General features: G+C 37.7%; 1 protein-coding gene across 1 annotated transcript; it reads left to right on the top strand.

Annotated features, from left to right (window-relative positions):
• The first annotated feature begins 24,306 nt into the window (after positions 1–24,306).
• LOC115431165 (RNA-binding protein Nova-1-like) lies at positions 24,307–67,851 on the top strand. The gene is made up of 3 exons (XM_030151398.1): positions 24,307–25,623; positions 31,963–32,031; positions 67,676–67,851. The coding sequence occupies exons 1-3, from the start codon at positions 25,467–25,469 to the stop codon at positions 67,849–67,851; spliced, it is 402 nt and encodes a 133-aa protein (XP_030007258.1). The 5' UTR covers positions 24,307–25,466.
• The last annotated feature ends 4,238 nt before the right edge of the window (positions 67,852–72,089 follow it).

Genomic DNA, 72,089 nt, shown 5'->3' with positions numbered 1-72,089 from the left:
AAATAATATTTCACAGTGGATGATGATTTAAGAAAGTAACTCACTGATTCTCTATAAATTCAATCACATTCTGAAGTATTTGGTCAGTGACAATCATCTTGTCCATATTTTAAGAACTGCTTTGGAATTATTCCTGTTTTTATAAATCAGATCCATGTCTGATCAGTGTTTCCGTAGTAACAGGTCTAGGGTTTGTCATTTGGAAACTGTTGTCAATATGAAATAGTATTAGCATTCACTGACAGATGATAACAGCTATGTTTACCCAACTGTGTTTATTTAAAGTGTTTTTTGTCTGGTTGTAGTTGAACATAAACTCAGTCTGAGGAGCAGATGTGAATGTGTGACTGAAGGAACTGATGAAACAGGAAGTAGAACCCGTCTAAACCAGATCTACACTGAGCTGTACATCACAGAGGGACAGAGTGAAGACGTTAATACCCAACATGAGGTGAGGACGCTGGAGACAGTTTCCAAGAAGATCATCCAAGAAAGTCCAATCAGGTGTCAGGACATCTTCAAAGCCTTACCCGAGCAGCAGAAACCCATCAGAGTGGTTCTGACCAACGGCGTTGCTGGAGTTGGAAAAACCTTCTCGGTGCTGAAGTTCACTCTGGACTGGGCAGAGGGTTTAGAAAACCAGGACGTCAGTCTGGTGGTTCTGCTTTCCTTCAGAGAGCTGAACCTGGTCAGAGATGAGCAGTACAGTCTGCTGACGCTGCTCCATGTTTTCCATCCAACATTACAGAAGGTCACAGCAGAGCAGATCACTGTCTGCAAACTTCTGTTCATCTTGGACGGCCTGGATGAAAGCAGACTTTCACTGGATTTCCACAACTGTGAGGTTGTTTCAGACGTCACTCAGAAGTCATCAGTCAATGTACTGTTGACCAACCTCATCAAGAGGAACCTGCTTCCATCAGCTCTCATCTGGATAACATCTAGACCTGCAGCAGCCAATCAGATCCCTCCTTCATGTGTGGACAGGGTAACAGAGGTCCGAGGCTTCACCACTGATGACCAGAAGGAGGAGTACTTCAAGAAGAGATCCAGTGATGAAGATCTGTCCAACAAAATGATCTCACACATCAAGACATCCAGGAGCCTCCACATCATGTGTCAAATCCCAGTCTTCTGCTGGATCAGTTCTACAGTTCTGGAGCACATGTTGAATTCGGAGCAGAGAGAAGAGCTGCCCAAGACCCTGACAGACCTGTACTCACACTTCATCATGGTCCAGACAAAGAGGAAGAAGAACAAGTACAAAAAAGGACATGAAACAAGTTTAGAAGAGATGACAAAGGCAGACATGGAAGTCCTACTGAAGTTGGGGAGGCTGGCGTTTGAACAACTGGAGAAAAGAAACATGATGTTCTACCAAGAAGACCTGGATCAGTGTGGTCTGGACGTCACAGAGGCCTTGGTGTACTCAGGAGTTTGTACAGAGATCTTAAAAGAAGAAACTGTGATCTTCCAGAAAATAGTCTACTGCTTTGTTCATCTGAGTGTTCAGGAGTTTCTGGCTGCAGTCTACATCTACCACTGTTACACCAGCAAAAAGACAGAGGTTCTGAAGAGGTTTCTGGGAGACCAGGACAAGGACTCAGAATCACCTTTCATGAAAATTTTCACAGTCAGTGACAGCCTGGATGATTTCCTCAGAAGAACCATGAAAAAATACTTTAAGAGTGAGAACGGACACCTGGATCTGTTTGTTCGTTTCCTTCATGGCCTCTGTCTGGAGTCCAACCACAGACTTTTAGGAGGTCTGCTGGGTCCAAAAGAGAACAGTCCAGAGAGTATCCATGAAGTCATCAAGAACCTGAAGGAGATGAACACTGAGGATGTCTGTCCTGACAGAAGCATCAACATCTTCCACTGTCTGATGGAGATGAAGGACCAAACAGTCCATCAGGAGATCCAAGAGTTTCTGAAGTCAAAGAACAGATCACTGAAGAAACTGTCTGAGATCCAGTGTTCAGCTCTGGCCTACATGTTGCAGATGTCAGAGGAGGTTCTGGATGAGATGGACCTGAAGGAGTACAACACATCAGATGAAGGAAGACGGAGACTGATCCCAGCTGTGAGGAACTGCAGAGAGGCTGAGTAAGTACTGATGATAATATGAACAGTATTAATCATAGACCAGGGATTAAAGTTCTCCGTCACCACGATGGATTTCCGTCAAATGGAAAAATTGAGGGGGGAAAAAAGTCATATTGAAGTAACTTCCCCACGTGTTTCGCAGAGTCCAGTCAGCACCGCGATCCTGTCCTGGGTCTGCTGTCCTGAATCTGCAGGTGTTTAACACAGGCACGCCACGCACAGGGGGCTGATAGGTTTAACAGTGGTGATAATAAGATAACTTCTTTATTTTTATGTCGGGAGGAGAGATTGATGACAACTTTGGAGGGAAACGCTGCTCATTCTGTGCCTCAGAAACACATGGACAAGTTCAGCTTTACCGAAGTTCAGCTTCCAGACGCTAACTTTAGTTTAGTGCTAACAAGTAGCTTTCATTATGAAAGAACCACAGCGAAAAGGTAAGAAGACAGAACTGATCTACATGTACCTTCATGTTTGGGTTCATAGCTTATCTCCTCTTGCCGGTATATGACTAGTGTGTGTGTTTGTGTGTATGTGCCCTTCCCGTGCGTGCGGCTGTGCGCGTTGCGGCCTTACACGGTTATGCGCCCGACTGCATAAGTGCTTTATTTTGACCCGATTAGCATCTTATTTCTATCTGTGTGGTACAGTACGAAGATAAAATTGAATGAATGAGTAACACCCTTGGTATTTACAAAGCCACTGTATTTTAAATACCCTCAGAGAGTATCTGTAACGGAATAGAATTTCTGTTTCAGTTGACGTAATTTCAGTTAGAACATGATATTGGCGGGAGGGGGTTGTGGACGCAGGTTTGACGACGTACAGATTATTTTGGCTAGCATATACGACATCATGGACACATTTGTAGAGGAAGGTGCTGAAGTGGTAACAATTGAGAGATGCGTGAAAAATAGGGGGAGGTGGGCATGGCTTGATGAGAAGGGAGACGATGGAACTCCAATTAGATCATGGTGCAAAAAAATTAAGCAGCCTGGCGCGTGCATGTGCGTAGTTTGCCACAAGAAAATTCTGTATGAGTTGGTTAGAGTTACATTTACACAGACATTTTCCCCAAAATTCATGTGCTGTTGGAGTTATGTTTTAGGAGTTCCTAAATTGTTAAATAAAAAGGTTTTCACTCATTTTTTGCAGTAAGGTTTTCTTCTAGTTGCTTCAAAGGTTTTCATACTCTTTAAAATTAACCAGAGGGCACCAAAATTGACCTGTAGCTTTAAAAATTTTCTGGGGGAGGACCCCCAGACCCCCCACCAATACCACTCATGACATTTTTTCTATCCATGTTACTAATCTTCTACACCTGTGCACTCTCCCATTCAGTGTGTTTTACAGTATTGCCAAATTTGACTATATAAACTTGTACGCATGCATCATTTTTAATAGTGGCCAATGATTTTGACCAGAAGACAATTTTCAGTCAGATGAAAAATTTTTGCTTTAATCCCTGTCATAGACTGAATATAAAGATGGATCACATGACCCTCTGTCTTCTGTTTATGTAAAAGTGAAATATGGGAACTGCCATGATGGTTGTAGGATCAGAGTCAACGGAGTAGAAACACTGGGATGTGAGGTCCACCCACACTCTAGTAGGTCTTTGTTGTTTTTAACTTCATAGTCTCTTCACCATTGGTTGTGAGTCTTAGATTCATCTGTACTGTTTCCTTTTAAGTGTTTTTCTTTTGCTTTGTTTTGTTTTGTTTTTGTCTTTGTTAGGGCCTCTTGCCAGGTCATCATTGTAAATGAGAAGCTGTTCTCAATTGATTTTACCTGGTAAAATCGGGCTAGGTCTGTGTATGTAAACAAACGGCTTCGGAGACTCTTTCTCTGATTGACATCCAATATACGCTGTGTATTGTTGTTGCTTATAGCACTACAACACATCCGGAAGTGTTTAGAATCTCTTCCACTCGTGTGACGATGAATTATTTGAGTATTTTCCACATCGACGTTATGACTTTTGCTACTTCCTGTTAACCACGGAGGCAGCCATGTGTAGTGTTTGTTTACATTTTTCGGTCACCGCACTGGTCAGTTACAATCATGTGATGACCGACGCACCGTCGCGGATGGAGAAATCGTATTACGCTAAAGCCGTCAGTCACACTGATTTACAGTAAATATTCATTATTATTGTAGTCTGATGGAAATTAGGTGGTGGGTGTGTGTTAAAATGTTAAAAATGATAAATAGCATAAATACAGTAAGTTCATTATTGGAATACATAAGGTTAAAAATTAAAACCATTTCAGTGTGGTTGTATTAAAAAGGTCATGTCTTTGTGGAAAGGTATGTAATTTGTTGTAAGTTCATGCACTGCATTGGTTTTGTTCTTTGAACACAGTGATGTTAATGCACGGTTCATTTTGTGCACCAGTAAAACATATACCCGTGTCTTGAATTTGAAAAAAATCATATTTTATTTTTTAATAAAGAAGGGTTCGGTGAATGCACATATGAAACTGGTGGGGTTCAGTACCTCCAACAAGGTTAAGAACCACTGGTTTAGAAGCTGTTATTACTTCTGTCTTTTATGCATGTCTATTTTATTAATCTGGTTTTCTTGTCTTTTTTAAACCTTAGAATTGTTCACAAAACTGGTGTCACACAACACCATATCCTGACCTTGGTAAGACTCAGATGTTCAATAAATGTGTTAATAATTAATTTCATGTAAATTCTGTATTTATAGCCTTTCTGAATGTGGACTCTCAGAGACTCACTGTGAAGTTGTGGCCTCAGCTCTGAAGTCTAATCCTTCACATCTGAGATTGTTGTATCTGAGTTACAACAACCTACAGGATTCAGGAGTGAAACTGGCGTCTGGACTGGAGAGTCCAAACTGCAGACTGGAAGCTCTGTGGTTAGTTCACTGACTGTCTACTGTTCACTGCAAACACATCCATCTGTTTTTCCTCTTGAGGGTCAGGGGGGTGCCAGAGGTTATCCTGCTTACCTATAGATGAAGGTGGGGTCCACCCTGTTCACTGCAGTACTGTCACACACAAACAACCATTCATTCTCACATTCACATCTATGAGTGATTTAGATTTCCCATTGAAACTATTAAGAAGGAGGATGTTAGGAAACTGGAGAACCCAGAGAGAACCCATGCAGACGGGGGGAGAACATGCACAGCTCACACGAAAGTGATTGGACAGAAGTGTAAAGTTCAGTAGAGTTAAGTCACAAATTAAAACCTGAACACATCTGACTGGATAATTAACAAATTTTAATCTATATGATTTACTCTTTTTTCAGGTTGACTAAATGCAGTTTGTCAGAGATCAGCTGTTCTTCTCTGGCCTCAGCTCTGAAGTCCAATCCATTCCATCTGATAGAACTGAGTCTGTGTAAAAACAGCCTCCGGGATTCATCAGTGAAGGAGCTGTGTGGTTTCCTGCAGAGTCCACATTGTAAACTACAGTATCTGGGGTCAGTTCACTGTTACTGTTATAGAGTTTATATGTTTTACTAACGGCAGAGCCTCATCAGAGATGAGAACAAATATATGAAGGATCTTGTTACAATAAAAAGAAAAAAAAACCTTTTGTAAGACGTATCAAAGTGAAATCCAAAATACCTGTATTGTATTTTCTTAAAAAAAAAAAAAAAGAGAATATAAATTTGTACGTTGAAATGACCAGAAACATAAACAATAATGTGTGTGTTTCTGGATGCACTGACAGACACTGAAAATGGAATTATCTGAAATATAATGATGTACATTTCATCAAAATACACTCCATCAGTACAATAGAGTCATGACAGATTCATGGTGTGTGTGTGTGTGTGTGTGTGTGTGTGTGTGCGTGCGCGCGCGTGCGTGCGTGTGTTTGTAGAAGAAGACAGTGACTGTAGACATGGAACTGAAACAAATGTGAAAGTGATTGGACAACAGTGTAAAGTTCAGTAGAGTTAAGTCACAAATTAAAACCTGAACACATCTGACTGGATCATTAACATGTTTAATTTACATGATTTATTCTTTATTCAGGTTGTGGAAATGCAGTTTGTCAGAGATCAGCTGTTCTTCTCTGGCCTCAGCTCTGAAGTCCAATCCATTCCATCTGTTAACACTGAGTTTGGGTGGAAACAGCCTCCAGGATTCATCAGTGAAGGAGCTGTGTGGTTTCTTGCAGAGTCCACATTGCAAACTACAGGGACTGTGGTCAGTTCACTGTTACTGTTACAGAGTTTATATGTTTTACTAACGGCAGAGCCTCATCAGAGATGAGAACAAATTTATGAAGGATCTTCTTAAAATAAAATGAAAAAAAAAAAAAAAAACAACTTTTCAGAAGACGTATCAAAATGAAATCCAAAATACCTGTATTGTATTTTATTTAAAAAAAAAAAATAAAAAAAAAATAATAATAATGTAAATTTGTACGTTGAAATGACCAGAAACATAAACAATAATGTGTGTGTTTCTGGATGCACTGACAGACACTGAAAATGGAATTATCTGAAATATAATGATGTACATTTCATCAGAATACACTCCATCAGTACAATAGAGTCATGACAGATTCATCAGTATCTAAACACAAAGAATTTACAGAAACTGAAGAACACCAAGAACAGGAAGACACTGTTATTAAAATGTTCACCAACTTTATTCAGACAACAGGTAAACATGGAGGAAGAGTTTACTTTGTGTTCACAACAAATAAAGAATAAACACATGATAAAATACTGCATCTGTTAAAATAGACAAGATTATCATCAAGTTGAAATTGTAGAATATGAACTGAATCTAAAGCTGTAAAACTGCTGCCTATCGGCCGGTAAGCTACAGGGCCATTGGTCCTATTTTTTTAGGCATGTGATTGACAAAAGATAAAATAAGACCGAAAATATAAAGAGTGTAAAACAGCATGGGCCAAAATGACAGAGGTGAAAGTTACAAACTATGTCCAAACTCCAAGTAAGTCTGGAGTGTTCACCTTTATGTGTGTAGAACGTCTGAAGGTTCTATGATGAAAATCACACAAGTCCAGTCATTGTTCAGGTCAAGAAAGTGACAAGTCCAGTCATATGAGTCTGATGATCTGTCCGACATGAAAAGTTGAGCCATTAATTCCAAACCTCCCAAATGAACAACAACAGAGATGAGAGTTCTGAACTGAAACTACAGATGTATAGGTCTAAAGACTCCAAAGAAAACAAGTCATAGTTCCAGTGTTTGTTCACTCAGACAAATATGACATCAGAGATAAAGTGAATATTTAGCTCAAACATTTCCATCAGTGACAGTGGTGGAATAATGATCTGCATTTACTGCAGGACAGTACTGCAGCTCCAGTGTCAAAGCTTTAGACTTTTGTTGATGGAATAGAGAACATGAAAACATATTCCAACTATTCCAACAGTTTTACAGTCACTAAATACTGAGATTAATGTTATTAATAAGGAAACATTTCCTCGATTTTATGCAGATTTATACATATGTATAAATAATGTGTAAATATTGCACTCTTTACTGTTTACATTTGTGTGACAGTTTGGACATTTGAGTTTACACATATAAATCTGAAAAAAAAACAGTGTAAAACATGATTAAACTCTAAACACATAGAACTGGATCCTTAATGGATTTAATCTACATCATTTACTCTTTGTTCAGGATGAGGAGATGCAGTTTGTCACAGATCAGCTGTTCTTCTCTGGCCTCAGCGCTGAAGTCCAATCCTTCACATCTGATAAAACTGAATCTGGGTGAAAACGAGCTGAAGGATTCAGGAGTGAAGGAGCTGTGTGATGTTCTGCAGAGTCCACATTGTAAACTGAGGAGTCTGGGGTCAGTTCAGTTTTAGTTTTATCAAATTCTGTTTTCGGAGCAGCTGAACCTCATTTATGAACAAACATAAGTGGCATCCATAATGTTGTCTTACAGGTGCAAGAAATTTTCTGTGAACCCTTTGAAATGTTCTAGTTTTCTGCATGGTCATAAAATATGATCTAATCTACATGTAAGTCACAAGTACAGACAAATACAATGTGTTTAACTGAATACCACAGAAACACTAATAATATTTCATGTCTTTGTTGAGCACAACTATAAAACACAGTGAATTTAATGATTGAACCTCGTTTTGCAGCAATAACCTTGAACAAGTGTTTCTGGGAGCTGCTGATCTGACCTGCACAATGTCCAGGGACATTTCTGATCCTTCTTTCTGACAGAACTGCATCAGCTCAGCTGTATTCTTAGGATGTCTGGTGTGAATGGCTCTGGTGAGTTCAGTCCACAGCGTCTCTATTGGATTCAGGTCTGGGCTCTGACTGGCTCTTTCCAAAAGGGGATTTTCTGTTTCTGAAGCCACTCTAGTCACTTTACTTCTATGTTTATATGTTGAGAAACTCAGGATTCCATTTTATCCTCCATGATTGGAGCTGCCATGGCCTAGATTGGCTGGAGAATCGGTTTGTGACCAAAGAGTCGCAGGTTTGATTCCCTGGACCGGCAGAGAGTTTTTGGCTGATGTGCCCTTGAGCAAGGCACTTAACCCCCCATTTGCTCCATGGGTGCCTGATATGGTGAGCCCACTGCTCCTAGTATGCAGTGTGTGTGATGCATGATCTAGTGATGAGTTAAAGGCAGAAGACAAATACTGGTGTGTGGTGCATGTTTACATGTGTGACAAACTACAACTGACAAAATAAAGATTCTATTCTATTCTGTTCTATTCTATTCTATTCTATGATGTCATGTGGTCCAGGCCCTGATGATGATGCTCCTCTACCATACTTCACTGTGTGGATGATATTCTAGGTTTCTGTCAAACCTAGTGCTGTGTGTTCTTCCCAAACAGTTCCAGTTCCATCAGTCTAAACATGGTTCCATTCATGTTGTAAAGTGTTCCAGTGCTCTTTGGTCACTTTTACACATGCACTGATGTTTGTTGTTAAACAGCATCATCTTCTGTGGTGTCATGCACTGGACATGTGTCTGTTCTATCTGCTGTGGAATAGACTCATGAACACAGATGTTAACGTCTTCCAATGAGTCCTTCAAGCCTTCAGCTGTTCCTCTATGGTTCTTTTTCTTCTGTTTCCACTCATCGTTGTGTCCTTGCAGTCAGCTCGGCTGGGCGTTCACTTTTAGGCAGAGTAGCCACAGAATTAAATCCTCTCCATTTGTGGACAGTTTGTCTAACTTCGACTGGTGAATCCTTCAAGTCTTTGAGGTTACTCTCAGTCAAGAAATGATTGAACAGCAGCATCTGGAAACATCTGCACTACTTCTCCCAGGTTTCTGGTTTGTCCTTTTGGATCTTGTATTTGTGCATAAAAGGCAGGAAGTGGAAGAGGAAACCAGGCAGAAGAGGGAGCCCCCTTCACTCACATGCAAATCAGCAACTCTGGAGTGAAGGTCTTCTGAGATCTTTGTTGTGAAATATGGTTGACATGAGCAGATGCTTCTTGTGAAAATTCAACTCCAGAGGTCTGAGTGTTTTTATGAGTCACAGTGGCTCCATGCACGGCTCACATCTGCTTTCACTGATTACAATTCATGTTTCTGAATTCTGGACTCTAATCCTCCTCTGACAGCGTAAGCCTCGTTATCTCTTTTTAGAGTCATTAGTTTAAGGGTTCACTTCCTTTTTCCAGTTCCACTGTGAGGGTTTAAGAGCTGTGCACAATTAAGATCTGAAATATTATAATTGTTTGTGTGGTTTTGGGTTCAACACATTCTGTTTGTCTGTACTGGTGACTTAGATGCAGATCACATTTTATGACCAATTCATGCAGAAAACTTTGAGGGTTCACATAGTTTTTGTTACCACTCTATAGTTTACACAATTTAATGTTTTAGTTTTCTTGCTGAAAAGTTGAAAAGAATGTTGAATATTTCACATTCATATTGAAAACCTAAATATATTTGGCTGAAATGTTCATTAATTTTAATCTCCATCATTTATTCTTTATTCAGGTTGTATAAATGCAGTTTGTCAGAGATCAGCTGTTCTTATCTGGCGGCAGCTCTGAAGTCCAATCCCTCACATCTGATGGACCTCGACTTAAGTCACAACAACCTGAAGGATTCAGATGTTAAAGAACTGGAGGACCTTATTCAGAGTTCACACTTTGAACTGGAGAAACTGGAGTAAGTAATGTCAGTTTGTGCTGGTTTGGTGAACACCTCCATGATTAGAAGTCTGTTTGATTATTTTTTATTGATTCCTCTGTCATTTGAATAAACTAAGAAATGTCTCAGTAAACATTTATTTCTGATCTCTGTTTGTATTTTCTTCCTTCTTCAGTTGGAAGTGATCTCTGTAACAGTCAGTGTGATCAGGACTGTGTGAGGATCAGCTGAGTCCAGATGATCTACAGATGTTAAAGCAGCAGCAGATCCTCATTTGATTTATGTCATTTACACACAGACTGAACCAGTGTTGTTATGGACTTAATATTCAGTTCAGTTATTCAGGGTGTGTCGCTGCCCCTTTAAGAGCTACAGGTGAAGTGTGATACATCCATGTGACAGAATGCACACGCACAATGGACCGGATCCACTACAGGCGTGGACTTACACCAGCATGCTATGTGTTGTTAACCCTTGGCTTGTTCATAACGGCATTCCCTGTAAGTATAGTGTACAGACATTAAAACTAGCAGCGTTCATCCATTGTCTTCCACTTATCCGGGGCAACAGTCTAAGCAGGGATGCCCAGACTTCCCTCTACCCCAGGGAGGGAACCATAGCAGACAATGTGGATTGGGTGGCAGTCAAATTAGGAGTGGATGTATATATTTGAAAGGGGTGCTAAAACATTGAACATTTAACTTTTTGGCTGTTTTTTTCTGTCATCATTCATTAACACAAAGTTATGATCTGCAGGAAGTAATAAAGCCTGTCTCTGTAACAGTAAATAAATAAGCCTAACCTTAAGACAAAAAAAGTAGCACTATTTCTTCTTTTTGAATTTCCTGTAAATTATTTTGACAGGGAAAATGTTAACTCTAGTAGACTTAAGTTTTCAAACAAAAGAAAGTACACAGATCCAAGTAACAGTTGTTAAATTTACTTATCCATTTATGTTCTTCATCTTGTGCAGGGACCAGCAGTCCACCACACTGCTATATACCATCTGTAGTTCCAGACAGACAAAGAAACAACAACAAACACATTAGATATGAGGATCAGGTGAGTCCAGATGATCTACAGATGTTAGAACTGCAGCAGATCATTTCGTTCATGTCATTTCCACACAGACTGAACCAGTGAGACTGAGGAGATACAGTTACTTTGTGTTGCAGTGCCCCCTTCTGGACTAAATGAGAAATACACTCATTTATACCTGAAGGAGTGTATTTACTTCCTGGTCTTGTGTCAGGGTGTTTGTGCAGGTCTTGAAAGAGAAGTAAAAAGTCTGGAAATTTTCCAGACCTTGAAAAGTCTGGAATTGTGTGTGAAGGTCTTAACCCTTTATCAAGCAAGTGACTATTTTTGGTCATTTCCACACACATTACAAGACAGTGACATCAGCAGTTCCAGTGAGGACAGTGAGTCCACAATCTGAGGTCGATGTGGTCTCCAGAGTCTATAAGGTCCAATGTGGTCTCCAGGGTCTGTCAGGTCCACCTCTGCATGAAAAGTGAGTGGACCTGCTTTGTTTGGTTCCATGTAGTAATGGTACTAATGTAAGGAATGATGTTCAAAGGGATCACGTGGATGTGGACAGGGGTCTGGACCAGCACGCATGGGGGTCTAATGTTCTAAAAAAAAAAAACATGTTCCTTTCACCTTACATGTGTTTTTGTTGTATTTTTTATATATAGTTTGTGGATATATTTTTTGGTAGTGTCTACTGCCACAGTACTGTGGCACAAAATATGGGTTTGTCTGTTACCACAGAGCCGGTCAGATGTTATCATCTGTACCAGAGCCAGTCATAGATACTGTTCCATGAACTCACTGTCCTCTTGTTGCCTCAGTACTGTGGTCATATATGGTGTATACTTCAGTTCATTCTATTGTGCATTTTTCTACCACAGTTCTGTAGCAACTGATGGAAGGAATGACAAATTAGTGCAGTGTTTTTCAACCTTGGGGTTGGGACCCCACATAGGGTCACCTGGAATTCAAATGGGGTCGCCTGAAATTTCTAGTAATTGTTTAAAAAATAAATAAACAAATAATAAAAAAACATATGGTGAGTTGACAATCACATACATAAAGTAGGAGCACTCGGAGAGCGCAGACCTCCGCCAAGGCTGATCAGTGGCCCCCCCCTGTGGGCCCCCCCACCCCTGATCACCACCAAAATTTAATCATTTCGTCCTTATCCCATTTCCAACAAACCCTGAAAATTTCATCCAAATCTGTCCATAACTTTTTGAGTTATGTTGCACACTAACGGACAGACAAACAAACAAACCCTGGCAAAAACATAACCTCCCTGGCGGAGGTAAATACATGACAACCTCTGAAGCTGAAACTGCAGCACTGTGGTTCTGTTTATCTGTCAAATGTTCACTGTGGTCGGTTTCAGATGCTGCAGCTCTTTCATAATTCATAGTTTGAGTTGTTGTTTGTTCAGTATTAATTGTCCTCCTTGTAAATCACAGCTGGACTGACTGTACATATCCTGTCCAATTCTCCCTTTGTGCAGTAATCTGCTACTGGATTTTCTGCCTCCGTCCACAATAATATACATTATATCGACTAAATGTCCTCTAAAATTAATGTTTATTTGCAACACAGTATAGCAAACTATTACATGATCAAAAACAAATTAATTTTAGCAAAAAAAAAGTCTCCATTTTGAATGTCTGGGGTCGCCAGAAATTTGTGATGTTAAAATGGGGTCACGAGCCAAAAAAGGTTGGAACCAGTGAATTAGTGATAGTATATAGAACAGGAATTACTGTAAATGCTCTGTATGTTGTTTTATGGTGTTCTTCGCTCTGTGCAGGCAGATGCTGGAGAAGGTGGGCGGAGCCACATGTTAGATGTGCCATGTGACTTCTCAGTTCTGTGTCAGAGTGCTGTGGTCTGAATCTGTTGTCCCAGTGGCTGATTTATATCAATGTCGGATTTACCTACCAACAATTCCTTCTTTATTTGTTACGTTTTATAACTAGTTCCGTGTCCACATTTGCTCATATCAGGTTCAGACTTCAGTTCTCCAGGATTTCTCCGTAATTGTCAGCAGCAGCGTTTGTAGTCCACACTGAAAATTAGGGCTGCACGATTTTGGCAAAAAAAAAAAAATCCCGATTTTTTCCCTCTAAAAACTCTATTTTCGATTTTGATTTCGATTTTTGGGTAAAATTACAAAAGACAACAGAAGTCAGCATGTCGTTTTTGTGAGCAGCCAACAATGCAAGGCACTGCTCCCTACCTCAAATCTGTGATGGTATCACGTGATGAACCCACAGAAGTTTTTTTCTTAATTAAATCTTTATTGAATGAAGTAGAGTATACAAACAATGTATACAACAAGAAAATAACAGAAGTTTGTCAGGGGGAATACACTATAATACAATGTCCAAATCAGAGCAAATACTTATGTTTTTTATAGCCTTTTTGTTTCCAGATTTATTTAACAGCTTTAAATAAAGTTCAACATCTTTCAAAAAATAAATATTTGGTTTTGTGTTACACAACTTACATTTGTGAGTGAAAAATTTAGCAAGTAAGAGGACTAAATTAATTGTTTTACATATATATATATATATATATATATATATATATATATATATATATATATATATATTTTTTTTTTTTTTTTTTTCCTCTGGGTATCTCGGCCCACAGAAGTGACACAAATGTCAGTCAGTGACAGGCTTCAGTTGTGCGTGTGTGCGTGGACCACGTTAATATGAGTGATCCACATGCGGTTCTATTTAAACTGGGGGATCCGTGCGTGGGACAGACCGACCCAGGACACGCTGGAGGGATTCTATGTGTGGAGCTGGTGGATGTGTGTGGGCACAGGGCTGTGTGGGCTCCTCTGCTGAGGCTGATGACCCCGAGACCCGGACCCGGTCCCGGTTCGGAAGAAGACAGTCCGGTACGGATCCGGGACAACGTAAGAAGAGTGATCCGCATGCAGTTCTATTTCAGTTGCGGGATCCGTGCGTGAAGCCACGGCTTACATTGGTATAAGTACTGCGGGCTCATGAACACATTTAAAGTCCGGTCATTACACGGACTTCTGTGACAGACCGCTGTCACTGATAGGAGGAAGAGCCTACGGGAGCCCGCAAGCGCGCGGCCCGCTGGCACGAGAGAGATGAAATCGATTTTACGATTTCCCTATTTTAAAAATCGTCCTAATTAAAAAATCCGATTTCGATTTAAAATCGATTAATCGTGCAGCCCTACTGAAAATACGTCCAAACTTGGAGCCCATTACCTCAAATGTTAAGTTGTTGGTTGAACGGGACAGAGCAGCACAGCCAGTAACCTGGAGGGGGCGGAGCCTGAAGTGGCTCATGTGCATTTAAAGGGCCAGCGCTCCAAACCACCTTTCTGGTGTCATTACTCAGAAATAGGGTTGAAGATGGACCTGTGGAGTTGAGTGAATGAAGAATTCAGACCCAAGCAGAGCATTTACAGTTTATGTAGAGCACAGGGAAATGTGGGAAAAGGAAGAATTCTTTTTAAAAATGCAAAATATCACTGCTTTAATACAAGGACAGATTCTTGGTCACTGATATAACTGACCAATGGAATATTTACATTCTGCTCTTTTAGTTTATTAATGTAACTCAAATGAACCTGATGTAGATCAATAACAAATCAAACCATGACGACTGTGTTTGGTTTCATTTATTCCACTAAAATGACTTTTTGAAGGTAGAGTTTGGATTACACTGACATTAGAATCATTAGTAAAATAATTAGTCATTAAATCACTCATTACATTCAGATAAATATTGAGTTAGAAATGGCAGATGTGGTGAAACGCCCTGCAGATAAATATATTCTCTAATGAGTGATTCATTATTATTTGAGTCTTGGTGATTTCTTTTTGCATATTGTATAAATATGTTTGTGATGCTGGTGTTTTCAGACATTTTCTGTTTGTCTTTGGTCTGAAAACTACATGAAATGTTCCTGAATATGATGAATGGATGTATATTTATAAATGAAATGACGTTAAATATGTTGGGTTTATATGCACATGTTATTTACATTACTTTCTTTTTCATTTGTGTTGGTCATAGTGTACCAACTATTTCTCATTTATTTCAGTATTTTGTGGCGCTCATTTTTTCTTTATAAACTGAATTAATGGGTTTTAACTTCTCATCAAATTCTGTGAGTAGTTGAAGTTGTGGTTAATGTAGATGTATATAAATATGAAATGTGTGTATATAAATGTAAATTGGAATGTATAACTACACATATCCTAAATGCTGTCTAGTCTCAGTTAAAAGCTCATTTTAATAATAGGATGTGAATAAAGTGAAATGAGCCCATTCATCTGTATGAGCTGTAGTTCCATGAGGTGGCCAGTAGAGGGCGGAGGGGGGTCACACCTGGAGACCAGGACCAGGTTCTGCTGGTCTAGTCTAGTTCTGTTCAGTCTGGTTCAGATTCACTGTTGGTTTTCTCCATTGTTTTGTGCTTTTTCAGTTTTATTTTATTGATTTTTTTTTTTTTTTTTTTTTCATGTTTTCTCTCCTTTTAAAATCATATTTTCAGCGTATTTTGATCTTTTTTGCTCATTTTGCTGTTTATTTTTCTTGATATTATTTCTGTTTTATCTGTATTTTGACTGGTTTTGTCTTCCTTTGTTCAGATTACATGCTGATTTTGTTTATTTTAATTAATTCTCATCTGATTTTGTTTGCTTTTATTCGTATTTCTTGGTTATTTTGATCCCTGTCCTTTATTTTGTCTTTTTTTCCTATCTTGTTGACATATGGGCTGGTTTTGTGCCTTTTTATTCACTTTGACATTTTGACATTTTCTGTTTAGGTTTTGTCTGTATTTTGATCATTTTGTCCAGATTTTGTGCTTTTAAAAAAAAAAAAAAAAATTCCATTTATTTTTTTCTTAGTGCAATTTGTTCATTTGCTATTTGTTTATAGGTAAGATTTATTTAGATTTTTTTTTTTTTTTTGCTTTTTGTTTAGATAAAAACTATATGAAATATGTGCATTGAACTAATTAAATTAAAGATTAAAAACTACACATTTGTTTCATATTTAATTCAATTTTTGCTCATTTAATGCAGATTGGTATCTTTTTTGTTTATTTACTTCATTTATTTACTATTTTGAGCATTTGTTTCATATTTAATGCAGATTTGTTGTGCATTTAGTTCGTTTTCTGCTGATTCTGTTTATTTTTGCACATATTTATTTCAGGTTTATGATGGATTTTGTTGATTTTCTTTTGATTTTGTCCATTTGTTTCTTGCGGATTTTTGACATATTTTGATTTTCTGCTCTTCTGCTGTTGATTTTGTCCATTTTCACACATTTATTTCAGTTTGATGATGTAATTTGTTGATTTATTGCTTATTTTACCCATTTATTTTGTAATTAATGCAGGGTTGAGGCATATTTTGCTGTTTTTTTTTTGTGGTCTTATCCATTTGTTTCTCATTCTGTGCAGATTTGTGATGTATTTAGTTGAGTTACTGCTCACGTTGTCCATTTTTGCACATATTTATTTCAGTTTTATGTTGTTTTTTTTTTTTTTTTTTTTTTTTTTTTCCTTTTTGTCCCCTCATTTCCTGCAGATTTTTCGACAAAATTTGTTGATTTTCTATGATTTTTTGGTCCATTTTTAGACATTTATTCCAGTTCTATGATTTATTTTGTTGACTTATTGCTTATTTTGAATATTTGTTGCATATTTAATGCAGATTTATGACATATTTGGAAATTTTCTGTTGATTTTGCCCATTTGTTTTGTATTTAATGCAGGTTTGTGGTGTATTTTGTTGGTTTTTTGTTGATGGTAGCCATTTGTTTCTCATTCTGTGCACTTAGTTGTGAGCTGAGCTGTGATATTAGTTGATTTACTGCTCATTTTGTCCATTTTTGCACATATTTCAGATTTATGATGCATTTTGGTGTTTTTTTGTTGTTTTTTTTTTGTTAATTTTGTCCATTTGTTTCTCGTTCTGTGCAGATTTATGATGTATTTTGTTGATTTTCTGTTGATTTTTGCCCATTTGTTTTGTATTTAATGCAGTTTTGTAGCGTATTTTGCTGGTTTTCAGCTCATTTTGTCATTTTTTTTTCTCATTCTGTGCACATTTGTGATGTATTCAATAATTTACTCATTTTGTCACTATTTGCACATATTTATTTCAGTTTTATGATGCATTTTGCAGGTTTTCTGCTCATTTGTCCATTTTTGCACATATTTATTTCAGTTTTATGACGTATTTTGTTGATTTACTGCTCGTTTTGTCCATTTTTGCACACATTTCATGCAGAGACTTTACACCCTTCCATAGGTTTTGATGCTTTCTGTATGTCAAGGATCACTCGGTCTTGTTTTGGTGTTTAACCTGTTCCAGTCTCTGGTTTATGTTCTGCTGGTCCATGTACAGGACACTTTTACCTTCCAGTTGGCTCACCTTTCAGCTCTTCTTTGCTTTCAACAACGTTTTTTTTTCCTTTTCTGAATCGTGACCAAACATTTCTAGTCACATCACTGGGAATTCTGGCCTTGGCTTCCAGAAAACTGAGAACTGCGCCACTGGAAAAATCTCTTCTCCTGATCAATTCCACGACAGAGAAAGACTCCACATAACATTTGCCTTTGGCGGGGGTGCAGCGTTTCGATTCCCAATATGACATAGTGGGAAAAAGTGAGTTATTAGTGTGAGGTGGATCCGTCCGGCGTTTTGCAGAATCTGTGCAAACATTCTCCCAAACATCTGCTCGTGCCCCCCAGCCTCATAAAAAGTCAAGAATGCTGCTGCTGCTGCTGCTGCTGGGGTGTGTGTGTGTGTGTGTGTTTTACTGCTTATGAGGCTACTTCACTTTTTCCATACGAGCAGCAGCAGTGTCGACGCTCGGCTCGACGTCCACCGCCGTTTGTCTCCGTTTGTCCAAATGTGTAAATGCATTTATTCTAAAAGTGTCCGTTAGGCCCGCCCACTCCCACCGCCCATTTCATACACTTTTACCCACATTCAGGGTTTGTTTCCATCGTCCCAACGACCATTAAACTATGACAAAATAGAAATAATGTGAAGAAAATCAGCAATAAATGTGTCAAAATAATCAAAATATGCTGTAAATAATGTAATAATAATAGATAATAAGAACAAAAAAACGGTCAAAATAATTAGAAAATGTAAACAATATAAAAAAAGTTATCAAAAAATGATCAAAAATTAGCCCTGGGCCCAAAAAAAAAAAAAAAAAAAAAAGAGTTGAATCTGAAGGAAAACAAAAAAGGACAAAATAACAAATTAATCAAAAATGGACAATCATTTAATCAGAACAAAAAACAGGCAAAGACGATTAAGAAGAAAAAATGATCAAAAATTAGCATAATAATGATGAAATCTACTCAAATACAAAAAGGAATGTTGGAAAAAAAAAAAGAACTGAATCAGAAAAAGAACAAAAAAGGAAAAAATAAGAACTTAATCAAAAATGGACAAAATCATCATGTAACCAAAACAAAAACCAGACAAAAACGATTAAACTAAGGACAAAATAGAAATAAACGTGAAGAAAATCAGCAATAAATGTGTAATAATAATCAAAATATTCTGTAAATAATGTGGTAAAAAAACAAAAAATGGTCAAAATAAGTAGAAAATGTAAACAATATAAAGAAAGTTATCAAAAAATGATCAGAAATTTGCATAATAATGAAATCTACTCAAATACAAAAAGGAATGTTGGAAAACAAACCCTTAAAAAAATATTAACTGATTCTGAAAAAGAACAAAAAAGGACTAAATAAGAACTTAATCAAAAATGGACAAAATCATCATGTAATTAGAACAAAAACCAGACAAAGATGATTAAACTAAGGACAAAATATAAATAAATATGTAATAATAATCGAAATATACTGTAAATAGTGATTGTTTACATTTTCTTCTTATTTTGACCTTTTTTTTTTGTTCTTTTACTACATTATTTACAGTTTATTTTTGATTATTGTTACAGATTTATTGCTGATTTTTTTCACATTATTTATATTTTGTCCTTTAATCGTTTTTGTCTGGTTTTTGTTCAGATGACATGAGGATTTTGTCCTGTTTTGATTCAGTTCTTATATTGTCCTTTTCTGTTTTTTGTTGTTTTTTCTTTTTCATTTAGATTTGGTTCATATTTTGTCATTTTCTGCTGTTTTTCTTTCAGATTCGGTTCATATTTTGTCCTTTTCTGCTCTTTCTCCTTCAGATGTAGTTAATATTTTGTCCTTTTCTGTTCTTTCTCCTTGAGATTCAGTTCATATTTTGTCGTTTTCTGCTCTTTCTCCTTCAGATTTGGTTCATTTTTTGTCATTTTCTGCTCTTTTTCCTTCTGATTCGGTTCATATTTTATCATTTTGTGCTCTTTTTTTCTTCAGATTTGGTTCATATTTTTTCATTTTCTGCCCTCCTTCAGATTCACTTCATATTTTGTCGTTTTCTGTTCTTTTTCCTTCTGATACGATTCATATTTTGTCGTTTTCTGCTCTTTCTCCTTCAGATTGGGTTCATATTTTATCATTTTGTGCTCTTTTTTTCTTTAGATTCCGTTCATATTTTATCATTTTCTGCTCTCTCTTTCAGATTTCCTTCATATTTTGTCGTTTTCTGCTCTTTCCCCTTCAGATTTAGTTCATATTTTGGCGTTTTCTGCTCTTTCTCCTTCAGATTCGGTTCATGTTTTATCATTTTGTGCTCTTTTTTTCTTTAGATTTGGTTCATATTTTACCATTTTCTGCTCTCTCCTTCAGATTTGCTTCATATTTTGTCGTTTTCTGCTCTTTGTCCTTCAAATTCGGTTCATATTCTGTCATGTTCTGCTCTTTCTCCTTCAGATTCGGTTCATATTTTGTTGTTTTTTTGCTCTTTTTCCTTCAGATTTGGCTCATATTTTGTCGTTTTCTGCTCTTTCTCCTTCAGATTCGGTTCTTCTTCGTCTTTCGGGCCTGCTGCCGTCGTCTCTGATTGTCTGCTGCTGCTTTTCTGACTGCAGCTTTTCGATCCACATCCATCTGCCTTGGATTTTATCCCGTCTTTTCCAGAGGCCGGATCCTCGGGCTCGCCGGTGCGTTTCCCACGGCGACATGAAATGGTGTGAGATGCAGCATCACAATGTCACCTTGACGAGGATCTACAGGAGGGCGCAATCACGCATCTGTAGTACGGCGTCGGACGGAGGTTTGTGTGTGTCTGTTGTCAAGTGTGTGCGTGGCAACGGGAGGGGGAGGGGCAGGGGGAGGGAGGGGTGGGGGGTGGGGGGGCTGAGGAGGTGGCTGTAGATGTAGAACTCCGTCACACAGATCAGAGCTGGAGGATCCCTCTTCACATCCAGGCGACGGCGCCGCAGACATGTCAGGAGCTGCACAGTCAGGTGGGTCGCACAGCGGCATGATGGGACAGGTGAGGCATGATGGGTAATCGGGTCACTTCCCATCAGGTCGCGTCATCGTCACTTTAAAGTCTGTCAGAAAGAGCAGACGTAGGTTTTGAACAAGTGAAGCCAGGACTCAAGGCCTAAAGGTCATCAGGGTTTGAATTAGGGGTCAGATTCGGCTCTTATTTGGTTCGTTTTTGTTCAGATTAAGTTCTTATTTTGACTATTTTTGTTCTTTTGTTCAGATTTGGTTTTATTTTGTCCATTTTTGTTCTTTCTTGTCCACATTTAGTACTTATTTTGTCCATTGTTGCCCACATTCGGTTCATATTTTGTCCATTTTTGTTCTCTTTTGTTCAGATTTATTTTGTCCATTTTTGTCCAGATTAAGTTCTTATTTTGACCATTTTTGTTCTTTTGTCTAGATTTAGTTCTTATTTTGTCCATTTTTGTCCATGTTCGGTTCTTACTTTGTCCATTTTTGTTCTCTTTTGTTCAGATTTGGTTCTGATTTTGTCAATTTTGTCCAGATTTGGTTCTTATTTTGTCCATTTTTGTTGTCTTTTGTTCAGATTTAGTTCTTATCCTAACAATTTTGTCTAGGTTCATTTCTCAATTTGTCCATTTTTTGTCCCGTCTTGTTCAGATTCTTTTTGTTGTTGTCAATTTTTGTTTTTTTTTGTCCAGATTTAGTTCTTATTTTGTCCATTTTTGCCCATTTTTGCTCCTTCTTGTTCAGATTCTTTTATTTTGTCGACCTTTGCTCTCATTTTTTGTTCTGACTCAGTTCTTATTTTGTCCATTTTCGTTCTTTCTGGTTCAGATTTGGGTTTTATTTTATCTGTTTGGTTCAAAAACCTGCAACGTCGTAGACTTTAGAGAATCACCACAGCTCAGATGAACCCAAACCAGCCTCTGACTGTAAATCCTCACTTGCTTTGATCTGGAGCTGGAGTCACACTTATGAAAACTTTGTGTGCTCCTGAACACCTCCTGGTGCGTTTGTGGCTCCCTCTGCATTTTGGCGCATGACGGCGCTGCAGACCTTCGGGCTTCCATTCTTGCCCTAATTGCGTTTTCCGCGGCTGTAACGGAGTGAAAAACCCGCCGCCGCATCCCTTTCTCTCTCCAGTCACGTGATTTGCCTTTGCTCTCGTGGTGCCTTTAAGGACCGTGGGAAAACTGAAAGAAAGCAGGAATCTATAGCCACTGCCATGGGTTAATTCTTTTGTAATGTACTTCGACCTCTGCATTGTCGTAGAATTACATCTGTATCTACGTCATAGTCATAAACCACGAATGAGATGTAAAATTAAAACTAAATCTCAACATAAAAGATTAGTTCAGCTTTAATTTGAGGACATGTCACCAAAGAAGATTCTTTTAGGATGTTTTCTTGATATTAGTCATTATTTTCTTTCTTTCTTTTTTTAAAATATTGTGTTTATTCTTGATCAGATTTATTGATCATTTTTCATTTGCAGTTTAATTTCTTCATTTTTCAGGTTTATTCCTTATTTTATTCAGATTTAATGTTTGTTTTTGTTTGTTGTTACTTCACATTTTGTGCAGTTTTTTTTTTTGCTTATATGACACTTTTTTTTCCCACGTGTTCATTTTTCTTTGTTTTCTGCATAATTTGTTAAATTTTTGTGCTTATGTGGTTCACTTTAATTGAATGCCGCTGCATAAGAAATTATCAAAATAAGTACAATAGTCAGACTTGCTGATCTTCCCTGTTCATTTTCATCCCCATGTGGTAAAAATTCCAGCTAATGTGAAGTAACAGCTAAAGTATAGTCTGCTTCATGATGTATCATTGGCACCATTACTGCATGATCACATCCAATAAAATGTGATATTATCCATAATTTAATACTTAAATGACTTAGTGTCATGTCAGAAATATTCAGTATTTTGCACCAAATTTTATTCTTTAAAGTTGAAACACTCCTCTGAAACACATTCACCTGCACTGACATTGTTCAGATTCTAATGTTTTCTCCAATACTTTAAAATCTGAAAATCAATCAATTTAAATTTACTTGAACAAACAGACCTTTAGTAAAACAGATGTTTCCTTACAGTTGAGAGAATGATTTATGGGATCTAATGTGACTTCATTTATATAGTTGTTGAACATTTTTAATAACTTTACAGTAAAAATTTGTGCAAAAGTGTCCAATTCAGTGTTGAACTGAGTTGAGACATTGCGTTAAATAGCAATAAATTTGACATTATCTACAATTTCATACTTAAACTCGGTGTCATGTCCAAAATATTCAGTATTTTTGCATTAAATTTTATTCTCTAAGGCCTTAAAAACTCTTCTGAAGCACAATAACCTGCATTAACCCATAAAGACCCAAATGTCCACTGTCAACCAAAAGCATCTAATGATCTAAACTTTTGATCCACTAATCCAGGGGTGGCCAATCCTGGTCCTGGAGAGCCACTATCCTGCATGTTTTAGATGTATCCCTCTTCCAACACACCTGATTCAGATGATGAACCCATCATCAAGCTCTGCAGAAGCCTGATAATGACCGTCAGGTGTGCTGGAAGAGGGAAACATCTCAAACAGGGGTGCCCAATCCTGGTTCTGGAGAGTCACTCTCCTGCATGTTTTAGATGTTTCCCTCTTCCAACACACCTGACAGTCATTATCAGGCTTCTGCAGAGCTTGATGATAGACTGATCATTTGAATCAGGTGTGTTGGAAGAGGGATACATCTAAAACATAGAGGATAGTAGCTCTCCAGGACCAGGGTTGGTCACCCCTGCATTACTCTTATCAATACATGTAAATAATTAGTGTAAAATACAGTTCTTCGTCTTTTCATGGTCATCAGATATGACCCATTTGGATGTTCAGAGGCTCCGTAGTTACCATGGAAACACCATCATCTTCTACAACACTGATTCACTAGTAAAACCCATGGAGTTGGATCAGTGACAGTGGATGGACTCACTGTGGTTATGTTCAGTTAATGCAGGGGTACCCATTCCTGATCCTTGAGAGCTACTATCCTGCATGTTTTAGATGTGTCCCTCTTGCAACACACCTGATTCAAATGATCAGTCTATCATCAAGCTCTGCAGAAGCCTGATAATGACTGTCAGGTGTGTTGGAAGAGGGACCCATCTAAAACATGCAGGATAGTAGCTCTTGAGGACCAGGATTGGGCACTCCTGTGTTTATGCTATATTTTACTGAAAAAGTCCCCTTTTCCTCAGTTTGTTTGTTTTTGATTTAATAACCATTGAATTTACTCTGAGCTTTAATGAACATCTACATGATCAGTCAATTAAAAATAGGAAGATAGATGATTTTCACTGGGAAAAATGCAAAATTCAGAGGAAAATATTATAATAAACTAGAAGCACTCGGAGAGCGCAGACCTCCGCCAAGGCTGATCAGTGGGCCCCCCCACCCCCGATCACCACCAAAATTTAATCATTTCTTCCTTATCCCATTTCCAACAAACCCTGAAAATTTCATCCAAATCTGTCCATAACTTTTTGAGTTATGTTGCACACTAACGGACAGACAAACAAACAAACAAACCCTGGCAAAAACATAACCTCCTTGGCGGAGGTAATGATGATAAACCACTTAGGAAAGGTTAAACAGAGAGAAAAATTCATTTGAGAACTTCCACAAAAGTCACACTGGGTCTTTATGGGTTAATACCAATTAGATGTCAGTGTCTTCTCCAGTTGTGTCAAACCTAAACGCTTGGGTTGTCCAAGTCTGTAACGACGCACCGAAGTTGTAAAATCCGAGGTTCATGGAAGGCGTCTGAAGGCCTCGTGACGTCACCGCTCCCCTGCGCTCTCTCCATCAGCCAGTCAGAGAAGGGATGCTCTGAACGCAAGACTGCAGCATCTTCACGGACAAAACGTAGAGCAGGAAGAAAAAAAAAACAACAAAAAAAAAAAAAACAGCTCGAGTCTTTTCTTTCGGTCTGATCCATCCTCCAGCTCCGCGCGCGTCTCCGGACCGTCCTCAGCTCACGCGTCCGCCGTCACCCGTGGGTGTCCCGTTCATGACCGGAGCCCGGACAGGATAAAGCAGACAGAAAGCCAGCCTGCTGCCCGAGTCCCCTTTGGGATTTTTTTTCTACTCTTCTTTGCTTCACTGACCTTTGTTTCCTTTCTGTGTTTCCTTTCCTTTCTGTCTTTCCTTTCCTTTCCTTTCTTCCCTTCGGTTCATTTCACCTCTTTGTCTTTCTGTTTGGCTTTATTTCCTTGCCCTGTTGGCCGCTGGTTTGCAGAGGAGCGCCACCATCCTGCACCGCCTGACATGCTTTTATCCGGTCGCAGCGGAATGACACACATATCTAACCCGCACATCTGAAGGTTAATGGAACACTGACGCTCCTGATTTTTGCACGGGTTTTTTTAAGTAGCCTAGAACACGCATCTGCATCCTCATCTGCAGAGGTTTGGGATTTTTTTTGTTGTTGTTGGGTTCCTATTTCTCTTGAGCCGATCATCCGTCCGCTCCGCCAGTTTCTTTCTTTCTCTCTGTCTTCTGCGCAGCATCTCTTTACGCACGGCCACAGCGCGGAGAAAACGCGCAGCATATCATCCCCCGTCCGTAAAGAAACAGGCGTATTCTCCGATTCCGAACCCGCTTTCGCCTCCTTCTATTCCTCCTTCTCTTCCTTCTTCTTCTTCTTTTTCTTCAAGGACTCGGCTCTGTGTGTGCGTGTGTGTGCGTGTGTGTAAACGGCTGCGCTGCGTAAAAGAAAAACAACGGGAAAAGAAAGGGGGGATTTAAACGCAACACAAGCATCCAAGAGCAAGCTCGAAAAATGATGGCCGGCGGAGCAGTACAGCAAAACGGGATTTTCTCAAATCCTCACCACCACAATCAACAACCACACATGGAGTCCGATCCACCGGATTCGCGTAAAAGACCCCTGGAGACGCCGACGGAGGCCAGCAGCACCAAACGCACAAACACGGGAGGTAAGGACAAGGCGATGGGGATGCGGGGAGCGGGTCCGGGTCAATGTGGTTTTCGTCCAGATTCAAGGAGGTGCAGGTTGATGTGATCGGGGAGGGATTGGGAGGTATTTCCAGAGCGCGTTTTCCCCTTAAATCTGCCTTGTCATGAGCGACATTTTTTTTTTTTTAAATTCGCATCCCGGGTGCGTGGATGAAAGGGAAACAATGAGAATGGGATTTGGAGGGAATCCGCCGGGTCCCTCACAGATAGCGCACATCCTGGCTCTTCCCAGTCAACATCAGCCTGCATTATGTGTGTGTTTTTGAAACTGCGTCTTAAGATTTTTTTTTTTTTTACGCGCAGCCACACTCCAGCGGCCATGCTGGAGCCAAAATAAGGATGTAAACAAGTGAAATCCAGATCAGGCTGGTGTGATGGTGGTGGTGGCGGTGCGTGATCGCTCTCATCCCGTCGACGGATGACCTTGTGATAATCTCACACATCAGCCACCATCGCCGCTTTGTGTACAATTACACAAGCGGATAAACAAGCGAGAGTCGTATTAACAGCAGGCCTTTGACGCGCCAGAGCCGGAGACCGAGGCGGAATGCGACAGTCTGTGTTATTGCAGTATATGATGATGCCTGTGCCTGGACATTTCTCAGCATGCATTTGCATTACTGTCCTCATTTTTTTTATCTGCAGTGACGAGCGAGACGTTTTTTTTTTTTTTAATCTCTAAATTTGTCCAATGATGCTTTTTCATGGTTGGATGAAATATGGATATGTCACCATGGCAATCACCATATTTGGTTTTTGTTTACATGCTGTCATGCGCCAAAGCATTCCCATCACCCGGCATTCCAACCATCAGTAGCCTCTCCTGGCCATGCACCCCCCCCCCCCCCCCCCCCCCCCCCCCCCCCCCCCCCCCCATCATGGACATGTGGACACACAATACACTGTCAATGCTCCTTAAAGACCCCGGACTCAGGGGGTCCAGCAGGGTTTGGATCAGTTCAGGGAGTCCAGTCCAGTCCTCAGAAGTAAAAGTCTGCCTTTAATTCAGGTCATTAGGTTGATGTTATCAGGGTTTAGGAGAGTTTTAATCCTCAAACTGCTCAATCTGGACCAGTGTCACAGTGTCTTTCCTCTCACATCCACAGTGTTTTTTGTCTCTTCTCAGGCTGAAACTGGAAATAACAAACCGTTCTCAATGTCTCACCTTGAAAACATAAGCTCAGAATAAATAAAACATATGATTTTACCCTAAATGTTGTCTTTAAGGCCATAGAACTCCTCTGAAACACATTAACCTGCACTAATATCATTTAGATTTCAGTGTTTTCGCCAGTTCTCTAATATCTGACACTGAATTAATTATAATTTAATTCAATTCAGTCTTGAATTAAGTTGAGACATTGCATTAACAGCAATACACTTGACATTATCCATAATTTTATACTTATAATATTTAGTGTCGTGAAAAATATTCAGTATTTGGCCTCAATTTTTAGTATTTTAAGCTATAAAAACCCCTCAGAAACACATTCACTTACACCAATATTGTTCAGATTTTATTATTTTAATGTCAAATGTTATATTTTAATGATTTAAAGGACCTAATGTGATTTATGAAGAAAGATACTGAATTTTTTTTAGAACTTTAGAGTAAAATTTGTGCAAAAGTTTGCAATTCAGTGTTGAATTAAGTTGCAACAGTTTTTAAAATTGCATTAGATTTGACATTATCCGTAATTTCATACTTATAGTATCTAGTGTCATGTAAAAAATATTCAGTATTTTGCCTAAAATTTTATTCTTCAGCACTGTAAAAAACAAAACTCAAACACATTCACTTGTACTAATATTGATCAGATTTTAATATTTTAAGGTCACATATTATATTTTAACATCTGACATTGAAATAATTGAAATGTAACATACACATTTAGTGAAAAAGATGCTTCATATTAGAGTTGAGAATCATTTAAAGGATTTAATGTATTTATTAATATAGTTACTGACTTTTTTTAATGTATAACTTTACAGTAAAATTTTTGCAAAAGTTTGCAATTCAGTGCTGAATTAAGTTGCAACAGTTTTTAAAATTGCATTAAATTTGACATTATCCATAATTTCATACTTATAGTATTTAGTGTCATGTGAAAAATATTCAGTATTTTGCCTCAAATGTTGTTCTTTTAAGCTGTAAAATCCCTCAAACACATTCACTTACACTAATATTGTTCAGATTTTAATATTTTAATGTCAAATATTACATTTATTATCTGACACTGAAATAATTAAAATGCAAAATGTACACATTTAGTGAAACAGATGTTGAGAATGATTTAAAGGATCTAATTGGATTTATTAATATAGTTACTGACATTGTTTATAACTTTACAGTAAAATTTGTTCAAAAGTTTGCAATTCAGTGTTGAATTAAGTTGCAACAGCTTTTTAAATTACATTAAATTTGACATTATGCATAATTTCATACTTCTAAATCTTAATCTACTCAGTGTCATGTCAAAAATATTCAGTATTTTTCCCCAAATTTTCTTCTTGAAGGCCATAAAAACTCCTCTGAAACACATAAGTATGCATTAGCATTATTTAGATTTCAATGTTTTCTCCAATTCTCTAAAATCTGACAATTAATTATAATTTAATTTTAACATGTACACATTTAGTAAAACAGATGATTCATACCAGAGGAAAGAGAATTAATACAGATCTATTGTGATGTATTACTACAGTGGTTGAATTTTTTTTTATAAGGTTACAGTAACATGTGTGCAAAAATGTCCAATTTAGTGTTAAATTATTTGAGACATTGCATTAAAAAGGAATACATTTGACATTATTCACAATTTAATACTTAAACTACTTAGTGTACTGTCCAAAATATTCAGTATTTCGCCCACATTTTATTCTTTCAAGCTGTAAAAAAACCCTCCTCTGAAACACTTTTACATGCATTAATATCATTCAGATATTAATATCTTCTCCAATTCTTTAAAATCTGACATTAAATGAATTAAAATTTAGCATGTACACATTTTTTTTTATTGGAGCAGACACTTAAATGCAGTCTCTGAAAAAAAAGTCATATCTTTACAGAAAAAGTTGTGCAAAAATTTCCAATTTGGTGTTGCATTGTTGCGACAACTCTTTAAAGTATATTAAATTAGACATTATCCTTAAATTCATGCTTATAAACCTCAAACTACTTAGTGTCAGGTCAAAAATATTCAGTATTTTGCACCAAATTTGACTCTTTGAGGCCATAAAAACTCCTCTAAAACACATATTACGATGCATTACTGTCACACAGATTTTACTTCTTATTGAGGGAATTTGTGATGCTGCAAATCGATTCTGATCGTAATGAAGAGACTAATTGTGTGAAAAATGTCGATTAGTTTCTCTTCAAATATCTTGTTTGATCCAAAACCCAAAAATATTCAGTTATATTCACAGAGGAGGAAAGAAACCAGGAAATATTCACATTAAGAAGCTGCAACCAGAGAATTTGCACTTCACTGAAACAGGTGATTTAATAGTTTTAATCTGTGCAGCGTTCAACTTGAGTCTGATAAAATATTGATAATTTAAACATGTTTACAGTGCGAGGCCTGATGATACTGAAACTAATATGAAAATATAAGTCGACAGGTATGAACAGTCCATCAATAAGCTTTTATCTCGTGGATTTTTGGGTGACCTGGTCCTTTTGTGCATTGAACAAACCAGTTAATGTTAGATTTCCCTGACCCCCCCCCCCCCCCCCACACACACACACACACACACTACCACTACGGCCCCCCCCACAGCGGCCCTCCCGTCCTCAGTGGTTGTAAATAGACAGATGAGGGTGAGCCACAGGTTAGACGCCGCCGCCGCCGCTGTTTACAGATCGATGCAGTAAAGGCTGTATGTAAAAAGCCACTCACCCCCCCACACACCCCCTCCCTCCTCAGGGACCATCCTCCAGCAGGCAGGAAGCTCGTCCATTTAGACAAATGAAAAGGTTGGGATGATGATGATGATGATGGTGATGGCTTTTACTCAGGCAGAGTGGAGGTCAGCATCAGGCCGAGCAGGACCACGATGCAGCCCCCCCACCTCACCCCCCCACACTATAAACACACACAGGAATCGGCTGCTGCTGGTCTTTTCTAATCATTCTGCACTAACATTAATGTTTTATAAATGTCTTTTCACTTTCTGAGCTAAAAATTGGGTCTTTATTATCTTTTATTTGACTGATTTGCACAAGTGAAGCTTCTATTTTTACTGATAATAAGATGCAGGTTGATTTTACAGACCGGGTTGGGGGGTTGGTGGTGGTGGGGGTATGGACAACATCTCAAACATGTCAAAGTAATTTTATTTCTCCGTCATTGTAATGGTACAAAATGGTTTGAATTAACCACACGGAGCGGATTATTTTCTTCTTTTATCTGGAGCTTCCATAGAAACCAAAAAACAACACAACAAAACACTTGGGTTAAAAATAAAAGGCTCAAAACTGTAAAATTAGAATTTTTTTTTTTTTTTTTTTTTTTTTTTTTTTTTTTTATCACAATGGGATCTTTAATGAACTGCAAATGTCTGGTCATCATGTAAGTCCAGCCTCTGGTTTTAAGACTGAAGTCACTGCTTGAAACCAGATTTGTTCCACATGTGTGAAAATACAGTGACTTCCTGTCACTGGAAATAAAAAGAACATTTCTGTGGTTTTACCTGATAAATGAAACAAAGCTAAAGAATAATCTTTTCATCAAATAAATGTTTTTACAAATCATTCAAATAATATCAGTGAATATTATTAACTAGCAAGCTAACTATGGCTAACATTAGCAGCAAAGTATATGTTCTTTAGGTGTTTATTTTGTTAGCTAATATTAGCTCATGTTAGCTACTGTTAGCTAATATGTTAGCTGTAATGTTAGCTAATATGTTAGCCAGCAAAATAAACCCCAAAATAAACCCCCCTGAACATATATTGAACTAGAAGCTTATATAGTTAAGAACTTCATTGCAACATTCATGTGTAGCAGCAGAAAACCATAGTTGGATGAAAAACTTGCGTCAGCTAACATTAGCTAGCAGGCTAACTGCAACTGCACACAAGAATGTCTATAAACAAGGCCTGGAAGCAAATATGTTCAAGTTCAACAGAATTCTGCAGGATTAGAACTAGTTTGACCTAAATCTGGACTGAAGCTGCTCAAAAGGTGCCACAGTTTTATCTTTTCTTTTTCTAATAATGAGACAAACACCAGTAAGTCAAACCTATTTTTAATATTATTGTGTATCAGCAGAGCTACATGTTCAGCATGTTGGGTTGAAAAAGTATTGTCTAAAGAATTGGTTTTGTGCTTTTTGCAGCAGCTAATGTTAACTAGCAAGCTAACCTCATTTTAACCAGAGATTAAAATCAAAACAATAAAGTTAAAGTTATGTTAAATGATTTTGTCTTTTTGAGGAAACAGTTGAAGCTGCAGGATCGCAAACAAATAAACAATTTAATCACTACTGTATAAAATAACTTTAAACAAGGAAATGTGTTTGTATTATTTAGTACTAATGTACAAATGAATCTCAGTGTTACATTTTAAAACTAATTAAGCTAAATTTCACAAATTAAATAACTGTTTTAATTAGACATACTATGGACAGGAAGCAGCCACATTTCCACACATGTGGATCAGATCAGGTGTGTCTAAATTATTTTAATTTACCAAACGGCTGGATTTCCAGGATTTCAAATCTTGTTTTAGGTTATTGTCGATATTAGGGATGCACCGATACATCGACTGAACATCGATATCGGCCTCTATTTGGTGATATTGGCCAATATCGATATCGTTGTATTTATCACATTGTTATCATATCGTGTGTTTTCACTGGTAGCCTCAGATATTTATGTGTCGTGTTATATTTAAGTTTTTTTGTTTTGTTTTTTTTAATACATGTGTGTTTTCATCTGTGTTCAAAGATAATGTGATGAAGGACTGAAATACTTTACAACAGGAACACATTTTTAATATTTATTATGAAGATTTCTTTGTTAAGGCGATAAATAACAACCCAAACTAGATCAATCAGTTTCACATGTCTTGTCAGCTTTGCAGTCGGTGCATCCCTAGTACTCCTCATATCACCCAAACCTAGACCCGGTGGATTAAAGCCAACATTGGTTTTCACTGAGAAACTGTTGATGTTTTTTAGATCTAAGATGGCTGCACCTTTAAAGTTCTTTAAGAGCTCTTAAATATGACTGTTTCTATGTATAATTAGTTGACGCCACACACTCCCCACCCCTGTGCTTCCTCTCTCTGTAGTGGCCTTCCTGCAGCCCCTATTTGAAACTGAAGGCATTGTATTCCCTCACCAAGAAACTGAGACTCATGGTAAGACAGACTTTGATTTTGATCTTCTACCTGTTTTCTAATCTTTAACTGTAACTTTCTTTAATGCAGGACTGATTCAGCAACAACAACACACACACATACACGCTTTGTCTTAAAAAGGCCAAATTATGCACAAAGACAATTATTTTAGGGAATGGAAAGAGCTGCAGGGCCTGACACCTTCATATTCTACTCATAATGCATGCTGATACTGTTATATTGTATGTTATCAGTTCCATAACATCCATTTCCATGCTTTTTGTACAAATTCAGTTTGTCATGATACCCGACATTACTGCACAGATGAGTCCTGATGACCTTTGACCTCATGCTAGCCATACCATCAAAGCATTGGGTTTTTGACTGCTGTTGTAATTGCTGAAATGTTCCTTTGCTGTACGATCTATGATGCTGCTGTGCGTTCATGCGACTATTTCAATGTTTTTCTTTTTCATGTTTCACTGCAGCTTTGACTATTTGTCTTAATTCAAGTGGAAAATGAGTTTTTACAGTGAAGTTTTTCCAATCGACCGATACTTCATCTGGAAATAACCACCAGCTCCTAAGAAACCACACAAGGACCAAGAATCTGTTCATGTTGGACGCATTATCAATGAAACATAGATTTACATGTAGATATGATAGTCTGTATAAAAGTTTATTCCCCTCAGGTCGACTTCACCTGACACGCTATTTTCTTCTCCTGATGCTGAAAACAAAAACAGTAAGAAAAACTCAGACTGAAAATTGAATGGATTTCAGTTGTTGTGAAAGCCAGTGTTTTGTCAGAATGAACAAAATAAGCAACAGAACTGTCAATTTGAACACAGTAAGTGACAAAATGAACAAAACTGTACAAAATGATCAATAAAATGAACAAAAAGCAAAAAATAATCAATTGATTGGATAAAAAGCTGCATAATGAACAAACGTACTAGGTGATGAACAAAATTAACTAAATAGTCAATAACATGAACAAAAATTATAAATTAATTGGACTGGGAAAAGACACCAACAAAAGGATCAAAAAATACAACAAAATGAACAAAATAATCAAAGAAACAAACAAAAGTGAAAAAAAAAATCTATTAATTGGATATAAAAGCAACACAATGATGAAAATATGCAATGAAATTAATAAAATGATCAATAACATGAACAAAATAATCAATGAAATGAACAGATATTAAACCAAATTATCATTTAATTGGATATAAAAGCAACAAAATGATGAATATATGCATATATGCATCCAATATATGATTTGAAAAAGACACCAACAAAATAATTTTAAAAAATTCAACAAAATGAACAAAATAATCAATGAAATAAACGGAAGCAAAATAAATAATCAATTAAATGGATATAAATGCAACATAATGATAAAAATATGCAATGAAATTAACAAATGATCAATTAAATAATCAAATGGAGAAAAATGGAAAAAAACAACAACACTAGGAACAAACGCATCAACATAATAAATAATAATGAATAGCCTTGAATAATGTTGTGTTCTGAATGTTGGGGGGGGTTGAGCCGGTTCGGGGTCAGATGTTGGACCTCTTGGGGCTGATGGTCGTCCTGTTTCCTCTGGACGGGGGTCTGTTGGCGGCGGTGGTGGATGTGGTCGGCGTGGAAACGGTTGCCTGGATTCTGCAGCTCATAAATGCAGGTCTTGTAAAAAGCTGGAGGTCTTAACGAGGGGGAGATCAATGAGGAGCTGCTGTTCACAGCCCCCCCACCCCACCCCCAAACCCTCCGACCCCCCGGCCCCCTAATCCACCAACCCCAACCATTCTTATGTGAGCGGCCCCTCCCCCCGGCCCCCACCTCAGCAGGATCCCCTCTGTCATTAAACGAGCTCACTTTCCCTCTTGTCGTGGACGTATGTGATCAGACATGTTTGATCAGACTGTGTTAATATTTGATTCTGAAGACGGGTTTGATCTGGATCCACACGACGGCAGCTAAGACTCTATTTCTACTGAAAAAGTCATGAAAAACACAACTAAAATGTTGTTGCGATAAATCAGATCGTTATTCCATTAATAAAAAAGAGCTGATTTTTGGTCCTGAATCAAAGAATGAAGAAATCAGGTGAATATTTGTAAATTATTTGTGAGAAAAAACAAGATGAAAATGACATAAAAGATGAAAACAATGAACAATATGTAACAATGTGTAACAACATAAAAACAATTTATCGGTGTTAAAGTTGTAGCAATATTTAACAAGATTCAGCGACATATATTAATTGTAATAGTCTGAAACAAAAACAGTTTAATGTCTTAAAAGTCAAAACAATCTGTAACACAACAAAAATGACTTTGCAACTTTAGAACAATAACAAAATGAAAACAATGTAACGAGACTTTTTTTGGGCATAGTGCAATTGGTATGTCACGCAAAACTGCAATGGAAAGATCTTTTTTCACAACTAGAGTCATGTGAATAAAAAAAAAACAAAAAAAAAAAAAAACTGGATGTTGACGGATGTTACAACAAGCAAAGAAGAAGAGTTTTAAAAGAAATATGTTGCAGTATGTATGGACACACCAGGAAACCACATCATTTTTAAATGTAATATGAGATAGAGGGGTAATATATAATACTAATGAATATATCTGTAAATCAACACCATATTTACATTCATCGCCATGTTTACGGAATGACTTCTCATGTCATCTCACAATAATAAATAAACAAATCATTGCATTTGTGATTTAATGGAAAAAACCGACATTACACACTTCTGTTTTTTCGACATTTAGTAAATATCCTTAAAGTTTTGCGCGGATGTCCAATGGAAAAGCAACTAATGTGTAACAACATGAAAACAATGTATCAATATTTAATAAGATGAAAATGATTCAACGACATAAAAGGTGTAATTGTCGATAACAAGACAAAAAACAGTTTAAAATCTTAAAAGTCAGAATAATACGGAACAACAAAAATGAGTTTGCAACATTACAGCGGTAACAACATGTAACATGAAAACAATCTAGTGTGAAAGTCAGTGTGTAACGAGAATCAACGACATGAAAGTTGTAATAATCTGTAACAAGATAAAAACAGTTTAAGGTGTAACATAAAAGAACATAACAATTAAAACATCCACTGAGACAGAAACAGGTTCTCACTTCTTATTTTGTTCATTTTAAACAAATGCATTTCACAACAAAATAAACACTGAAAAATTGATCACAGCATCAGGACTCATTTAAGGCATTATTTCACATATTTCCATGAAATGATCCAAAAAAGACGTTAAATCATTGAAATCATTGGGAAGAAATGTAACAAATGTCTAAATATTGTTCAGGTTATATTTGAACCGTCTTATACTGATGAGGTTCAGGTTTTTGTTTTGTTTTTGTTGATTATGTTCTCTCTGAAATGAAGTCTAATATATGCATTTAAGCCTCACACGTTAACCTCAAAAAGTGGACGTTAAGGCGTTAAAGAGCGCAGATATGTGGTACAAATACAGGTGAAGATGCTAAATCATGTATATTTATATGCACATGTATATTTTTAGTGAAATAACATTGAAGTTGTAGTCCTTATGAAGCCCTAAGTGGAACAAATGCACCATTTTTGATTGTTAATTTAGTGTTTTAAAGACTTTAAAGCAGAAAATCCTGACTGTTGTTAGATTTTGGAGTTTTTAATGAACATAAACATGACCAACAGTTAGAACATGTACAATGAAACTGAGGTCCATTATACGTCAGAGTAAGAAAACAGTATAATACAGAAGCAGAGGCGTCTGTAACCTTCGCCTTTATTCGTTCCATGGATTCAGGACTGAGGTGAAGCAGGACTGGAGTGGCCTTCAGTCCCTTCACTTCAGTCAGTGTTCAACAAACTGCTTGTATAAGCCGTTGAGGAGTCTTATGTAAGCACCGCCACAGTGAATTGGATGGGTTTATTCTGTCCGGTTTTTATGTCGGGGCTCGGAAAACGAACATACGAACGAGTCGAACACGGCTTTAACAGTCAGGGAAAATCACATGACCTACATCCTTTCCTCCTCTCCTCTCCTCTCCTCTCCTCTCCTCTCCTCCTCTGTCTCTAAGATATAATACATTCATTTAGTAAATGGATGCACTGGCAGAGCCATGCTGGGATGGGGGGGGGGGGGGGGGGGGGTGTCCTTGCCAAGTGACATCAGGGGACTCTCAGTATCTGGACGAGTCTTGTGAGTGTCGTTATCTATTTCTGTAAAAGCAGAGATGAAGTTTACAGGCCAGAGGAGGTGATGGATTACAGCATTAACATATGCACACTTGTGTTCGTTTCTCTAACCCAGTGGGGACTTTCATAACCATAACAGCTGAACAGATAATCCTAAACCTGACCGGACCCTTCACCCCAACTCTAAAACCAAACCAGTCTGGGCGGTCCTCATATGTCCCCTGTTTACATCACAGTCCCCACTGCGTTACATAAACATGGCAACTGGTACATATTGGATTCTTAGCGATACGAGACAGGATCTTTGATGATATTGATCTGATTGTTTTCTGATGTTTTTTTTTTTTGGGATGACCATGCGAAGGATGTCTGAGGAAGCAGGAACGTACATGGTTAAAACCGAAACAAACAGAGCGGTTGGATTAAAAATGGGGTTTGTGCGTCTCACGCTAGTTTTTTAGCCTCGTTAGCGTTCGGAACACGGCGTTCTCTCTGCGACGCCTGTTTTTATTCACTCCCAGCCTCAGCATTTCTCTCCCCCTTTCATTCCTCCTCATCCATACTTATGCTCTGCTTCCACCCTCCTCCTCCTCCCTCCTCCTCCTCCTCCTCCTCCTGTCCTCCTTCACCCTCGTCCTCCCATCATTTCGTCCTCCCCCTCCCCCTTCATCAATCACCGGCTGCCATTGACGACGCACTTGCTCCGTTACTGAGGCCGCCGATCAATTCGCCGCCACCATCAGGCAGGCGGCATCAGCGACCGTCCTTCTCCACCCCTCTCCTCTCCCTCATTTTTTTTTTTTTTTTCTTTTTCGAGCCACTGCGTCAAAGTAGAAAAAAAGAAACAGAAGCCATTGTACAGGGTGGGGTGAAGGCGCCGGGGGGCGGGAACACTCCAACAGGGGAAGGCGTGGGATTGGTGGAGCGATACGCTGCTCACAGCGACTCGCTGGCTGATAGGTGAGGAGAGCAGATGAATAAAGATGAGGCGGTGATGAAAGGACGACTGGAAGCCCCCCCACCCTGCAAACCCCCCGACAGCCTCGAACAATACACACCCACCCTCTGCCACACACACACACACACACACACACACACACACACCAACACCGAGGCCTGCGACGGGAGGCGGCGGCTTTAATATCTTTGTTGGCGTTGAAGGCCGTGTCCGCGGCGATTTCCAAGTCCGATGACGGGGGGTTTGTTTCGGTATCGAGGCGGTTTCATGGGTCTTTTTTAAAAGCTCTGCAGCAGGAGTCGTAGCAGCGTCGGTCATGACAAACCGACGGAGTTTAGCAACACGTACGAGCGTTTGTATGTATGAGCCATCGTCAAAAAAGTTAAATACTGGAAATTTACATAGCGCCATGTTTCAAAACCTTACCTCTTCTTCTTTTCTTCTTCTTTTTCTCTCTTTTTCTCCTCTTTTTCGTCGTCTTCTTCTCTTCTTCTTTTTTCTTTTTCCTTTTTCTTCTCCTGTTTTTCTTCTTTTCATCTTCTCCTCTTCTTTCTTCGTTCTTTTTCCTCTGTCTTTCTCGTCTTTCTTCTTCTCTTCATTCTTTTTTCTTCTCCTGCCTTTTTCTCCTTTTTTCTTTCTCCTTTTTCTTCTTCTTTTTCATCTTTCTTCATTCTTTTTTCCTCTTTTTCGTCTTTTTCCTCTTCTTCGTTCTTTTTCTTCTTCTTCTCCTTCTTCTTCCCATTCTTCTTTTTCGTCTTCTTCATTCTTTTTTCTTCCACCAAACATCCACCTCAGCCTGTTCTTTTTAGCTGCCCGAGTCAAAAAGATGAAGCTGTTTCATTGCGTTTTTGAAATAAAATGTCGTCCATTTTACAAACAGCTGTTTTCTTCTCAGACAGCGGTGCTGATGCTGCTGTTGAATGACTTCATCTCCGTCCTGTAGAGAATAAAATCAAACCTTAGATAGTTCATGTTAAAAGATGGAGGCGTGAGATAACCTGCAAAACAACTAGTTTTTTCCTGCGATTATTAAATTATTGTTTTCTGTATCGGGGCATTTCAGCCTCTTGGTCATCTGGATCTTGTTCTAATTAACAGTTAACATTTCTGTAATTAATATTTTCCAGAGCACAAACATCCTGACATCCAAAGACCCTTTTGGCCTCCACATGGTTAAAAACACATGTTTTTCCTATGGATGTCGTAATTATTGGATTATTTTCTGCGAATGGTTGAGAGTTATTGTCTAAAAAAAATGGGCGGGACCATTTTACCAACAGCTGCATGAAAACAAGAGTTCTGTATGAGTCACTCTTTAGCCTGAAGAGTAGAAAGTGTTTTTCACATGTTTAGAGACGTGAGGGTAAAATAACATCGATCAAGATTTTCATGATGTCTTTGCTTTTATCGATACTGTCACAGAGGAGGAAATATCACTCTTAAAAAGACATTCCCTTAAAAAAGTTAATCAGGTATCAGACCGGTTGGGGATAACTATTGATATTCAGCCTTTGTGTTATTTTGTTAAACAGGTGGAAATACATCAGATTATCCTCATTATTGAGTGAAGCTTTTGAATTTCTGTAAAGTGGTGAATCTGGAGGCCTTTATTTCAGCCCAATATGATCCTGGAGCTTTATTGATGGAAGATTACTTTCATTTTTAATAACTAATGCTCAGTGAAAGCATCAGAGGTGCTGCTTTGCTTTTATTGTTCGTTATGTAACATACAGTATGTAGAGCTTATATGTTTTAACCTGTTCCTTCACCTAATTAGTGTTAATTTTCTCCTATTTACCAAGATCCAAAACTTAGAACTGAAGAAGCAGGACAAAATTAACCTCTTCATTTAAAAGATAATAACCTCTAATTACAGAACATTTCCTTTTTTAGTATGTGGATAAAATACAACCTGAACTACATCAGGTTAAATTTAGTTGAAACTTTTTATTTTTCCTTCTTTTTTTTAAGTAAGGAATTTCCCATTAGCATCTATCACTATCCGGGTAATTCTGTCACTAATTATGTTTTGTTGTTCGGGAATGCTGTAAAATAAACTTAAAGACTTAATTGTGGACAATCTAAGCTGTTTAACAAAGTATAACATGAATATAATACAAAAGTTTAATTGTAGAAAACTGCTTGACAAAAGGTGTCTTGGTGGGAAATGATGAGAATAGAGAGATTTACTATAGAAGGGTTTTCCTGCGCTATTATATACTTACATTTTTGGCAACACGCTTGAGCCAAATCATGAAATGATTAATGTGGAGATCATGAAAATCAACTAATCTGAGATTTCCCCAGATGTAACAGTGGCAGTCAAAGGCTTTTTTTTTTTCAGCTTTTTGATGCAGATCTAGATTTTCTACATGTACATAATAATAAAAAGGTTTCAAAATGATGCTAAATTATCTGTTTGTCCTATGAAAATGTATAAAAAATAATATATTCTTGCAGAAGGAGCTCCAGATTCTTCAAATTCAGAGAAAGTACCAGATCTTAAAACAGTCGGTAGCCTCTGAAAAGCAGTATTTAGAATGAGTTGTACGTTTCGTCTTTATGTCGAGGCCTAGTCACTGATATTAAAAGTTAGATGAACAGCCCATTAAAATGCAGACGTGAAACAGCTCATCTGCGACGTTGGAAACTTCTTTTTTCAATTTATTCCTCAAATATGCATTATTCAGGGGTCACGGCAGCGTTCGGGGCCTTAATGAAGCGCTTGTTGTGTGCTCTGTGGAAGTCGCCGCCTCGAAAATGTCAAATCTAAATTAACAGAATGACGTCGGAAAAGGAAAAGACGGAGAGATTCCCTCACGCCGGCCTTCCCCCCAGTGTTTATGAGTGACGACGGCCATCTTTCAGACTGAAGACAGCTGCTCAGGGCTTTATGTGTGTTACCTCCCAACAAAAGAGCAGAGGACCAGAGGAGGAGGGGGGGGTGTTAGACAAAGCCCGACCCCCCCTTAACTCTCCCTGCTCAGGGCACATGAATATTTTCCAAGTCCCCAGAGCCCTGAGCCTCCATACCAGAGCCCCACTTCATTCCCACTAATACTCCGCTCACACTGGACTCCACTTATTATTACACTTTATTTTCAGAAGGTTTCGGTGCTGGTTCAGTTCTAGCATTTGGTTAAAGATGTTTGTATCATAGTCGATTCTAGAGGCATCATTTTGACCAAGAACGTGAATTTGGAGAAATTTTAGTATCTGTTTTTTGTTTTTATAGTATTAATGTTCCAAATTTTGACCAGTAGGGGTCAGTCTGGAACCAGAACACACGGAGTTCTACCAAAAACACCAACGAATCAATGCTGTGTATCCACAGTCGCTGAATAAAGTATAAAGACAAGAAAAACACTCGGAGAGCGCAGACCTCCGCCAAGACAGCCCCCCCGATCACCACCAAAATTTAATAGTTTCTTCCTTGTGCCAGTATCAACATTTCCTGAAAATTTCATGAAAATCCGTCCATAACTTTTTGAGTTATCTTGCTAACAAACAAACATGCACACACACACGCAAACACACAAAGCAAAGTAATCACAATACCTCCTGGCAGAGGTAATAATTGGTAAAACCAGTAAAACAGATGGTAAAACTAAACTATAATATGTTAAAACAGACTAATATTTGATTAAACAAGTCTAAAAGATTGTAAAACCAAAATATATAATGGTTAACTGACACATAAAGATGGTTAAACTAGACTAAACTATAGGAAAACCAAACTAAGACATGGTTTAAACAGACCAGTAGTTGGTAAAACCATCATAAAATATGGTTGAGACAAATGAAAAGATATTTAAAATAAACTAAAACGTGGTTAAAACGGATTAAACATTAGTAAAATATGTCTAAAAGGTGGTAAAACCAAACAATTCAAAGGTTAACTGACACATGAAGATGGTTAAACTAGAATAAAGTATGGGAAAACCAAACTATTCAATGGTTTAATCAGACAAGTAGTTGGTAAAACCAGCATAAAAGATAGTTAAACTGAACTAAAATATGTTTAAAACAGATTAAACATTACTAAAACATGTCTAAAAGATTGTACAACCAAAAAGTTGAAAGTTAAACCAGACTTAAGTAGATCTAAACTACACTGAAATATAGAAAAAACAAACTAAGAGATTGTTTAAACGGACTAAATGTTAGTAAAAACCAGTATAAAAGATGGTTAAAATAAATAAATCTTTGGTAAAACTTTGAAAATTGGTCAAACAAATCTGAAAGATTACAAAACCAAACCATTTAATGGTTAAGTCAGACATAAGGATGGTTAAACTAGACTAAAAAGTAAAGTAAAACCAAACTAAGCCATGGTACAATCAGACTAGAGGTTGGTAAAACTAGTATAAAAGATGGTTAAACTAAACTAAAAGGAGGATAAAATGAACTAAAATAGTTTCTACACATCTGCATCATTGTATCATCAAGTTTTAGTTCACAGAAATACAGACTCTAACCTAGATTTCTTGTCATTGAATATATGACTAAAACCCAGTCGACGGTGGACACATCAGTGCACATTTTACAGAATATTAACTCTGATTTAGTGTTAATTAAGAGTTAAATACATCATGTAATACATTTTACTGACATAAGAGGCTTATTTAAGAGAAAATATGATTCCAACCTAAATTTTTTGTCATTGCATATGTAACTAAACTCCAGTTAATGATAGACACATAAACACATGCATCAATAAAAATAGTTTTTAATGTCTGTTTTCTGTGGTTAAGGGTTAAATAAGCGTTAAATATACCATTTAATGCATTTGATTGACGTAAGAGGCTTATTTTAGAGAAACTATGACTCTAACGTAGATTTTAATATGTAAGTAAATCCAGTTATCCATCAACACATGAATGCAGGCGTCTATTACAAGTCTATTAACTCTGTTTAAGTGTTAAATGAGACCTAATTATATCATGTAGACATGTGTTATAAATTCATGGCTAATGTTTGTTCAAATATGTGTCGAACTGAAGTGTTTTATCAGACTGTTCAGTGTTAAATACGTCTGGAGTGGGGTTTTTTTTTAACTCTGTAAAGCTTTCATCCGTCGTATGTTTGAAGTGTGTGAGAATCAGTCTGAACATGAGAGACTGTGATCTTCACCCCCCCTCCCCTTTACCTCCCACCTCCCACTCTGCCCTCCAGGCCTGTGGACACCAGATCCCAGGATTTGAGCCTCCCAATCCCCCAGCGTGGAGCGCCTATTCTGGGCCTGGCGGGTCCGGGGGGCCTTAGCAACAGATTGGACTGTTTACTCACCACTATGTTCTGTGGAGGGAGATTCATTATTTATCGTGAACGACCTCTATACTGCACGTGTCCAAACCCCCACCCCCTCCAACCCCCAACCCCACGTCGACCCGAGAGACTCCAGACCCAGAACCCGACGGGTTCAGCGGGGTTTGTTTGTCCACGCTGTGACTTTGCCTGATTCTCGGTCTTTTCTCGGTTGCTGGGAGTGGTGATTTGGCTGCAGTCGCATTACATCACACACAACAGAAAACAGATACATGGAAAGGCTGGGTTTTTGTCCAATCCCTTTGACATGTAAAAAGAAATGTGTGTGCGCTGGAACTGCAGGAATGAGTAAAAACAAAGCCCCTGATCCCGGCAGCCAGTAGGGAACCCGGATAGTTATTCAGCTGCACATGCACCGATCTGAGCCCAAACACTGATGATGGGAAGTGGATTTCACAGCATCTTCAACCCAAAGTTTGACAGTTTGTTGGTGTCGATGCCTGATCTGGAGCCGAGTCTTGGCAGGAAAACTAGTTCCAGAACCAAGAAAAACTTACTGTAACCAACAAGATATGATCTATTAACACTCAATGAAACTAGTTTAGTGTTCAATCTGAAGAATCTGAAGAAAAGAATAAACAAAAGGAGACAAACCGTACTTGCTTTTCCATTGGACATCCGCGCAAAACTTCACTGACTTTTGCTAAATGTCGAAAAACACAAGTGTGTAATGTCAGTTTTTCCATTAAATCACAAATGAGATGATTTGTTTATTTATTATCTCGAGATGACACAAGAAGTCATTCCATAAACATGACAACAAACGTAAATATGGTGTTGATTTACAGATATATTCATTATTCTTATATTTTACCCCTCTATCCCGTACTAACTTAAAAATGATTGTGTTTCCTGGTGTGTCCACACATACTTGTTTACCATACCACGTTTCTTTTAAAACTCTTCTTTTGTTGTAATGTCCGTCAACATCTGTTTTTTTTCTTTAAATCACGTGACACTAGTTGCAGAAAAAGGTCTATCCATTGCAGTTTTGCACGATATACTAATTTCACTATGCACAACAAACCACCTCTTGCCAGCGCAAAAACTTTTAATCAAAAAAAGAGAGTTTTGGCGAAATTGTCGTTTTTCAATTAGGTAAGTTTTTATGCACAAGTTATATTCGTGCAATTTGGGGGTCAATGGAAAAGCAACAGTGTAACATTTACGTCTGGTTTCCTGATCAGTTAACATTAATGAGAATAACTCAACATTATTTACTACTTATTTATTGCTCTAGTTTTGTTTATTAATTGTTAGTTTTTATCTATGTGCAGTTAGCTTTTATTTATCTATATCCTCTTTTTATTTACTGTTGCTGTGACATAACGATTGCAGCTTCATAAATGATAATGTATGAACACAAACTAATTCCCTCACAGGTGTTTGTCAAAAATATTTCATATTTTATTGCAGGAACTTTTTTTTTTTTTTTTTTACAAAGACCACATCTTAAACTCAGTCCTGTTCTTTAGTTAATTTAAGTGCAATACCACTGATGGCCACTAGAAAAAAAATCCTGGCTTTCATAGATGTACATGGAACTTCTTTCTAAAGATCCCACACCAATTTTTTTTTCCAAGAGTCATTCTGGTTTCATTGGTTTTATTTTGGATCTAATAATAACTTATCCTGTCGTTCATTAATTGAATTTAGGGCTGATTTTTGATGCTTGAGTTACATATGTGTGGTTAATAGATTATATTAAAATGATAAAATAGCTCTGTCATCCAAATATTTGATAAAGTTTACCGTTTTTCTGTGTCTGGGAGAACATTTAGCTTTAGCGCCACCCTTTTGTCCAAATATGGCCTCTTGGCTAAGTTGACGTATATACAGTCAATGCTAAGTCATAGCTAACTTTACATTTATGTGAGAAATGAACAGACTTAGGTAATATTAATCTGCTTTTTTATTAATAAAATACACAGTTAGCGTAGCATCGAGTTTGTCAGAGTACGCTCTGGTCTTCGGCCAGATGGTAACTGGGATTCCCAACGCCCAGGTTTCATGACAGCATCTGTTTTCCATGTGCTGGAAACCAGACAGACATCAGTAAAAACCCTCAGATGTTGGAGATTAATGACATGGACCAGTTGATGCAGTAGTAGTAGTAACATTAGTCCTGTTTCATGATATCTAAATTAAGTCAAAGTAAAGCCCAGGGATCAGCGCTACATTTATACCGATACCTCAGTCAAGGACACTGACAGGAGAATAAACCTAGCATCAATGTTTGTGATGGTGAGGGAAACTGAGAACCTGCAAACTCCACTGAGGTGTTTCCCCCGTTTGCTCGTCTTATTTTAGTCCGTCCCAGACTCTTTGTGTTCAAGCAGATTTATGTCTAAACCAGACTAAACTGTAACCCTGTCTTTGTTGAGGCGTCTTTCCGACCTGCATGTGCACCGAAAACCAACACCGTAGGGTTATTGCATGCATTGAAATGTGGCGCCCTGACCAAGCGTTAGCATGTGATGACCTCGAAGTGAAAATGTGTTGAATTACAAAACAGGAGACCATTCGTGGTTATCAACTGGTCTGCTACACTGTAAAAAATCAAAATCGTACCAAGTGTATTTTCTCATTTCTAGTCCGAATATCTCATATTCTCATATTCAAGTTTTTTTTTTTTTTGATGAATTCAAGGAAAAAAAAAATCTACCAATGGAACAAGTGAAAATTATCTTGGTAAGATTTCTTGAAATAAGATTTTCCAGATCTGTTGTCTAAAAATCAGTTCTTATATCTCACTGAAAAGTTCCTCTTTAGGTGATTATGTCTTATTTGAAGTGTGATGAGATATTTGGACTAGAAATGAGAAAAATACACTAGGTACAATTTAGATTTTTTTCAGTGTAACGTCTTCTGACATCTGAAAAGGATGAAAAAGACCTAAGTAGCCGTGTTTGCTTGGGTAATGTTAATCCTTTATAGTTCACTCATAGAAATAACCTTAGTGTGTTATTGGACAAAACAAGACTTTATTACTATTGTGTACTTTTTCAAATTTTTTTATTGTTATGTAGAAAATCAAGGTCAATAAAGTTACCATATTCAGTTTCTTTCCTATAAGTGGCAAAAAAACCCTAAAAAATACAAGAAGTAAATGTAAAAAATACAAGAAAAACACATAAAGTGAAAGGAACATGTATGTAGAACTCTTACTATCACTGTCTTGTAATGTATGCAGAAATGATCAAAAACTAGCGTGCTAATGTTAGCATGCTAGTTAGCTCATCCGTCAGCATGTTCTATAGATACAGTGACATGCTGTGATGTTTCTTAGTGGAACATAAGGTCTGATCTGGTCTCATGTTGGTGTGAAGGAGTCCTCTGTTGGTTCTGATGTGATGAGACGTCTGGAAGTTTAGCTTTTGTTTAGTATTTAGAAAAACATGGAAGGAAAAGTCCATGTGTGTGTACTACATCTACTTTGAGTTTCCTCTCTACTAACGCTGTGGATATAAATTGTATGTTATTATCATTAGGTTTTAACTCATCCCTGATGCGGAACTGAGGTATTTAAAGGCGAATCACTGCAAACATGCCTACACAAGTATAAATTAGGTGTTTGATGACGTAATAAGACTTTCTGTAGCCATATCTAATGTCTTCTTCATCTGGAGAAACATTCTCGTTGGTATTAGACTCTAAAGTCCAACATGTGTTCAGTAAAACCAAAGGAAAGATAAGAACAGATCAAACAGAAACAATGACAGCATTAGCATTAGCCTCGGAAAAGCACAATTGTGAAAGTTTCCCTTTTTTTCCTAATATGAATAAATTAAGTTTACCTTTTTGCAGCACAAAATAGGATTTAATTTTGAGCAGCGTTTGGAGTGATTTATTTAAACTTCAGTTAAATCAACTGCCTTAAAAAGACAAACTCATACTTGTGTGACAACATGTATGTGTTTTATAGAAGTTTAGGATCGCAATATCACATTTATGTTCTACTCTGCTTTAAATAAGGTCAAATGTCATGTTCTCAACATCTACAAATTCCACTATAATGATTAATTTAATGAAACTAAAAGGAAATACTGACTCAGATGGTAAATAATGGGTTGAAAATAAAAATTGCACCAAGTATTTACTAGAATTTTGACTGTTTTAGTGTGATATTTATTTCAATGTGAAGTAACACTTAGACATTCTATGTTTAGCGTCTTCTGACTGGGTGATACCAGCTGATTGGTCGGTTATTGGCTTTTTCCTCCATCTTAATATATATCAGCTGATCTCTACTTCATACAAGAGAATGTTAAATTGATATCAATATACGTACCATGATAAATGTCACATCTTTGTTTCTGTAGAGTTTAGCGGCTGATTTTTGGTCCTGAGAAGACGAAACCAGACTTTTGTTTGTGGTTTTAATTTATTGGTAAAAAGTGTAACAAGATGAAAACAATATAAAAGTCAAGATAAAAATAAGAAAGAAAACTAGGCCAAAATGTCGGAAAAACCAAATAACATGCAACAAGACAGATGAACATTATCTAAAGGATGAAACAAGATGAGAACATAAAAAAAACCCTAAAAAAAACTTAATCAAAATTAAAAATAGGTGCAATCTAAGTGAACAGGAACATGCAAATCTGTGGTTCTAAATTCTTCTTCAAGGTCCAGGAACACGGGTTTCAAACTCATTTTAGTTTAGGCTCAAGTGAGTCCCACACCTAAAATATAAAATATATAGCCTAGAAATAATGACACCTCCAAATTTTTTCTTTTATTTTAGTGTTAAAAAACCCCATTAAATTCTGAAAATATAAAAACAAACAATTCTTTCCCAAAGCATACGTGAATAACCTAAAAAGAAAGTCAATTTATTTAGAAAAATAACTGTAATGTTAACAATATTATGCCTCACCTTATCATTTATACATGTGCATTACATACAGTATGACAGAAACATTTGGTAACAGGCAGAATATTGTTATAATTACACTTAATTTTCTCTGGACATTTCCGGTTGTTCATATTTGCTCAGGTTATTCACATTTTACTGTTAAAGGATAGTTTGTAAATGTAAATATTTCCATAGTGTAATGTTATTTTTCACATTAAACCAAGAAGAAAATTTGTAGTTATCATTATTTGTTGGTTATTATGTTATTATTTTACTTACTATTTCATGTTGGTCTGTTGGTGAAACCTGAACTAAAACCAGTTTGACACCATTAACTGTTAATATCTTCAATGTAATTTTTAAACTTTGCAAATTCATCCTGTGGGCCAGATTGGACTCTTTGGTGGACTGGTTTTGGTCCACGGACTGCATGTTGGACACCCCTGATGTAGAGCATTTCATAGTATTAAAATGCATGAATACATGTGATATAAATGAACTAAAATGACCAAAGTCTGAGAAATTTGATCTAAAACTATGACCGAAATGCACCTTAAAGCCTTAAACCATCCTCTGACCCCGAACATGCACCAAATGCCACCACTCGTATTCTTTCAGGAAAACATACGACCCCCCCACTTCCCGACAGCGAAAACATTAACAACTAATCAGTAACGAGCACCGCGGCTGTAATTATGGTGTTTTTCTCATTGTCGTCGGGACTGAAAATTTACACGCTCATTACGCTGTCGGCGCCATGAAGGAGTCGCTGCAGCAACACGAGGCCGCGACGCGTCATGTCTGCCAGGGTGCGGAAGAACAGCGAGGCATCGGGTTATCGCAGCTCAGTCGGTACGAGGCATTTAAGGAACATGAAGGGATGTAAAGGAGACGCCTGGAAGATGGAACTGAGTCCCTGCTCTCAGTCTGTTACTTTAATTGACACTTTTACACAGAGATCCGGAAAAAAGGTGAGATGGTGATCCCACCCTGGGGTAAACATGACAAATTCATGGGGGGGGGGGGGGTCCAGTGGATACAGGTTAGAAGTTATGAAAATTTCATTGAAGGTCCGCTGTGTAATAGAATTGGATGTTGAAAGCATGTAAAGTTTATTTTCGCTTCACGCCAGCATTAGTTATGCTATTTATTGACAACCCCCCCCCCGCCCTTTCTGACAAATCAACAAGATACTGTATTTTATGAAGGGCCCAGAACGTTTAGCTTTCACAGGGCCAATAATTGCTAGCGGCACCCCAGATTCCACCTTTTTTCCACCACTGACTTATTTCCACAGCCAAAGGAGTAACAGAGGTGAGACAGGCTGGACTTTTACACAGCGGACCTGCGTTCCAGAATCAGAGGCGGTAACGCAGCGTATAGTGTGACGTATGACTTGCGCGTTGGAAATACCCCAAGCATAGTGTTGCTAACCTCTTCAGAGTCTTTCACCGTTCTACAAATGTTAGCATGGATAGAGTCCTCCGCCTGGAGCGACAGCATCTCCCCAGTTTGACATCTTTCTGGTGGCGTTGATATGTTTGTTGACTGTACACTAGAGGTGTGTATCGGCAAGAATCTGGTAATACGATACAAATCACAATACTAGGATCACGACATGATATCATGATGTATCACGATACTGTTTAAAAGGCAATTTTTTTTTTATTGATCATTTCCTTGAAGAATTGAATTACACCAGAAATATGCACAAATACTAAACACATTTTTATTTCATCATAACAGGATCTAATGCTATATCACAAAATGTTCCTGTGTGAAAACTTAAATGATGTTTTTGTTTTTTTATATATATACTTTGTTTTTATTTGTTTTTTTCAAAAACAAACAGACAATACAACACACAAAACACACAAACCTGAGGTCACTGGTTGAACACAAAATATTTAAATCACAGACAGCAGTAATTGAGCATTGTTTCATTCATAGTCCAGCCATTTTCTCCAGCGCTTCATGAAGATATGTTCCTTGAGTCGTAGGTAGTAAGTCAGTCTTTCCATGGAGTATATTTCCTCTATTATAACTAGCCACTGATCCTCACGAGGTGCGTCCGTGTTGAGCCAGTTCCTTGTAATGGCCTTTTTGGAAGCAATTATAAGAACTTTAAAAAGGTATTTGTCTTCTTTCAAAACTTAAATGATGTTTTACAGACATTACAGTTTAAGATCCTTTTCAAATGTTCATATTTTATTAGTTCAGAACTAACATCATAACATCATTTTTGTGCAATCCCAATAAAGGAACTAACATTATTTAATAAAAGAGTGTTCAATAATAATAGATAAAATGTAAACAAAAAAGAAAAACAAAAATAAACCTCCACAATATCTGCATTTGAATAAATACCTAAAAATATTAATACAGTACTTTTTAATATCGATACAGTATTGTAAAATGAAATATTGTGATATACTACAGAACCGATATTTTCTTAAACCTCTTCTGTACACGGCCCACGCTCATTTCTAAACCCCCCCCGCTGCAGGCACACGTCAAAACAACACCTTGGTTGCGGATCTAGAGCCGTTCCTTTTCCATAGTGTTCCTGAATCCTGTTTCCACCTTTATCAAGGCTCTGTTATTACCTTTAGAGGAGTGACAGAGGTGGGACCAAATGATCCTCCATTTCATTTACACAGATGTCGTTCAGGAATAAAGGTGAAATATTCCCATAACAGAAGTGCTGAGTTAAAGGGGCTAATGCTTCCACTCATCGGTTCTGCGACATCTTCATGTTAAATGCGTTATCAGGTCGTTGCTGTATTTTGGTTGTGAATCGTCTAAAGCAGGGTTATCCGACTCATTTCAGTTACCCCCATTATGACCTGAACTAGATCAGACTAGTCAAATAATAACAGAATGACCTATAAATAATGACAATTACAGACTTTATGTTTTATAGTGAAAAAAGTAAAATTACATAATGAATTTACAGAAAATTCTTTAACATGAACAATGAAAAAACTGAAATGTATATAAAAAAAATAAGTGCAATTTTATCAATATTATATGTCTGCTTCTCATTTACATCACAACTTCTACAAATCCACAAAACATTTAGTAACAGGCAGAATATTGTTAAAATTTCACTTATTTCTCTTCAGACATTTCATGTTGTTCATATTTATTCATGCTTTTTGTATTTTTTGTGAAAGGATAGTTTGTAAATGGAAAACGTTCATGAAATTTTACTTTTTTTACACTTAAAACAGAGAATGACATTTGTCACCAATTTTTCATCAAATCTGTAAAAACTGAGTGATAGCCTAACTATCACAAATCCGTTAGTCTTTCCGCGCTTACACACCTGAATCACTTCCCTCATGGTGAACAATTTCAAAGTGTATTCCATCATAAACTGTCCGTTTGTTTACATACTGAAACCAAACCGTCACTCAGGTCTTTTCAGTATTCTACGCAGCCGTAGCAGCAAGAAGCAATGAAGCCGTTTACGTGTTTGTTGCTGCTGTGGTCGTACTGCAGCTGCATGGAATTCCCATTCCCACAATGCACTTTGTAGCAAAATTTCCAAAAAGTACCCGAGTGACATATCAGTTTGGTATGTATGGAGGACACTTGTACGTTGTTCACTGTGAGGGAAATGATTCGGTGCATAATCACAGAAAGACTAACGGATCTGTGATACTTAAGCTATGACTCGAGTTTTGATAACGGTGTTTCCACGGTAACTACGGAGCCTCTAAATGTCCAAATGGGTCATGTCTGATGACCACGAAAAGATGAAGAACTGTATTTTACACCAATTATTTCCATGTATTGACAGGATTAGTGGATCATCAGGGATTAAACAGTTTAGCTCAGTAGATGGTTTTGGTCGATGGTGGATGTTTGAGTTTTTATGGGTTAATGTTAGCGTCATTTCACTGTCAACCTGCTTTACTATTATTTATGAATAACCTCCATGCCCTTTTCGGGCCTTCTGACCATCCTTAAATCTTTTATTAGGTCAGTTTTGTTTTTCTAAACTCCTCATTGGTCGAACATGAGCAGAAATAAATGACTGAATCAAGTGTTTTCATGAAAATCACCTGATGATCAGAATATTACATTTTGCCTCCTCTATTTCCTCCTCTCTCTCCTCCTCTCCTCCTCTCCCCTCTTCTATTTCCCCCTTCATCTCCTCCTCATCTCCTCCTCCCTCCTTCCTTTCCCTTTGCTTGCCTTTTTATCCTAGAGGTTACATTGAGTAAAATGTCACAAACTGCTGCAGGTTAAAATGGACTAAATGGTGACCTTTACATAACAGAACCTACAGAATCACTGTAAACACACCTTAAAATAACTGCTCCCATCATGCATTGCTCTCACAGATGCCCTTGAACCATCCAGCTGATCTGTTAGCATCTGTAAGGATTCTGATTGAAAAGCCGTTCTGCTCAGCCTGGTTCCTCGGTACCATCAGGTGTTTTTATCAGTAGAACATCAGGATCTGTGTTGTTTATTTCTGAACCGATGCTGAATTCCCAAAGAACATCTGCTTCTTTTCTTAAGTAAAACTTTTTTCTGTTTTTTACTTCCCCGCATTGACCTCTAGACACTTCTCTTCTTCGACGCCCACGCGTTTTCCAGCATCATTTTTTAATTTGCTGATCCGCGATCCGAACGGGACTAGCTGAGCGTGGGCGAGCGTTTGCGTGACCTCCGTCGGATTTGGAGGTTAGCGCTGACGCCGCGAGTCAGATGTGGCCGATGGAGGCTTCGAGTGCCTGCGAATTACGTGTAGATATGACGCATGAGAATCACCTGCAGAAGTGGCGCCATAATTAACCATAATTAAAATTCAGTAATGGGAGAATAGATGAGGTCAAATAGAACAATGTGACATGAATTTAGCAAGATGTCCCAGAAGCAGATAAAAACTATGACTACTACACAAACTTTTACATAAATCAATATCTATTATAATAATGCATAGTCAATTTGAGTCACTTTTTTAGCTTTTTAAATGTAATATTTCTGTTTTTTTTCCCTTTCTGTGACTTTACACTAAATATTTATTTATTGTGGATTAAACCAAACATTTGAGGATGTCATGTTGGAGTTTGGGAATCAGTGTATCACCTTTTCTAGCACTTTTTAGATAAAAAAAAAAATTAACTCCTTAATGGAAAAATGTCATTTGCAGCCAAAATGAACCAGTTTAATCAGAAAAGTCAAGCACTTAAAAACAAAAAAATCAGCATGAGCATATAGATTCACTGAAATCTGCTTTAAAATTAGGGCCTTTTGTACATTAATTACAAGAAAAATGTTTACAATAGTAAAAAAAAATTGAAATCTATTTACTTTTTCCACAAAATTCCACAGTGTCCACGAAAAATATTATGCAGCAAAAATGTGACTAAAACCGCAAATGTAGCATCATTTCTGGAATAACAACAGAATTCTTCATAGTCTTTTCAGGTTTAGATGCATCACTCAAGCCAGTTTAGACAGGACTTCAACCAAAAAGCATCAAAACTAAAAGACTTCTCTGAGACTGAGTCAGGGTTAGTCCCAGTTTTAAGCTTTTTTTGATCTGTTTGTGCATAGATATGACAGTTATTGTGATCATAATGATATATTTTGTATTGTTCTTGTGCATTTGTGTGTTTGAGAATATGTGAAAATGTGCATTTAAGTCAAATAACAACATCATCTGACCCATGAAACCCCAACAGACCATGACTGTTAAATGATAAATCTAAAATGGAGTTAAATTAAGTGCCTGAATGTGAAAACAGCCTAATGTTATTCACGTTATTATATATTTATGAGCAAAATCCTTCTAGTCCATGATATATTTTTGATGAATGTTTGATAAAGTGCGTCCAATCATCGGCTCTTTAATCCAGCAATGTCGGGCTTCTGCTGATTCGAGGCTGTTTAATGTCGCGTACGGACGTCTTCAACTTTTGCAAACGTTTCAGCATCACTTGGTTGGTCTTCGCTTCTTCAAACCCTCGCAGATCGAGCTGATAAAAGTTTAGGAATGCTGATTAAACCTTCCTGTAAACATGCAGCATGATGCAGTGTAGGAGGAAGAGGTACAGAGAGCAGCGCAGTTTTCAACTCTTTTTTTTTATTTTTTTTTTATATCTGGAAGTTGGATCATAAAAATCGAGTCATGACTGTTATCAACTCTGCTAAAAGCTTATTTTCAACGCGTAACTCAATCTGCGTTGCATAACCCTGTTAACAAACCCTCTGCACTGTGCTTTAATGATGCACATGTTTTCGAGGACGTATCGAATCTCAGGCTAAAACATCTGCGCTGAGTTTGGGTTTGAACACCTGCCCGTTATGTAAAGACGACATTTTTCACAGATAATGCTCCTATAGTATTTTCCGTCTGAGAAATTAATCCGACCCACTGAGGAACTGGAAGGTTTCGGTCGGCTGCACCTGATCTGGTTCTTTTAATAAAACAGGCTAGGATGCAAATTGCGGGTGTTCTTGGATATTCTCTACGCTGCACAATAAATAAGATTTTGATGATTGCATTGGTAACACTTGTATGTGTTACCATGCAACAGGCACCAGTGATGAACATGAGTCACTCATTACAGCTCATTCTGCGCTCGGTGAGTCATGTTGCCGAGGTGTGGAGGCCTGGTTATGAGACGTCGGAAACGGTCTGTTTGTGGAGGAGGTGTTTGTGACGAGCTGTGTGTGCGTTTCGTGTCGCAGACATTGTGTTTGTGTGAATATATGTGACAGTCGTATTTACCGATTCCCCTGCTTTATTAATGTAGGCTGGTTATAATTAGCTGAAGCCTCCATCTAAAGCAGGTCAGTCCAAGGCCTCGCACTCAAAGTGGGTCACTGCAGTGAGGAGGACGAGGAGGCGAAGGGAGGAGGCAGGAGAGGAGGGGAAGGAGGCAAAGGGAGGAGATAGGAGGAGAAGGGAAGAGGCAAGGGGAGGAAGAAGGAGGAGGTGAGGGGAGGATGCAGGAGAGGAGGAGAAGGAGGCAGGAGGTGAAGGGAGGAGGCAAAGGGAGGAGACAGGAGGTGAAGGGAGGAGGCAAAGGGAGGAGACAGGAGGTGAAGGGAGGAGGAAGGAGGAGGCAAAGGGAGGATGGAGAAGAGGAGATGAGAAGGCAGGAGGCAAAGGGAGGAGATACGAGGTGAAGGGAAGAGGCAAGGGGAGGAAGAAGGAGGAGGTGAGGGGAAGATGCAGGAGAGGAGGGGAAGGAGGCAGGAGGCGAGGGGAGGAGATAGGAGTTGAAGGGAGGAGGAAGGAGGAGGCAAAGGGAGGATGGAGAAGAGGAGATGAGGGGGCAGGAGGCAAAGGGAGGAGATAAGAGGTGAAGGGAGGAGGCAAGGAGAGAAGGAAGGAGGAGGTGAGGGGAAGATACAGGAGAGGAGGGGAAGGAGGTGGGAGGGGAGGAGGCAAAGGGAAGAGATAGGAGGTGAAGGGAGGAGGCAAAGGGAGGAGATAGGAGGTGACGGGAGGAGGCAAAGGGAGGAGATAGAAGGTGAAGGGAGGAGGCAAGGGGAGGAGGAAGAAGGAGGTGAAGGGAGGAGGTAGGAGGTGAGGGGAGGATGCAGTTGAGGAGGGGAAGGAGGCAGGAGGCAAAGGGAGGAGGCAAGGGGAGGAGGGAAGGAGGGGAGGAGAGGAGGCAGGCGAGAGGGGAGAAGGCGAAGGGAGGTGGTAGGAAGCAAAGGGAGGATGTGCGAGAGGAGTGGAGGAGGCGGGAGGGGAAGGAGATAGGAGGATTGAAACCAACACCTGAACAATGTTTCAAAAGTCACATGATCATGACCTAAAACTGTCTGACTTGTGCTTGGTACCTTCAGCACCTCCTCTGTCTCTTCCTCTCTCTCCTCCTCTATCTCTTCCTCTCTCTCTCTTCCTCTGTCTCTTCCTCTATTTCCTCCTCTATCTCCTCTTATCCTTGTTTCCTTTTCTTGCTTCCTTTTAGCCTAGAGGTTACACATTGAGTGAAATGTCACAAACTGCTGCAGGTTAAAATGGACTAAATGGTGACCTTTCCATGTCAGAACCTACAGAATCACTATAAACACACCTTAAAATAACTGCTCCCATCATGCATTGCTCTGGCAGATGCCCTTGAACCATCCAGCTGATCTGTTAGCATCTTAAAAGAAAGATAAACTTCTTTTTTTCCCTCCTTATTATCCAATCAGATCTGGCGTTTCTCTCAGTTTCTGGGAGTCATTGATGGGAGCTGATGTTTTCATTTGGGAAATCTGTGATGTATCTGTTGAGAACGATGTTTATGCAGAGTAAAAGTTGGAAGCGTCCGTCCCATGTGGCAAGCAGCGCCATTGTTATTTTCCCTTAAAACCAGGATCTGACTCAGTAAAAACAACAAAGCCTCCAATACTGGTTGGTTGGATTGTGATTAGCAGCAGCAGCGTTTCCTCTTGTCCATGTCCATGCCAGAGCTCTGCAGTTTGGGTTTCATCACCGCCGGAGCCGAGGAAGGGCAGGGACGTGTCATGTTTCCTGTCTGGGCGTTCACACTTTGACGAGGCTGAAAAAAGTCAAAGACAGAACCACAACGTACGACAACCGGAATACAACACAACAGAAAATGAGGCACAAATCCAACTCAAACTAAAGATGACACGCTAAGGCTAATGCTAATGCTAATGCAGAACAAGACCTCCAGCAGAATATATTCATTTAACTCTTCGTGGTCATCACAAAATTAGCTACATTCGCTAATTCAGTAGGTACTTCCTTCATATCTGGGAGCTAACCTGGTAATTAGCTAGCTAACTGATAGAATTTCTAGTCTGATCTGGAGCTGAACGTACACGATCAGAGATAACATTATGAACACTGATGGGTGAAGTAGTGATAATACACAGTATGCTGTTACAATGTGACCTGTCAGTGGCGGGGCATGTTAGAGCGAGTGAATATTAGACTATTTAAACTTGGTCTGCTACCAGGACATTGGCAACACATCCTTTAAGTTCAGTACGTTGTGAGGTGGGAGGGGTTGGATTTTTAGATTAATCTCAAATATATATTATTTTTACATCTCAGACTTTCAAAGCTAATGTTCATTGAACGAAAGATGTTTTTCAGATAGAAATCTTGACTGTTGTGGTTAAGAAGGATGTTAATAAAATCACCAATAGTGTCAGGATTTTCCTACTATTATAAGGGTTAGGGTTAGGCATCATTTAAGCCAAATTCTTGTACAAATCAGTGCTCAGAGTATTAAAACTAGCTACAATATTTTCCCCCAGATTTAATATTTACAGTTGCTCCACAGTGTTGTTTTGTTTTTTACTTTTTCAGTGTTCATTTATTATGTGATTTTTTTGTGTTTTTGTATGTAAATATGGTAATAATGATGATCAAGAATGACGTTAAATTATATCCTGCTTTATTTTGTCATTTTTTTCCCAAATACATCACACATTTATATAACCTCTGAAAACCAAGGGAAGCCCTGCATTATGTTAGTATAGTTTAGCTGTTTTAGCTAATTCAGTGGGTACTGGCTGGGAAAAGATATTGGTCTATATTTTATTAGTACTGACAAAAATTGCTTGGTAAATCACTCTTTATAGGGCTCTTATTTCTCTAAACCCACTTTTATTAGTCTGTGGTTCATTTATTTGTGTATTTTGACCCTAATAGTTCATACAGTTTGGATTTGAACCCTCCAGCTGCTGCAAAACTATCTTTACATTCAATTTGGGCAAAAATCGAGTGGATTTCTACAACCTGTTTTAATTCCGTCTTAATTTGTTACTATTTATAACTAGTTCCATCCCAACATTTGCACATACAAGGCCCAGACTTCAGACGAACATTTCTCCATAATTGTTTATCAGCAGCAGCAGTTGTAGTCCAGACTGAAAATATGTCCAAACTTCAAGCCGATTACCTAAAATGTTCCGTTGTTGGTTGTATTAGCAAACACAAGTGGCTGAACTGGACAGAGCAGCACAGCCAACAACCTGGAGGGGTGGGGTCTGAAGTGGCTCATTTGCATTTAAAGGGCCAGCACTCCAAACCACCTTTCTGGTGTCATTACTCAGAAATAGGGTTGAAGGTGGACCTGTGGAGTTGAATGAATGAAGAATACAGACCCAAGCAGAGCATTTACAGTTTAAGTAGACCACAGGGAAATGTGGGAAAATGAAGAATAACATTTTAAAAAGACAAATCTCACTCCTTTAATTTAAATGACAGTTAATATATTAATCCCAATATCTAGGAACTGAAGTTAGTAAATGCGTTGTTCTTTTTTTAAACTTCATTTCCCATCATGTTGCGTGGTCGACCGCCATAGTAACGTGATTGTAAGGCTAATGTATTCCAAAATTACTAATAACACCCAAAATAGTGGTCCTATCAACACTGTTTTGCTAGTCTCTTTATTGACCAAAAATACAAAAGTATGACAAACTGCAGCTGTCAGCATACACACACACACACACACACACACACACACACACACATCTTGTAGCTAACCTGCTAATTACCAGCTACCACTAATTTCTGTGTATATACAATTTCAGGTGTTTCATAAATCAATCAAATCAATAAATTTTTTGTTATGTAGCGCCAAATCATAACAAAAGTTATCCCACGATGCTTTACATATCGAGTTGGTCGAAACCAGACTCTGACTCTGAATGTCTACCTCAGACATTCTGCTGTTGGTACCAGTCTGGATCATGTTTATATCTGCTGTAAAGTTGGACTTTTTAACACATGCCTGTAAGAGGAAAGATTGTAGTTTTTTCAGCCAAACAAACCAAACTAATCAGGGTGTTGCGGTTCATAATCTGTCCGCCGTCCTGACGTAACTGTAAGGATTTCGAGGCGTAGTTTGTGCCCAGAGCTTTGACTGAGTCATTTTTCAGGACCGGCTGTTACACTTCCTTCGAGGATGTTCACTTCCTTTTTCCGTTAACTTTCGGCGGTGTAGGTTTGTGCAGACGCTTCATTAACGCCTCAGGTTACTCACACTTATGCCATCGCCATGTCGTTTTTATAGACACGTCTGACCCAGCATCTTTCTGTTTTTCAGCCCGTAACTGAAAACACCTCACTGTATACATTTATTTATAACAATGTGTCTCAGACGCCTCTGCTGCGCCGTTGTTCTGCTGTAACGTAAGCGTTAAAGAGCTTTTAAAAGACCCTGAGCAGCTCCGTGTTGTAAACCATGTGTGCAGCCATATTCCGTATATTTCTGGAGGTCAGAGTCTGCAGGTTTCACTTGTGTTGGATTCAGAGAACAGTGATGTTACACCGTGATTTGCCCTTGTGAGAAAATGTGGCCTTGTAATAATAATCCTATTTTAATCTGCCTCCTGAGGTTACATGTCCTGGATTATCAAATATGAGGAAAGCTGATGGGGGGGGGGGGGGGGGGGGGGGCTGTGCAGTGAATCAGTTTAAAGAGACACCGCATTTATTGAAGCAGAATAACAGTGAATATGTGGTGTTTGATTGATGTAAATACTGACTGACGGGGTTAAAGCAGTCAGTTGACGTTGCGATCACTGATTTTAGCCACTTTTTCCACCAATATATCACCACAAAATTATTGATATTGTGTTTTGTGTTTCCGTCTCGGAGTTCCAGGAAGTTTATTTAAAGGGGTCATATTTATTTAAACCCACTTTTATTAGTCTTTGGTTCATTTATTTGTGTATTTGGACCCTAATAGTTCATACAGTTTGAATTTGAACCCTCCAGGTGCTGTAAAACTCTCTTTATATTAATTCTGGCAAAAATCAAGTGGATTTCTACAACCTCTTTTATTTCCTGCTTAATTTTTTCCGTTTTATAACTAGTTACTTCACAACATTTGCACATATAAGGTTAAAACTTCAGATGAACATTTCTCTGAGTATGACATAATTGTTTATCAGTAGCAGCAGTTGTTGTAAAAACTGAAAATATGTCCAAATTTTGAGCAGATTACCTAAAATGTTCAGTGTTGGTTGAATGGGACAGAGCAGTTGTCCAGCAGTAATTGCAGTATAATTTATATTAAATCATTTTCCTTGGTGATCTGCCACTATGATTACTATGATATCAAGGATATTTTGTTTATTTTGTCAAATAAAATACTTTTTTTGTACTTGATCTTACTTTTTTCTTTAGGTTTAGGTTTTCTACCTTCTCGTGAAAAAAAAACAAAACTCAGGTTAAACAGGTTCATTATTTGATTTAAATGATTTCTATCACAATATTTCTAATATCATCACAGTCTTTTCATTATTTTTCTTCTGTTGCCTCTTTCACACATTTAAAACCATGAATAACTTTGACTCAGGACCAAAAATTAACCTTTAAAAATACAAAAAATCTGACATTCATTGTGTTAATTCCATCGTAATTTATCTACCTGTAAAGTTGTCCTTTGGTTTTCGACCTAAAGGTTCGTCTCGTCGTCGCCTCAGGTGGAAATGATTAAAGTGAGCTCTGACCTTTGGCTTCAGTCAGTCATTTTCCACAGAAACTCTAATGGTGAAGTGGTTTTTGAGTCTGGACAACAAATAAAAGCACAAACATCCGCTTGAAAATGTCACAGCTTATTAAGTCGGTTTGTGCACCTGTGATGGAGGTGGTTTTCAGCTCACATGCAAATACAACCTTTTTTATCGACGCTGGAGATCAGATTTTTACTCACGTTAACATTCATTTAAACTGTGTCACTAGAAAAACTCAACATATTCAGGTTTTCCACATTTGTCAGTATTCAACATTTTTCGTCCATATTTACTGTCACTTTTATCAGGTCATTAATTTGATTTGTTCCATGTTTTTGTCATTTTTATTTTAATTTGTCTTATTTTATTTCCTTTCCTTTTATGTTTTTCCATCTTATATTTATTTTGTTGCGTTTTTATTTGTTTTCATTTTGTATGTTGTTACTTTAATTCACATTGTTTTGTTTTTGTCTTTACTTTTTAATTTTTTTTCTCTAATTTTGTTACTTTGTCAAAGTCTTTTGTGTTTTTATCATAGTACATTTTCATTTGTCTTTTTTTTTTTTTTTTTTTTTTTTAATGTTGATTTCATCTTGGTACTTTTAAATTTCATTGTCCATTAAACTGTCTTTATTTTGTTGCATTATTCATGTTTTGTGTTACTTTTTTCTTTTTCTTTCTTTCTTTTCTTTTTTTACATTTTTTCTTTGTTACTTTTTCAAATTGTCTTCATCAACTTTCATCTTTAATTTTTTTGTTGTGTGTTTTTTCTCCTTTTATGTTTATATAATTTTCATTGACATTTTTTATTCCATTTCGTGGGTTTTGGTTGAAACCGCAGGCTTAGCAAGTTACATTTTTCCAATATTTTAATTTTATCTATTTTAATAAGCCTTGATGTGAAGATATGCAGTGATAATATATATAATCACAGCTTTATTTCTTTTGTATTTATTTAAAATGCTGCTCATGAATATATTTTAACAGTATATAAAGACTGATTTCATATTCAGAAATATCCCATATGTTGCTTGTCTCCATTTTCTTTATTTATGTGACTTTATTAGGTTTATTATTCCCTTCAGTTTCAGATTTATTGCATAAGTCTGATCATTTCACATTGTTTCTCACTGTGAATTTGTCAATGAAGTCTTGACTTTAACGAATTGTTCCCTCAGCAGATTAAACAGACTAATTCCACATCATAAGATCACACTGAAACTGGAGTAAACTAAATCGATAACTGTCAAGAAATAAAACCAAAACGTGTAATTAAAATAAGTCAAAAGGAAAAGAAAAAGTGTTAAAAACTCCTCCAGGAACAACATGGAAAAGCCCAGAAGGAATGCTCAAATCCGAGTGAGTCTTTCTCATTCTCTGCCGATGTTCCAGCTGCCATGACGTATCAGAACAAAGTTTGATATTTGTTCTTCTAATGAGATCATTATGTAATGATTCTGTTTCTCATTTCCTAGAATCGAAGCCTTTTTTTACTTTCTTCAAATTCCTCTTCTGCAGTGTAAGTGTGGAGGAACCGGACTCAGACACGAAAACATTTTTATTATGTTTTACAGAGAAGTGACTGTGACTTTTGCACAGAATTTAATCCATGTAATAATAAAAATAGCCTCGTCAAGAATGTTTTAATTAGAGTAATCTGGTCATAGTAATCTGAAAATATATACAGCCTTTTTTTTAATATTATTTATTTATCATAAATGCTACAAACAAATGCAACTGAGCCAAAGTAAATAAAACTAAAGGTTAATGTAATGTGTAGACGAGAAACACTATTATAAGAATAAAGACTAAAATTAAGACAAAAAAGCAAAAAAACCCCACAAGAGAACAGCAAAAAGAAGATCAGGTATGATTCAGTTTTGACCATTTTGTCCTTTTGAGCAGTTGATGTTTTTATCTGTGGACTTTAAACTGAAAAGTCAAATTAAATATTTTGCATTTTTCACTGTTTTCTCGTCACATTAAAATACTTCGACAAGTATTTCTAGTACGAGGCCATTGACATAGTTAAAGATCAATTTAATGCATAAGCAATAATAAGTGTGAAATCCTCAAAACATAACAGGTTGTACTTTTACTGACGTTTTATCAGCTTCTTTTTTTTTTTTTTTGTTTTTATTAAGGTGTTATCTGGACGTACTTTAACTCTGGTCTGTTTTAAGTCTTTCTGCATCTGTGATCCGTCTGCACTCACACTTCCATTCTTCATCCTTTCACATGCACAGTGTCGTACAAATATGGTGCTAATGATCCGAATTTACTTCAGGATAGCGGTAAAGAATTCTGTGTTTTCATTGGTCTGTAAATGGTAAAAAAAAAACAAAACTCAAATATCAGATTCCTGGTGTTTGTGTTGTTCACATTTCTATGAAATTAGCTTAATTCTGCTGCAGCGTTAGCATCATTACCATTGTTTCGTAGCATGTGTGAGTACCAGATGTCAAGGGATGATTTGAGTCATGCATAGAAGCATTTATCTGTTGGCCATCTTTGTTACGAGTCGCTACAGCAACCTACTTGTGCCTACTTTTGGTTTCTTTCGCAGCTGACACGTGTTTGGATCTAAATCTGGGGGAAATTTGTGGTGTCATACAGAGTTGTTTGTCCTAGCGAGGTTGCCATACCGAGTCGTAAAACGTGGCCGACAGAGATAAATGCTTCTACTCAAATCGTCCCTTGACACGTTGTGCAAGTTACCCCCAAACTGCAATCCATTACAGATTACTTGTTAGCATTATTTAAAAGTAATTCCTTTCCTTAAAATATTACTGTCTCAGAATTGTAATGCGTTACATGACTCCTGTATTGCTTTTGAGTTACATACAGACTGCCATCATAAATGGCACATTATGGTGCCCCCCCCCCAATACAAGAGATAGGAGATCCTTAAGACGCATAAATTTACGCCCCAAAGTATATGCAGATGGATACACTGCAAAAATTTAAGTCTTACCAAATGTATATTTCTCATTTCTAGTCCAAATATCTCATCACATCTCAAATAAGACATAATCACCTAAACAGTAACTTTTCAGTGAGAGATAAAAAACTGATAAATTGAATTTTCACTTGAAAAGTTTCACCTGTTCCATTGGCAGATTTTTTTTTTTTTTTGCTTATTTCAAGCAAAAAAAACCTTCCAACGGAACAAGTGAAAATTATCTTGGTAGGATTTGTTGAAATAAGATTTTCCAGATCTATTGTCTAAAAATAAGTTCTTAAATCTCACTGAAAAGTTATTCTTTAGGTGATTCTGTCATATTTTAAGTGTGATGAGATATTGGACTAGAAACAAGAAAAATACACAAAATAAGATTTAGATTTTTTGCAGTGTAGCTCAGTAAGTAACACTACGGTCTACGATGTTCGAATCCCAGCAGGAACACTTCACACGCATTTTTTTCCCAACATTTTACATGTTCAAACAGGAAATCTAACTATTCATCGAAAAATTATCTTACGTTGTCATTGCTGATCACAGGGGTCATGCTAACTAGCTTCTGTAAAGCAGGGTTACATTGGAAAAAAATGTCAAAAAAATTAATACAAGATTTTTTTTGCTTGAATTAAGCCAAAAAATCTGCCAATAGATCGAGTGAAATTATCTTGGTAAGATTTCCTGAAATAAGATTATTCAGATCTATTGTCTAAAAATCAGTTCTTATATCTCACTGAAAACTTACTCTTTAGGTCTTTTGGTTTATGTCTTATTTTAAGTGTGATCAGATATTTGGACTAGAAATGCAAAAAATACACTTGGTAACGTTTAGATTTTTTTCTAGTGTAGGGTTAGAAATGAATGTATGTCAATGTGGAAAATGGACTGTCCTCTGCCGTCTTCACCCATTGGCTGAACACCAACAGGAAATAGAACTTTACTGACGCATTTTGGATTCCATCACCCATAAAGACCCAGTGCTGCTTCTGTGGCAGTTCCCAAAGGATTTTTCTCTTTTTAACCTTTCTTGAGTGATTTATCCCCATTTATTTTAATATTATCTCCTCTATTTTGCATTTTTTTCAGTGAAAATTTCTATTTCTTTATATTTAATTTACTGATCATGTTCTTAAATCATCATGCTGAGATTACATTTGAGGATTATTATATAAAAAAAGAGAAAACTGAAGAAGAAGTGAGTTTTTCAGTCAGATCTATCAGTAATTCAATATAAAAACAAGTGTGTCCATCCACTGTCATTGATCTAACTCCATGGGTTTTACTGGTGAATCAATGTTGTAGAAGATGATGGTGTTTCCACAGCAGCTATGGCGCTTCTGAACGTCCAAATGGGTCATATCTGATGACCATGAAAAGATGAAGAACTGTATTTTACACCGATTATTTACATGTATTGATAGGATTAGTGGATTAACAGGTTTTAAACAGTTTAGATCAGTAGATGGTTTGGTCACTGGTGTATATTTGGGTCTTTATGGGTTAAGTCTTGCTGTTTTTTGTTTGTTTTGTTTTGTTTTCATGAATAATTTAATAATTAATAATTTACTAAATAATAATTTCAGCAATTAAATGATGGGCAAAAAGTGTGTTGTAATGGAAGCGCTACTGAACATGTACCGAGTAAAAAAAAAAAAAGACTGAAAATTGATTAGTAATGCCTTAAACTACTGTGTCAAAACAAAAAGTAATCTGTTACTGTAATGGATTACTTTTGTAACGCGTTACTCCCATCACTGGTGAGTACGTTATGCACGAGCGCTGTTTGAATCTGATTATCTTCCATAATAAAACCAGCGAGCAGTGTTTTCCTCAGCTCTTTCTCGCTGTGTTTGTGCCAAAGCGGTGACGAGGACCAGATTCCTCTGGTCCGCCGCTGAAATTAGATCAGACCAATCTGGAGAGAGCGTTTAGAGGCTCGCACAAATGGACGAGCAGAGAAAAAAGGGGGGTGATAACGCTGGCGAGGAATCATCAGATTAAGGAAATAATTAGTTGTCATGATATCAGTCATGGTTTTGATGCAATGGGGTGGATTTGTGCGGCTTTGGGAAGTCTCGGAGACGACGGAGACAAATGATTGTGTTTTGGTGAAGTGATGCAGCTCCGGTCGCATCTGTGCTGTCAGACTGTGATTACCCACAACACTTCGCTTTCACTTCACAGTTTATACTCACTCCAACCAAATGAGGCTTGTTACCTCCGCCAAGGACGGCCTGTTTTCGGTGCCGTCTGTTTGCTTGAATGTGAGTTTTTCTGACATCGAGGAAAACTACTGTCCTGATTTGGATATATGGACGTAGGCGAAACATAGTGGAACAGATCCAGAAAAAAGGACCACTTTAACCCCTACGACCATAAAACCAGTCCTTCAGAGCAAATATTTACATTTTTACATGTTGTATTGACATTTTATGGAACATTTTCATTTTCTATACTTCAATACCACCCATATGTCCCAAATTTTAATAAAATGTATGTGATAGGTCCCACTATGTAATGCACTTCTGAAACAGAAGTGCAACAAATCACAAACATTTAAAATCTTCTTTGCGTTTACACATATTTTCTAAATACATAAATGTCATAGCTGTTTCCCTCAAAGTTGTAAATGTAAAAAAGATCCACAAAATCCTTTCAAACTACAGAAAACTTATTTTGAGTCTCTACATTACTTAATTTTCGAGATACATTCTTTTTTGTTTTTGTATTTTTATAAATTTTTGCATTTTGCAGGAGGTCAGCATGTGCATCGAAATTAACTTTTTACAACAGTGATGACAAATATGTAATTAAGTAAGATTTATTTATAGAGCACTTTTCACAGACGGGTTCACAAAGTGCTTTACAGTGCATGATACAATTAAAAAGCAAGTAAAAATACAAATAAAATGCAATTAAAGTACAATTAAAAGGCAATAAATACATTAAGTGCAGTCTGTTTGTAGCAGTTGGATTTTAAAAAAAACTGCTTGAACAGTAGTGTCTTAAGGTGTTGTTTTTTTGTTTGTTTGTTTGTTTTTGTTTTTTTTAATAATTGACACTTATGAGTAAACTATGAGTCAGACCATGTTCATCCAATAAACCAGTACCTGGAACACTTAGAACTGTGACAGATGAACTATTGTAAATAGTTCTGTTTGATGCACATGTTGCATTTTTGCAAATCATACCTTTCTTTACACATTTATGCTTGATTGTAGAAGTTGATTAAAAAAAAAAAAAAGATTTCATTTGTTCATCTATTCTGAAGTTGTGCAGTTCGGCTCCATGTTTCTGTCAGTATTAATAAGACATGTTAGTGTCGCACAATGTGGTTCTGTTATTTTTCTGGAAACCTGATTCAGGTTTGCAGTAACAGTTTATTTGATGTGCCATGTTTAACAGATATGTGGACCTAAAACTCAAAGAATATGGAGATCTTTGGTTTGTGCACATGACATATTATCTTACTCATTAGTTTTGTTAAATTCTAATTATTAACCCTGTAAGGGCAAAGTATCATATTTGATACATGAGTTTTGAAGCCCTCTACATGATCAGTGGGACATTTTGTCTTGAAAAACCTGATGTATACAATTAAATACATGCAGCACACAGATAATCCACCAGGGGGAGGAATTCGTTCACCAAAGGCCTTTCCAGTGACACTACAAGACTGTCATTAATAAGGAAGGAGGAAGAACTTTGGCAATTTTGAAAAGGAATTAACAATTTGTTAGACATGTTTGTGTTATATTATGTTTCTGTTGGTTCAAAAATAATAATATTTGAGCACTGAAACCTGATGGATCAATATGATACAAAATTGAAACTCATACATGGAAATTGATATTAGAAAAGATGTTTTTTTTGGCTGTTCAGAAGGACCAATAAAGGCTCCAGTTTCAAAGAACTGGAATTTTCTGTCAAAGATTTAATGGTTCAGGCTTTACAGGGTTAAACACAATCTGATATGATGAATTCTGATTCCAAACAAGTTTCATCCCATAACCTACTTCTGTGGAGCCACGTTGCATCATCATGTTTAATGTAACTTTAAGGACACCAGACTTTAATCTATATTAACCTCAATCAGAATTTCAATATTATTGTCATATTTTTTCCGTCTGTTTTTGATTTTATGTTCTTTATATATTGTGTGTAATATTCAGACAGACTCAAAGTGTCCTTTCAATCAGCTGTTACTCTGAGACTGTTTACAACCAGTTCACCATAATTAGCATAAATGTAGCTGCATTTGTCCTCTGTCAGACGATGTGACGACCAAAGCCCAGACACTTCCAGAACCTGAACTGTGAGCCTCAGAGTGACAGGAGTTCCATCCAGCTGACCAACACACCCAATAATAAATTAAACATTTCTGTTCAAATCTGGAAAAACTAACTTTTACGTTGGCGTCTTTGACACAATTTACACTAATCCTGTGTAAAACTGATATCGACACGTTCGTCTGAGACTCTTTTCCCGTGCAATGAAATAAATTTGGTGATTTTAATTTCCCTTGAGGCTGCAAAGCTTCACTTTGACTGGTTTCCCAACGTCAATCTCAGTTTCTCATTATCTGCGCTTCACTGGCAAACATAGCGGTAATCACAATGGAACACGCTGCTTTACTCCTCGTTTGTAAAACTAATCTTTGTGTATTTCCTGATATCCAGCAAACAGCAGGCGAATCACAAACGTCATAAATGTGTGAAAAAACAAAATGAACAGCAGGCATGAGGGCAAAGGTCCAACCAGGCCAATAATGTTTACTGAAGCTTTTTCTAACGCGTTTTCTTCCAGCTTTAGTTGAAGTGAAGGCTTGCAGTTGTAGCTCTCTCTCTGACTTCCTGTTTCCTGTTTCCTGCTGCAGAGGAAGGCGAGTACTTCCTGAAGGTTTTGATTCCCAGTTATGCGGCCGGTTCCATCATCGGGAAGGGAGGTCAGACCATCGTCCAGCTGCAGAAAGAGACCGGAGCCACCATCAAACTGTCCAAATCCAAAGACTTCTACCCTGGTAAGACACTAATGCTGCTGATGGATGGATGAATGGATGGATGAATGCAGAGATGGATGGATGGATGGACGGATGCAGAGATGGATGATGCATAGATGGATGGATGGATGCACAGGTGGACGGATGCATAGGTGGATGATGAATGGAAGGATGGATGGATGCACAGATGGATGGATGCACAGGTGGATGATGGATGGATGGATGGATGAGTGGGTGGATGGATGGATGGATGGATGGATGATGCACAGATGGATGGATGCACAGATGGATGGATGCACGGATGGATGGACGAATGGACGGACGGACGGACGGACAGATGGATTGATGGATGGATGGATGGGTGGATGAGTAGATGGATGGATGGATGGATGGATGGATGCACAGATGGATGATGCATAGATGGATGGATGCACGGATGGATGGATGCACGGATGGATGGATGGACGGACGGATGGATGGATGTGGGTAAAGTGAAGGAAAGCATCATTTCAGACACATTGATATTACCCGTTTGAAGCTAAAAAGAAGCAAAAACGTGCTATAGAACAAAGCAGAGTTTTTTTCTGTGCAGCGACAATAAAAGTGCATTTTACTTTGATGGATGGATGAGGGAACAGGTTCATGGATGGATGGAAACAGTAAATGGACTGGGCCAATTGATGGATATCATCTGAATTTGGCACGCATGATGCATAATATACATAATACTTTTTCAGTGTCAAAATGCTTTTGGGTTGGATCGGACTTTTTCTGACTCCAGGAAAAAGTCCAATCCCTCCTAAAAACCCGCTGTGGGTCGACTTACACAGTTTTTCCACTTATCATGAGTATCGATTATCATCCTGGGACCGTTTAGTGATGTAGGGGTAAGCTTCGAGGTAATTTAGCTGAATGTTGGTTTTTAATTTAGGTTCTTTGTTAGTTTTAGGTGTCTTGGGTTGGAAGTGTCTATATTCCACTCAGGTCCATAAGTATTTGGATAGTGACATACATGTTTCTTTGTTCATGACCACAGTAGATCTGGAAGGAATCAATCCAGATGTGGACTTGAACTTTAATTCAAGGGCTTTAACAAAAATATTGCATTACAGCCATTTTAACCCATAAAGACCCACTGCTACTTTTGTGACTTTTTTTTTTAAACCTTTGTCAACTGATTTATCACCATTTTTTAAATAATATTATCCTCTGTATTTTGCATTTTTTGGAATAAATCCCATATTTTCCTGTTAATTCACAGATCATGCAGATGTTCATGAAAACTCAGTAAATATCGAGTCATTCTTTTAAATTGGAAGAATGATGAACCCTCCCTCCTTTGGCAGGTGGATATGTGATGTCATGTTTTTCCTTAAAATTGAAAACATTAGATACACATTGAATGGATCAATGGGGAAGTTTAATGTGGTATGGCATCCTTTTACTTCTTATGTAGAACAGCTGACAGTGCACCTTGACTCTGGATAATGTGTGCTGTGTACAAAGTGATTGGGTAATTACAAAGTAGAACCCTTTCATTTTATTTTTTTTTTAATTTTAATTTTTTTTTTTTGTGGCATCTTATATCTCTGTATGTCTTAGTGTTTGTCTTACTTTTTGCATGTTTGAAAGACTTAATAAAAATACACTGATCAAAAAAACAAACAAACAAACTCAGAGTACATTTAAAGTTAATCATATCGAAACAGAGAAAAATTAAGAAAAAGTTACTTTTCAGCAAAGATATCGCTAACTGAATATAAAAACAAGTGTGTCATCCACTGTCATTGATCCAACTCCATGGGTTTTACTGGTGAATCAATGTTGGAGAAGATGGCGGCGTTTCCATGGTAACTATGGAGCCTCTGAGCGTCCAAATGGGTCATATCTGATGACCATGAAAAGACGAATAACTGTATTTTACACCAATTATTTCCATGTATTGATAGGATTAATGGATCTAAAGGTATTAGATTGGCAGATGGTTTGTGTCACCGGTGGCTCTTTGGGTCTTTAAGGGTTAAACACATTCCATTTATTTTCAGAGGCTCAAAAGTAATTGGACAAACTAAGATGGTTACAAATGTGAGGGTTGTTTTAATACTACTGAGAGATGCTTTGCAAGGTGTTGATGTTTGTGGGTCTTTGTGCCCTCAGTTTGGTCTTCAGGAACTGAAACTCTGCTCTGCTGGGTTTAGGTCGGCTGAAGAACATTCATTTCTTTACCTTCTGAAGCTGTGTGGTTCTGTAGTTCTGTGGTTCTGTAGTTCTGTGGTTCTATGGTTCTGTAGTTCTGTGGTTCTGTAGTTCTGTGGTTCTGTAGTTCTGTGGTTCTGTGGTTCTGTAGTTCTGTGGTTCTGTGGTTCTGTGGTTCTGTAGTTCTGTGGTTCTGTAGTTCTGTGGTTCTGTAGTTCTGTGGTTCTGTGGTTCTGTAGTTCTGTGGTTCTGGAGTTCTGTGGTTCTATGGTTCTGTAGTTCTGTGGTTCTGTAGTTCTGTGGTTCTGTAGTTCTGTGGTTCTGTGGTTCTGTAGTTCTGTGGTTCTGTAGTTCTGTGGTTCTGTGGTTCTGTGGTTCTGTAGTTCTGTGGTTCTGTAGTTCTGTGGTTCTGTAGGTCTGTAGTTCTGTGGTTCTGTAGTTCTGTGGTTCTGTAGGTCTGTAGTTCTGTGGTTCTGTAGTTCTATGGTTCTACAGTTCTGTGCTTCTGTGGTCTGGGTTCTGTGGTTCTATAGTTCTGTGGTTCTCTGGTCTGTGCTTCTGTGGTTCTGCGGTTCTATACTTCTGTGGTTCTGTAGTTCTGTGGTTCTATAGTTCTGTGGTTCTGTAGTTCTGTGCTTCTGTGGTTCTGCGGTTCTATAGTTCTGTAGTTCTGTGCTTCTGCGGTTGCTTTCCCAGTATGTTTCGGGTCCTTATCCATCTCCTGTGTCAGTTTTGCTGCATCTTCTTTTGTATTTTCCCTGGACATGAACTGTTTGGGATCAGGAGAGCCTTCCACACACCTTGCATCCATGTTGTGATGACTATGAATAGACGATCAGTGCTTCACCCTGTTATGGAAACATTTCATTATCTTCATTCATTATTTATGCTGTTGTAAAATGTTGTGCGCTGTTTTTGCTGCTGATGTCGGACGCCTGTTTTTGGACAAATGGATCCAGATTGTGTTGGTTTTTATGTGTGTGTTCGGCCTCGAGGTTGTGTTGCCTGATGTTGCGTGTCCTCGGGGACAGCGTTGACAGCCTCTCATGTTGCACCCCCCGCCTCCCCATCACCCCCCACCGACGCACAATCGCACACACACAGACACACACAGATCAGGATTACAGGATCAGAGGTGAAATTGTATTTGTCTAAACTCTTAATTTGTCCTGATGTGACATGTGACCGTACCGACGAGCGGTGGGAGGGGCTAGTTTTATTACGCCGCAGCTTTGTGTTGCTGTTTGCAGGACAAAACATGTGTCATTTATAACTTAACACACACAATAATTTGCTTTAATAGAAATGTTTTCCAGGACACATTCTTTATAGTCAGGCCGCTCACATGTTTTACATATTTTGCCTCATTTTCGACTTTTCTTGATCAAGTATCTAAAGCTTTAAATTGAAATATTTGTCATGTTTTGCTTGTTTGGAAGCAGATATTGCTTTTCCAATAAATCAACCCAATCTCACTTAAATTACTTTCATAAGCGACTAAATTGCAAATCCAATCTGTTTTGTTCTAAATGTGACACCGTCTCCAAATGCCATCTGTGCCTCGTATTGAAGGATCATCTTCAGTCTCAGTGTTCAGGAGGCAGTGGATTTACTAAAGCCATAGACTGGAGTTCACATGTTGACATCTGCAGGCTTTTAGACAATTAAAGTGTGTCGTTACACTGGAAAAAAATCTAAATTAAAATTAAACAATTTCCTGCAAAGGATCAATAAAGTATCTATATCTATCTATCTATCTATCTGTCTGTCTGTCTGTCTGTCTGTCTGTTCTGTCTGTCTGTCTGTCTGTCTGTCTGTCTGTCTGTCTGTCTGTCTGTCTGTCTATCTATCTACGATCTATCTATCTATCTATCTATCTATCTATCTATCTCTATCTATCTATCTATCTATCTATCTATCTATCATCTATCTATCTCTATATCTATCTATCTATCTATCTATCTATCTATCTATCTAAATTTTACCAAGTGTGTTTTTCTCATTTCTACTCCAAATATCTCATCACACTTAAAATGAGACAATCACCTAAAGAGGAACTTTTCAGTGCGATATAAGAACTGATTTTTAGACAATA

The sequence above is a fragment of the Sphaeramia orbicularis genome, chromosome 13 (assembly GCF_902148855.1).
Source record: "Sphaeramia orbicularis chromosome 13, fSphaOr1.1, whole genome shotgun sequence".
Classification (NCBI taxonomy): Eukaryota; Metazoa; Chordata; class Actinopteri; order Kurtiformes; family Apogonidae; genus Sphaeramia; species Sphaeramia orbicularis.
The sequence above is the reverse complement of the archived record's forward strand: the minus strand, read 5'-3'. Positions and strand labels throughout refer to the sequence as shown.

Bases quoted from the DNA above. Each gene is read 5' to 3' on its own strand.
- LOC115431165 (XM_030151398.1), top strand. From the start codon at position 25,467: ATGATGGCCGGCGGAGCAGTACAGCAAAACGGGATTTTCTCAAATCCT. The intron at 25,624-31,962 runs GTAAGGACAAGG...CTCTCTCTGTAG, and splicing joins CAAACGCACAAACACGGGAG to TGGCCTTCCTGCAGCCCCTA. The intron at 32,032-67,675 runs GTAAGACAGACT...TTCCTGCTGCAG, and splicing joins CCAAGAAACTGAGACTCATG to AGGAAGGCGAGTACTTCCTG.